Consider the following 72,089-nt stretch of genomic DNA (forward strand, 5'->3'; position numbering starts at 1 on the left):
ATCTTAGTCCTTCTCGTTCCGTCAACATGTAAGTCTGAGGGTGTAATCTCTCCTTTTGCTTATTGTATTTATTTATCATCATCAATTGTAAGGTTTACGTCGAGAATACCGTTAAAACCGATTTCTAAAACCCTTTGTTAAAATCTGTTTTTGCGGATTTCCAGTAGACAGACGTCGAGAAAAGACGCAGCAACTACTGCGCCTCTTCGAAGGAGCGCAGTTCCTGTTGCGCCTCTTCGTGAGGCTGCCGCAGTTCCTGCTTCTTTTCTTCTTCCCCGTCCTCTGTAGTTCGCTTCTTTTTATTTGTTATTTGTTTGACCGTTAATTCTTTGATATAATCGCCACTGATAATTCACATGTATATTGTATCATATAATTCATCATTCATTAGCATGTTTTAATCGTCACAAATCCGACTTAAATCCTAAATAATCCATATTTACGGGTTTTCGTCATTAAATTCAAACCCGGATTTTAGAGATTCAATTTGTTCATATTGAGTTTAAAAATTCGTCATTGATATAGTTTTCGTCTGTTTATTCGTATGTTCATTGCGTATTCGTTGTATATCCGTCGTATTTAGCCTAATTGATTTATTTCAATAGAGGACTCATTAATGTTTTCATCATAATCTCATGTAATTAATTCGTTTGCATCCGTCTCACTCATGTTTTATTGCTTTTATGACCATCATTCACATGTAATTAACCTGTTAATCACTTTCATCCGAGTAAACATTATCAATCAATCACTAAATTTACCAATCGACATTAACGATTTGCAGTTCCGGCTTCACGCGAAACTCACCCTTGGAATGACGCAAAAGAATCGCTGCGCCTCTTCCAGGAGGGCGCGATCTGCTGCGCTGTTCGAGATAAGTTCTGTCCCTGAACTCCTCTTCTGCTTTGACGTAGTTTAATTAGTTTGCGCATTAACTAGCTATTATCTGTAATATCGCTAAATTCCTGTTCGTATTTTATTCTTTTATTTCTTTTTCTCAAATTATCCGTTTTAAAGGTATTTTCGACATAAATCGCCTAATCCAATGTAATTTTCATTATTGTAATTATTGTATTCCGTTTATCATTTGTATGTTTTCACATATAAATCAATCTTAATTCCAACTTCGACCAAATTGTATGCTAATTAGTTGTTAACCGACTTAGTCTAAACTTCACATGTTAGGATTAAAACTTGGATGTTGCATTGCATGCATTATAACCGACGATATATCAAGTACGAATAACTTCCCTAATCATTAGTAGAGGCCGCTATCGAGGCGGGCGGGATTAGGTGTTCGATCAAAAGAGCTTCCTAATACGTACCCTCACCCCTTACTCCAGATCTCCGTGAGCACCCGTGTTCATTGGCATCCACGAGAGTCATTCTAGACATAGAATGCTAAGGGTAACGATTGCTTAGTGTTCATGTCACTACTTTGTGTCTTGACATGACACGAGGTATTCGAACGGTTCCAATTTCCCATAAAAATTGGTGGCGACTCCATACAAAATGCAAACGCTTGTTTTTCGACCTTCACCAAGCGCCCCCGTGGGCGGCCCGCTGTCCACGGTTGGCGACTCATGGGGATAATACACTTACGTGTAGCTAGGGTGAAACTCGAACAAGGTTAGGGAATAGTTTGTACAAGACAATTGTCGGTTCTCATAACTCGGTCTTCCTAGACCGTTTAATTCGGCCTTCCTAGGCCCAACCCAACCCATTCGACCAATCGTCCCGTCTAAACGGTCCTAATTCTTATTTGGGCCTAAGGATGGATAGCGATTGACGTCATCCATACCATGATGCTTACTCTTGTTTGTATCAAGGGCCTTCACTACTTGAGGAAATGGACTAGGAATCGGCCTTACTCTTGTTTGGCACGAGCCTCTCCACAGACTTCGGGTTTGATGGTTCGGTATGGCAACCTACCCTTTAAACCAAAACCCTTCTAAATGCACTCAGCATCCCGTTATAATGCTTGTATAAATGTGTAAACCTTACGTGATCACCATTTCTAAACAAATCATGACGAATTTTCAAAAATCAAAACCCAATTTCAAAACAAAATTTCGAAAAAAAAAAGAGGCCTTCAATTAGCGCAAAATCCGGTCAAAACTCTGTCCGTTTGTCGTGTCAAAATTCGGGCCACGAGCCCATTTCAAAACCTCACTTCGAGTCCACTCCTACAACTACACTACAGTTGACTAGGACGCACATTTTCAAAGACCTTGTCTTTCTTCAAAACTCACTCAACACAAGTGGCACACACCCACTTCACGAGTCAAAACTTTTCCTCTTTTAGCAAGTGTGATAGAATGGTCGATCATGTTTTGATTCGTCGCCGATCTCTTATCCAGTTTCCAAGATGCCCGGATCAAGTGAGGAAACGAATCTCCAACAAATTCAAGATAGTAATGATCGAATCCTAGCCGCGCTAGCCCAAATGCAAGTTACCCAAAACCAAACCTATGACCGCCTTGAACTCATCGAAGGCCGTATCTTTGATGTAGAGGGAAGGTTGCCTCCCCTTAGAAGTGAAGAAATACGTTACTCCGATGATGAGTCTAAAGATGAGAATCCTATCATAGGGACAACCGCAGCTGAGAAAAGACTCCAATACCTAGAGGAGCAATTGATGTACCTTAAGGGGGATGACATTTACAGGGAAAACAATCGCAAATATGAAGCCGTCAACTCCAAATTGCCCACTAACTTCAGCATGACGGATATCCCTAAGTTCAAAGGACACGAGAATCCTTTGAACCACATCCGCGCCTTCAAGGATTACATGTCTATCAAAGGCATCAAACCCGAGATGTTCTTAAGGATCTTTCCTTCATCTCTTGATACCATCCCGAAGCAATGGTTATACACTTTAGATCACAAGAAAGTCGCTACTTGGGAAGACGCCGCAATCGAGTTCTCTAAACAATATGCGGATAATGCCGAGATCCAAGTCAACATGCGTACTCTAGAGGTTCTTACCCAAATTGACAAAGAAGGATTCACCGACTTCCTAAGTAGGTGGAGGAAGACTAGTACTCAACTAGTTGAACGCCCGGATGAGGCCACTCTTGTGGAAAAGTTTGTGGATAATCTCAAACCCATCTATGCCAATCATTTGAGATATAAAAACATCAAAACTTTCAAGGACTTAACCGTATTAGGGACACGAATTGAAGATGACATCCGTAAAGGACTCTTGTCCAAAACGGTAGGTCGAGGATATCAAGGGTCCACAAGTCGTTCATACGGCTCTACTAGCAAGACCGACGAAGTTAACCTTCTCGAGCCATCTAAGAAAACTACTCCACCAAGGAAATTCACAAACCTTGGGGATACGTACTCCAACGCTCTAAAAAGGTTAATGAAGCAAGGTAAACTCCAACCCATTGGACCTACTCCCGAACCCGAAAAGAAGTCCAAGTTTTGGGATGAAAATTCATACTGTGAATACCATAGGGGCAAAGGGCACGACACAAAAAAATGCTACAAGTTGAAACACGTGCTTCAAGATATGATTGAAGATGGTCGACTCCCAATACCACCAGGAGGTAAACCCAACAACACTCAGAATCCTCTTGGAGTTCTAGTGATTACAAGTGACGAATCTACCTTAGATTGCTCACACCTCATTTCTCCCACCGAAAATGAAATTCATGCAATTGAGAAAGAAGGGCTCTACTCTACTACCTCCCCTACCATTTCCGACTTCATCACATGGGCAAGGAATGTAGATAGACAAGTGTGGGAACTAGAAAACATGGTAACGACCTTGCGCAATCCCAACGCAATACCTAAAGAACGTGTACCATTGATAAACTAGTCGATCAAATCATACGACTAGAAAGTGATATCATGAGAATGAAGGAACTAGCTGCAATTAATGGGGTTTGGGCCGATGACGATGAGGACGAGTATCTCATTGAAAACTCCCTAGTCAAGGAAATAGTCCAAAATGGTGAAGACCAAGATGTGGATCACCTAACTCGTTCGGGTCGCCCATATCAAAGCACTACTCAAAACGGTCCAACCAACGTCGTCACACCAAATGACAACGAAGATGACCCCACTGATCATTTGCTCAAGCAATTACAGAAGACCAAGGCTGATCTTTCGATCGCAACTAGTGGCAAGCTCATTTCCGCATCGCCAAGCTTTACTGCAAGCTTTGGCCAAATTGAATGTAGCACATAACTCCACTCCTGAAGATGTAGTCAACTTGGTCTTCCAAGAATCACCTAAGCTAAGTAATCCTATTACTTTCTCGGATGAAGACTTGCCACCTTTTGGTGCTAGTCACAACCTCACTCTATACATCACTGTCATTTGTTTAAAGAAGAATGTGCCAATGACCTTGGTAGATGATGGCTCCGCGGTCAACGTCATACCCCTCAAAACGGCATACAAACTAGGCATGAAAGAGTCGGATTGGACTCCTACAAATCAAGGTGTACGTGTGTATGACGGTACACGACGAAAAGTGGTAGGACTTGCTAACCTAACCATAGCCACAGGACCAATTGAACGGAAGGTTAACTTCCAAATAGTGCACATACTTCTGGGAAGGCCTTGGATTCATGCTTCCAAAGCGGTAACATCCACCCTTCATCAAAAGATCAAGATCCCACTAAATGGCAAAGTAGTGACGATCACTTCGTCACCCATCAAGGCAATAATCGAAAAGCAATCAAACAATCAAGTCCTTGCGGATCCCATATACGAACTTGGGGGCTTCCAAAGTGTAAATGTCATAGAAAGCGAGTTGGCACCCTTATACTATAATCCCTACTCCAACTTGGTGGTCAACCACATACTCAAATCCCAGGGATACTTCCCTGGAATGCCTTTGAACCCAATTCGGAAGAATACCTTCGCACCATACAAGGAAGGCAACTCAACAAGAATACCACTTGGTTTAGGGTACAAACCCACAAAAGAGGAAGTCCTCGAAATGCTTGCCCAAGTCCAAAACCGCAAGCACGTAGGAGTCCAAATGAGGCCATATCTCCCCACTTTAAATGGGTACTTTGTTCAAGAAGGAAGTTCGGAACTCTTTCACGGATTTCCCGAACCTTGGCATTATCTTGAGAGGAAGTTAGCTGGAATCGAGATCTTTCACGATTGCTACTTCATTCCTCCAGAAACGGTTCCTACCGTCAAAACCCGTCAAGCACCTTGCTTAGACGAACAAGCTGTTAGCGTATTGTTTGGAGAAGATCGATTCATTAGGGCCGCGCAGGATGAGATCATTACTATGATACTTCAGGACGATCGCTTCAACCCCACCGCATTGATCACAGAAATCGACACAAAGCAGAAGAAAGGGTGGAGAAAATCTATCAAATGGACTAACAACCAAGGAAGACTCTTCAAGCTCACCACTGGAGAAGGAGAGATGTTCAAAGGAGAACCAGAAGACGACGAATTCGAGTCGGAGTCGGAGTCAGAGTCGGAGTCTAGAGAAGTCATTAGAGAATCTACTCCTGTTGTCATCCCCACTCCCTTCATTTCTCCTAGCTTAGCCTCGAGTAGTCACGATGGTTCGGAAATGCCCCAATTCTTGTCCCTTTGCCGCCACGGACCATGGATCAGTTGGCTTCTTTGTTTCAACTTTACTCAAATCTTAATATGAATAAATCGGGTTACGCTTACTCTTTGTGTTATCTTGAGTGCAATTACATTTTTACGATGATACGAGGATGACCAAGACCCAGACTTGACCGAAATACCTCCCTACGTAGCCAAAGAAATACTACAGGAAGGGGAAGGGGGACCTGTAATAGAGGACACCGAACCCATCAATGTAGGAACCGAACTAGAACCCAAAGAACTTAGGATAGGGACTACCTTGAGCTCAACCGAAAGGGCCGATTTCATAGACCTCCTAAATGAATTCAAAGACGTTTTCACTTGGTTCTACAAAGACATGCCAGGGATCGACAGGGATATCGCCGAACATAGGATTCCAATTAAGCCGGGTTTCAAACCCGTGAAACAGAAGCTTCGACGAATGAGAACAGAATGGGCTCTAAAGATTAAGGAAGAAGTTGACAAGCAATTCAAAGCCGGGTTCATCAAAGTTTCCGAGTATTACATTTGGGTAGCTAACATAGTACCTGTACCCAAAAAGGATGGGAGAATCCGTGTTTGTGTTGACTTTAGGGACTTGAACAAAGCAAGTCCGAAAGATGACTTCCCTCTACCTCACATTGACATATTGGTAGACAATACTGCAGACCACGCATTACTATCCTTCATGGACGGATATGCGGGTTATAACCAAATCAAGATGGCCATGGAAGATATGCACAAGACCGCATTCGTCACCCAATGGGGAACATATTGCTATACAGTAATGCCGTTCGGATTGATCAACGCCGGAGCTACATACCAACGCACCGCAACTACACTCCTACACGACATGATGCACAAAGAAGTTGAGGTATATGTAGATGACATGATCGTCAAATCCAAGGAAAGAAAGGGACATATTGCGAACCTTCGCAAGTTCTTCGCAAGGCTACGAAAGTACAACATGAGGCTCAATCCTCAGAAATGCACATTCGGGGTAACATCTGGCAAACTCCTGGGATACGTGGTTAGTCAAAGAGGTATAGAAATAGATCCTTCAAAAATCAAAGCTCTGATTGAAATGCCACAACCTCAAACAGAAAAAGAAGTCAGAGGATTCCTGGGAAAAGTACAATACATAAGTCGATTCATATCGAAACTTACAATGATCTGTGAGCCTATCTTCAAGAAACTCAAGAAAACCGACCACACCATGTGGGATGATGATTATCAGAAGGCATTTGACCGAATCAAAGAAATATTGGCTAAACCACCAGTGCTCATGCCACCACAACGAGATCAACCTCTTGGTTTATATCTCACGGTAACTGAAACCGCCATGGGTGCCATGCTGGCTCAAACTGTAGGAAGTGAAGAAAGAGCTATTTACTATCTAAGTAAGAAGTTCTTGGAATATGAGTGCAAATACTCACAACTCGAAAAGACATGCCTCGCTCTTGTGTGGGCAACGAAGAAGCTACGTCACTACATGCTTAGCTACTCCGTCAAGATATATTCCAAAATGGATCCAGTCAAATATCTCTTCGAGAAACCCGTCCTCAACGGACGTCCGGCAAGATGGACTACGATGCTCTCGAGAATTCGACCTTAAATATGTGCCACCAAAGTCATAAAAGGTCGCGCGCCGTCGCGAATTCTTCGCAGAAAATCCTATCAACGACGCACAAACCATAGATACTTGGTCATTTCCCGACGAGGATATACTTCAAACAGATGTAGACTCCTGGGATCTGTACTTTGACGGAGCATCAAACTTAAGAGGATTCGGAATAGGAGTGTTGCTCATTTCTCCTGAAGGTGAGCATACACCGATTGCTGTCAAACTCGACTTCGAGGTGACAAACAATGCTGCAGAGTATGAAGCTTGTCTCATTGGACTACAAGCGGCAGTAAGCTTAGGCATCAAAAACCTCCGAGTACATGGGGATTCATCACTGATCATCAACCAAGTTACAGGATCTTGGAAAATACGAAGTGAAAGCCTCGCACCCTATCAGGCTAGGATAGACCAAGTCGCTCAATTCTTTGATCACGTAACCTATCTACACCTACCTCGAGAGGAAAATCAATTTGCAGACGCTCTTGCGAAACTTGCATCTTTGATAAATATGCCAGATCACATGATAGAAATGCCTTTGTGCATCGAACGACGGTCAGAGCCGGCTTACGTCCATCAAATCACCGACGAAGAAGAAATCGCACAGGAACCCTGGTTCCAAGCAATCCTGAATTTCAAGCTCCATGGTACCTATCCACCAGATATGGACAAGAGGGGACAACGTGCTATACGCCTATTAGCTTCTCAATACCTTCTGATGCAAGGAGAATTATACAAAAGAACACCTCTTGGTGTAGTCCTACGTTGCCTCGATCATTCACAGGCACGAAAGGTGATGGAAGAAGTCCACGACGGAGAATGCGGTCCTCACATGAGTGGGCCCATGATGGCAAAGAAAATCACACGTTTGGGATATTATTGGACCACAATGGAATCCGATTGCATCAAATACGTGAGACATTGCCACAATTGTCAAATCTTCGGGAATGTACAACATGTCCCTCCTTCGTTGCTCTACACGATGACATCTCCTTGGCCATTTTCCGCATGGGGAATTGACATAATCGGAAAGATAACCCCAGCCGGAACAGGAGGTCACTGTTTTATTCTAGTAGCAATTGACTACTTCACCAAATGGGTAGAAGCGGCTTCCTACACTGGTCTTACAACTAAAAATGTAGCAAAGTTCATACAAAACAACATCATCTGTCGATATGGTTGCCCACATGAGATCATTAGCGATAATGGATCACACTTCCAAGCCGAAACCGAGCAATTTCTAGCCAAATATAAGATTAAGCATCACCACTCTTCGCCCTATAGACCACAGACTAACGGCGCGGTGGAGGCGGCAAACAAAAATGTTGTCACGATTCTCAAGAAAATGATCGACAACTACAGAGATTGGCCAAGCAAGATACCTTTCGCCTTATGGGGGTACCGTACATCTGTTAGAACGCCCACTGGGGCTACTCCTTTCTATTTGACCTACGGCATGGAAGCCGTACAACCAGTCGAGCTAGAGATACCATCCTTGCGTATTCTACTCGAAAGTCAAATCCCGGAAGCCGATTGGAAGAGGGATAGATATGAAGAACTCATCCTCCTGGATGAACGTAGGCTACGCGCCTTGCATAATGTCCAAACATATCAAGCACGTATCAAACGAGCTTTCAACAAAAGGGTTAGACCAAGAAACATCAAAGAAGGAGACTTAGTACTCAAATCGGTTAGAGCTCTTTTACCTGTCGACCCAAGGGGAAAATTCAAACCTAATTGGGCCGGACCATTTCTAGTCAAATCCATACTCCCAGGGGGTGCGGTTAGAATCACAGACCTAGATGGGAATGAGTTTTCCAACCCTACAAACCTTGACCAATTGAAACGGTACTATGCCTAGAATAGGACAAAAACGCGCCTCGCGTAAACCCATGTGTCGCTCTTGTGGCACTAAATAAACGGCCCCTGGCCAAGCTGAAATAAGCTAAGTGTCACTGTGCTCTTGCATTTTGACAAGATTTGTCATCCTCATATCATCAAATAAACTAAATTCGCACCTCTGGAGTAAGCAAAAGCTCATGCTTATTTTCTATGTTCATCACAAGCTCTTGCTTCGAACAATTATTCTTTTACATTTACTCGAACTACGCGCAAGTGTTTGATTTCGCTTTTTTTAAGTGAATACGTAGGCAATCCTTCGCGGGATTCAACCCATTATGTCTAAAATGTAAATAGAAGGACATTTGCATTGCATTTGAAATTCGACAAGAATAATAAAGTAGAAAATCTCAACGGTTTCATAACCATTTAACCTTTTTATTTCATTAACTTTCTAATAATAGTAGTACGTTACATAATAAAAATAGAATAGGCTAGGATTCTAAAAATCCCTCCTTTTTATTACAATAATAATAATAATAATAATCAATTAATAAATAAAGACTCGGGCTATTCCTCCATCTTCCCCTTGCCCTTGTCATTCTTGTCATATTTCCCGTCACGACCTCGAGCCGGGCGCTCTTGCACCACTTCAGACCTAATCACCAACGGTCTTTCTCGAGGCCTGACTCTTCCATTCTTGCCAACCACCATCTCTGCAACAGGAGTAGTCTTTGATTTCTTTGAAGGATGAATGACCTGAAATCCGGCTTCTTCTTCTCCCTCTGTTAGATGCTTCTCCTTCTCTTTCTCTCCCTCGCGCACCTTGTAGTCAACAGGCTCGCGTTTCCTCAGTCTTTCGCGCTCTTCCGGAGTTGCAGCCTTTCTCCACCTCAGATAGGAATCCGACACCCACAAAGCATTGGCGGAGAAGCTCAAGAACCACATGTTTCTTTGGGCCCATTTAATGGCCCACTCTCTTCGACTCTCTGTAGTAAGCGCCATAGCAGTCTGCGGGACGGTATCAAGCCTAGGGATAGTCTGCTTCAGCCCGACTTGCCTCATCAATCTTTCCGGAAAGATGCATACCATGAACTCCAGTCCCGGAATGCGCACGGACCTAGTGGGATCCAAAGAAGACACTCCAGTGACAGACTTGAGGTGCCACCACGGTACGACCCACCTAATCAACGGGCCATCATCACTTTTCAGCTTGTTCTTCCAATAATCGCAGACCCGGGTGAAGTCCACCATGTACAACCGCGTCCTCATCGCAATCATACGGGAATGATAGGAAAGTGCATGAACTGGGGGCTCGATCAATCGGAGCCGTTCCATAAGCCAAACCTACCAAAAGCAGGTATTAGACACCAAAAAAAAAATCAAAAAAAAAAAATCGAAAAAAAAAAATCGAACAAAAAAAAACGAAAAAAAAAGACGAAAAAAAAAAAACGAAAATAAAAAAGAAAGAAAAAAAAAAGATGTCTTTTACCTGCAAAATGACGGGACTCCCCAAAAACGGCAGATCGCGGTTGGATTTCCTATTATCCAAACCCAAAATAATCTCCCCTAAGCATAAACAAGCTGGGCTCCTGCGCAGCTCCATTTGCTCAATAAGACCCAAAAGACGGGGATCACCTCGCAAATCTTCATCAACGTGTCCTTGGAAGACGTACACGTGCAGCAAACAAAAACCAAATGCTCTCCTCCTAGCAACATAGGAAACAGTAGGGTCGGCCCTGTTAATGAATCGGTCTACAAAGTCCAGCATTCTCACGCCTTTCGGGGTAACTAAGCGATCCACCTCAAGTCTGGTCAGTCCGAGCAAGTCTCTGAATTTGCTCTTATACCCTTGTGAAGTGGAAGGAATGGCGGGTAAATGTTCAGGATCCCATCCACCAATAGCAGCAATTTCTTCAGGAAACGGGTAAATATCACCTCCCGGGAACGCGAAAACATGATAATTCGGGTCCCAATAGTCAAGGCAAGCATCCAAGAACGGTTTTACTACCTTAATGAGTTTCAAACTCAATAAAGACCCAAGGTTATAAGCACCCATGTCATGCTTCTCCATATTTGAAAATTCATTGGTCCATTCCTTCAAGCGGATCTCCAAAGTATTCATGATTACAATTTTCTCTTGAAAATTTATTTTGGGAGTTTTATGTGAATAGACGAGGAAGAGACGGAAGAATTGTGTGAATTAACGCTCCGTCGACGCTTCTATTTATACTAATTGCTGTTTCCAAAAATCCGCCAGAATAGACCAGCTTGGGAACAGGCGCAGCACCTGCTGCGCCTCTTCAAAGGGACGCAGCTCATGCTGCGCCTCTTCCCCAGGCTCACTTTCTGAGATTTCCGCGTTGGATCTTTCCTAATTCTATAAACGCACGATTTCCTATTCCTGCGGGGTTTTATTTTGGTAAATGCGAGCAGTTTACCATATTTCAAGTTTCCTATTTTCGCTGGCACGCATTTCGAGGCGACGTCGACACCTTCGCCATTTCCATCACACTTAATTCATTTTTTTTTTTATTATTTATTTTTAGGAAATAAATTTCTTTTTTTTTTTTTTTTTTTTTTGGGAAATAAATTTCATTTTCTTTTTAGGAAATCGTTTTCTTTGTTTTCATTTTAAACGACTTTCAACATTTCCACATCTCTAACTTACAGATTTCCTTTTTTCTTTTTTTTTAGGGGGTAACCCTCCCTACCGTCCGGTCATTTCCGACAAATTTTTGCATTTTGCATTTTTGTGCTCTTTTGAGTCTCATTTTGCGTTGATTTAAGGCCATATGTATATAAAACGTATGTTTTGCGCAATTTCCATGTAAATTTCGGCAGCATGACGGCGTAAACCGTTGTCTACCAAACCTGTTCAAGAGCTAACCTGCAGGTACAAGCAACACAACCCAGCAGCAAAGGCACTCAGGCCGTCGTATATACAAATGTACAAGCAAACTGGGGGCTTGCGCCCCGAACAAAGTCCAAAAGTCCAAGCAAACTGGGGGCTTGCGCCCCAAACAAAGTCCAAAAATGTTCAAATCAGAAGTCCAAATGTACAAGTCTACAAAACTACACAAAACTACTGCTGGGCGCCCTCCAACTCAGCAACTCTTGCCGCAAGAACGGCATTCTCGGCATCCCGAACCTCGAGCTCCCTCAACAAGCGAGCCGTCTCCTCCCGGGACTGGGCCAACTCTCGCTCCAGCTCGCGGTCACCCTGTAAACAAGAAATTGGCTCATGTCAATCAAATTCAAGCAAAATCAAAACCAAAATCAAAAGAAATCAAATAAGGTTCATACCTGACGACCTCGACCACCGACGAGTGCCTCGATGGCAGTAGCTCGCAGCCGGTTGGCCACCCTCCATAGTGCCACGAACCGGGACGGCGCAACCTGCATTTTCAAAGGAAATTCTCAGCAAATTGAACAAGTTCAATCAAATGTGTTCTTACACAAAAGTTATATAAACAAGAGGCTCACCCTCCGAATCAGATGCTGCCAGTCGTCTAGGCCAGCATCCGTCACAGCTACGTCAAAGTCACGCAGCTCGGAGATCGTCGTCCTCCCGGTCGCGTCAGTGTACTCAAGGGTCTCGGAATACACTGGGGGCTCGATGCCCGCCGCCTCAACCTCCTGCAAAAACAAATAGCTCTCGTTAATCGATGATCTTTCGTCGCAATTCTCGAAATCAAATCAAGCAAAAAGTAAAAGATACTCACCACTACCGGCCAGTACGCCAACCTCCCGTAGAGGAACGCCGAGTAGTCCTCGCCAGGGAGAAGAAGGTCGTCGCCACCGGCACCAGCCAAGTCCGCCTCCCTCTCGGCGTCGAAGGCTCCCTAAACATCATCACGGGAGGATCGACGGGAACCGTCAACGCGTCCCGAGCAGCACGACGAGCCAAACGCTCGCCCGGTACCACACAGACCCATCGACGTCCTCAACAAAGACCTACTCGGGCTCCTAGGTCGAAGGACCTCAGCGACAAAAGGAGGCGCTCCAGCGTACTCCGCCCAAGGTCTGGGCACCCACTGCGACAAGATAAGGCAAAGATCATTCCTATGATCAATTAAAAACAAAGTATGAGAAGAGTAAGTGAATACAAATGGGATACTCACGCTGCTCAGCTGAAGAGCGTTCACATCCCGCCGGTAGACATTGTGAGAAGAACGCTTGCTCTTCGTCCGGCACATGACCCAATCCCTCACCACGGGATAGGCCCTCTCCAACGGCTCCGTCCTCTTGGGCGCGAGACTCGGGAAGTAAGAGTACACCCACGCCTGTAAAGCAGAATAATCAATGACAGTCTTTCATTTGAGGAAAGGAATTTGCTATTAATATGAAAAGGGAAGGTTCATACCTCCAACAAGAGCCTGTGTCCGACGGACTGGAGAAGTCCCCTTCTCCATCAACTCCGGACGAACCATGGCCCTCATAAAGCGGATGAGGACCGCAAAACCAGATGACCAGGTCCCCAACGCCCTAGGGAACTCGGTCGAAAGGAAGGGAAGAAGCTTCGTCGATAGCCTCTCGCCCTTGTCTCCGAGGTAAATCGAAGACAGAAACCACCAAAGCCACGAGACGAGCCCTCTCTCACCGTCCAGAGGAGGAGGAGCTGTCTCCCTCCCATCGATCGTCACCGGTAGCCACGGGTCTTCCCGCAAAGTAGTCTCGGACGTAAGTCTGGGTACCAAACCCGATCGCAACACTTTGCAACGACCTTCGGCGACAAGTTCCAGCCGATCAATCTCCTCACCTCAGCCGAATCCGCCCTCATAGCAGTCTCCGGCCACACCATCTCCTCGGTCCCGCACGGCAGACCAGAAATCATGCCGTAATCCTCCAAAGTGACTCCCACCTCACCGAAAGGCAGGTGAAACGTGGAAGTCGTATCCCGGTCGATCCAAGAAAGCGGACCAGGCTAAGGTTAGCCCGCAACTTCCTCTTCACGATATCCCTCCAGACCTGAACCAGAGGACCAAACGCTCCACGCTCGATCATGGCTCTCTCCTCCGCCGACAGCTGCTCGTAGTGCTCCATCGCTGTCGTGTAACCCGAGAACGACCTGATGTTCCCGGCCTCCTATTATGATTTGAAACAAAGCTATCTTTAGTTTTGACTGAAATTTGAAAGAAATTTAGGCGAAAAGAATGAAAGAGGATGAATAATGAGTAGTGAATTCTTATTTACCAAGCTCTTCACCGTCATGTAGGACAGGTGACCCTCTGCAGCCCACACGAGGTGTCTACTCTCCCAAGTCTCAGCCCACGCAGGAGCTCCTCTCAGCTGACGACCTCCTCGCCCGACGTTGGCTCGTCTCGGGACCTCCTCCTCCTCGACGGCCTCCTCCTCGTGAAACTCAGCAGCCATCACCGCAGCGGTGAAGGCCTGCTCTAAAGCCTCCTCAACAGTAGTGGTGTCTATATCCATGGGAGTCCTTCCAGAAGTAGAAGCCTCATCACCTGCAACGTTAAAGTAAATCCAGGCCGCGTCACACGACGACAAGCCTTGGTTAAGGAGTTTTCGAGCCTTCAAAGCCCTGGAAACACCCTTTCCTTGCCATCTTTGGCCATATTCCCACCAACCCAATCACTCATGTGATAAATTGGGTCAAGTCAAGTCAAATTCAAAGCCTAGTTCCGGGTCAAGTCGAAAATTCGGCAGCATTTCGTTATAACGGCGATTATGCCCTAGAAAGGTGTCCTGAAAAAGTTGTCACAAACCAAAATTACGAGATGGTAGGAAGTTTACCCACCGTTCAAGGATCCCAAATATCAAATTTCATCGCAAATGGGCAATCCTAAGGCTATTTTCGAAGCAATTTACGGTTTAGCTGTAAAACCGTCTCAAAATTCGTTCAAAGGCTCAAAACTTGACGAAAATTCGAAGCAAACACATGGTTATGTTCCTAACATTACCTATTATCCGTTTCTAGCATCAATTTGGCAAGGCAAAACCATTTGGGGGAAAAGCCCCAAATTTTCGATCAAAAGGGTCGAAAACCCTAATTTTCGCGGCTCAAAATTCAACAAATGAAGAAGATTAATGCAAGATTAAGACACATACCTCGATTAGTCATATTTAGAGCAAGCTTTTTAATCGAACCTTGGCGGAAATGGTGAATATTTGAGAGAGAAATGAGTAAATTGTGTTTCGAAATAATGAACACAATCCTTCTGATTTCGCGTTTTTTACGCAGAAAAAGCCAAATTGGGGAAAAGACGCGCGAGCGCCTGCGCCTCTTCCAAGAGACGCAGCTCTTGCTGCGCCTCTTCCTTTGGTTCCCTCCACATGGATTTTCAAAAATCCGTTATAAGTTCGTTATTCGTGGGCCCATCTTTGGTGCGCCTCTTCCTCGATGTTATTTTACTCTTTTGGTCCATTTCGACGATTTTCTTTCGTTCCGACCCGCATTTCATCAGCCAGCAGCGGACTGTTGCATGCATATTATTCCTTTTATCCAGCGCAGCAGTATTTTGCAGTATTGCTCAAATCCTTATATCCAGCGCAGTAGTATTTTGCAGTACTGCTCACTCAAGATTTCTCCCATGACGATCAAGATGTTCCTAGTCGTCAACATATTCCCCAACAAGAGTTCGCTTGAGACCGACGCAAGCAGATTCGACCTCAAGTTTTTGCCAGAGTTCGCTTGAGACCGACGCAAGCGGATTCCCCAGCCAGCTTCTACCGACGTCCCCGTTTTCAATATTTCTTGTTTCTCCGCGGAGTTCGACAAAGGTGTCGTTCTCCAGAAGTCTCAGGTATGGTCTCTTCTTATGGCTGGCGAGCTTCCTTACGTAGTCTAATGAACTTTAAACGACCCTCCCCGATAGTCGACAGACTCTAAAATGTTCCCGACGACAGGTCCTTGGCTCAGACCCCTTGAGCCGCCTCGCGTCGCCATAGTCGTCAGGTTGTAATCTTCGATTGACCTGATGGCTATACTTTGACTTTCGCCTTGTCCAAGCCTCAGTCAAAGTGGGGGCTCTGTAGATACCTCATTTCTGCACCTCCCGCAAACCACCCGGTGATGATTGGGCCGCATGTTTGATACGCGGGCGATTTGTGACGATTCGTAAGATTATCGTCAAGTGATTGCTCAAATATTAATGTCGACCTCTTAGATGTCATCTACGTCCCGATACGGTCGTTTTGGCAGTAATTAGAGTACATTCGGAGTCCGGGTCAAAAACCGTCTCCATTTTCTGATAACTGTTGAATCCCGAGTCAGAATATTCTGGAATGTTCCGGATATTTCTATTCCATATTTTATAAGTTTTATCTTTTAGCAAGTAGATCTCCGTAATATTCATATAAAAAATTAAAGATAATCGAATTATTTCCGTCCTACCATAACTCAAACGCGGAAATCTTTCTTCAAAGGAGGAAACCTCCTGGGAATAGACGCAGGCAGTCTTTGCGCCTCTTCCAAGAGACGCATGCTCTGCGCCTCTTCCCAGGCCCTTCTTTGCATGTTTTACGTATCTTTTTCATATCTTTCCGAGATTCACTTCCAAAGAGTCTCCGAAACCCTAATTCCGTCGTGTGATTAGTATAAATAGGAGCCTTCGTTCCTCATATTTCTCACGCGAGTGTCCGCCCTTCTCTTCTCCCTTTGCATTCTAGACTTTGTTCTTACTATTTGGCGCCTACGTGCTTGAACTTTCGACCACGTAAGCTCGGATCTTTCCGGGTACCAGCCTCTCCGTTGCATGACCGACCAATTTGACCAACTACACTCAATCAACTTAAATTAATCAATCGTTTTCCTCTTACGAGGGCACTCTCTTTGCATTCGCGTCGAGCATTCACTAATCGATATCTTAGTCCTTCTCGTTCCGTCAACATGTAAGTCTGAGGGTGTAATCTCTCCTTTTGCTTATTTTATTTATTTATCATCATCAATTGTAAGGTTTACGTCGAGAATACCGTTAAAATCGATTTCTAAAACCCTTTGTTAAAATCTGTTTTTGCGGATTTCCGATGAAACGACGTCGAGAAAAGACGCAGAATCTGCTGCGCCTCTTGAAGGAGCGCAGTTCCTGTTGCGCCTCTTCGTGAGGCTGCCGCAGTTCCTGCTTCTTTTCTTCTTCCTCGTCCTCTGTAGTTCGCTTCTTTTTATTTGTTATTTGTTTGACCGTTAATTCTTTGATATAATCGTCACTGATAATTCACATGTATATTGTATCATATAATTCATCATTCATTAGCATGTTTTAATCGTCACAAATCCGACTTAAATCCTAAATAATCCATATTTACGGGTTTTCGTCATTAAATTCAAACCCGGATTTTAGATATTCAATTTGTTCATATTGAGTTTCTGGAATTCGTCATTGATATAGTTTTCGTCTGTTTATTCGTATGTTCATTGCGTATTCGTTGTATATCCGTCGTATTTAGCCTAATTGATTTATTTCAATAGAGGACTCATTAATGTTTTCATCATAATCTCATGTAATTAATTCGTTTGCATCCGTCTCACTCATGTTTTATTGCTTTTATGACCATCATTCACATGTAACTAACCTGTTAATCACTTTCATCCGAGTAAACATTATCAATCAATCACTAAATTTACCAATCGACATTAACGATTTGCAGTTCCGGCTTCACAGCCAGAACTCACCCTTGGAACAGACGCAAAGAATCGCTGCGCCTCTTCCGGAGGGCGCGATCTGCTGCGCTGTTCGAGATAAGTTACGTCCCGAACTCCTCTTACGCTTTGACGTAGTTTAATTAGTTTGCGCATTAACTAGCTATTATCGTAATATCGCTAAATTCACATTCGTATTTTATTCTTTTATTTCTTTTTCTCAAATTATCCGTTTTAAAGGTATTTTCGACATAAATCGCCTAATCCAATGTAATTTTCATTATTGTAATTATTGTATTCCGTTTATCATTTGTATGTTTTCACATATAAATCAATCTTAATTCCAACTTCGACCAAATTGTATGCTAATTAGTTGTTAACCGACTTAGTCTAAACTTCACATGTTAGGATTAAAACTTGGATGTTGCATTGCATGCATTATAACCGACGATATATCAAGTACGAATAACTTCCCTAATCATTAGTAGAGGCCGCTATCGAGGCGGGCGGGATTAGGTGTTCGATCAAAAGAGCTTCCTAATACGTACCCTCACCCCTTACTCCAGATCTCCGTGAGCACCCGTGTTCATTGGCATCCACGAGAGTCATTCTAGACATAGAATGCTAAGGGTAACGATTGCTTAGTGTTCATGTCACTACTTTGTGTCTTGACATGACACGAGGTATTCGAACGGTTCCAATTTCCCATAAAAATTGGTGGCGACTCCATACAAAATGCAAACGCTTGTTTTTCGACCTTCACCAAGCGCCCCCGTGGGCGGCCCGCTGTCCACAGTGGGAAGCACATGGGGGTGCCCCACTTTGTCCCCTCTCCCTTTTTGTGAGAGGTCACAAGCTTGTGACGGGATTAGCCCGTCACAAGCAAGACTAGCTGTTAATATAGTTACTTTTTTTGTCTTTGTAAGTGGTAAATGTTGTGACTTTGACTATTCCCGATTTGGACTAATTACTTTCGTGATTTGGCGACTTCTCTATTGAAATGCCTCCTTTCCAATTGATGTCATATCGGAACAGTTAACACCCTTACGCATGTCAGATTACTTTCGTGATTTGGCGATTTTTCTATTTTATTGCCTGCTTTACAATTGCTGACATCCAGGAACAGTTAACACCATTACGCATGTCCGTTCGCCGTTTACGATTCAGTAAAACTACCTCTCCTATTTACACAAAATCTCATTGAAGACGGCACGTATCCGTCACTTTGGAGTGACGGATACCATTTCCTCTCACAAATGACCCAAATAGAGGAGAGAGGGAAGCACATGGGGGTGCCCCCACCTTGTCCTCCCTATTCGTTTTGTGAGTGGCATTACCCGTCACTTGCTCCGACCCGTCTTCATCAAGACTAACTGTCCTATTTAAGCTCATTAGAAAGTAGTAAAACGTTTTGCCCTACTTAAGAACGTGATAAGACGCTACCAAGATTGACAAAGACCAAGTAAATAGGAGGGGGCCAATTAGTAAATGACAAGTGGACAAAGTTGAGTGTAAATGATCAAATTACTCCTAAAGTTTTCTTAAAATAGAAAGGACAACAATTGACTGAGACACCCCAATATGGAAAGTACAACAACTAACCGGGACAGAGGGAGTAATTTATAGTAGAGGTTTTGTTCTCCAAAGGTAGTCTTACGGTTTTCAGTTGACTGCACGTAAGCCATAGAAAGAACATTGAATATTTTAGAACAACCACACAGTTTAACAGTTATATAAGCATGACTGATTGGATCGATGCCGTAAATTTAATGAAATAATATGAAGGCATGAAGCATTGGTCAATTAAGCAAATGATCCATTTTTTATTAATCCCTTAAACATTCAGTATCCAGCTGATTATTTGATTAGTAACAATAATATGAAAAATGACACCTACACCTAGCTACTCTAACCTTTCTCTTTCTTAGAACCATCAGTTTATGCGAGCTCTGATGGTTCTAATTTGTGATGTTCAGCTAGACTCTTAAGACGAATATATTCGTAATATTCCTCTTAAGGTTAAAACAGGTCAAATAAGTTTCCCCAATAAAATGTATAGGAAATAGCAAAATATTAGTCTAAACTAAATAAATTGAATATTATTTAACTCAAGGAGCATAGCCTAAATTCTGTCTGGAGTGCTCGCACAAACACAGGATCAGCACCAAGTTAACAGCTGGTACCGAGGCTGCAGAGCTACTGTCATGACTCTCATATCTTAAATTTTTTACCAATTTTTGAGACACGTTTACCAAGAGTGATAATTGGCGGCTACAAATGCCGCAAACTGATTCAGAAGACTCAAGACAACTGTTTTCTCAATTCTCTGTGAAAAGAAACCTTATTTATATAACACCGTGATCGTCTCTTCTACATCAATATGTTGCTATGCATATGGCCAAAGACAAGTACAATATGTGCTTCTGAAGTAACAATAGAATGAGTTCTCCCCATATTCCACATCCTTACTTGCCTCAAGCTTAGAAAAGAAGTTGCCAGGCTTGGAATTCACACTATCACTCCTATAAAACAACATAAAAATTGATACTATTGCTGTAGAAATTATCCAAGATTCATATAGCCACAGAAAAAATCTATCGAATACAATACAAGAGTTAGCCTGTACGCACTATCACTTCACTGTCTCATATTTTATTTTACCTTTTCTACGGCTTCTTGCGTACATTTTCGGACAGCAAAGTGAGAGTTCGTGGTTTAGGACTATAGTTTAAGTCAAGCTTCTCCATTAATAAGATGTACGATAGAAAATATGGTATGGTTTTTTTTTTGGGAAAATGTAAGTTCTAATTAGATCAAATCAAAAGTCCCATACAAACTATTTTTCCGAGTCATACATGAAACAGACTCAATTACAACGAATACATTCCACCCATTCTAGAACTGAAGCATTTTTACTACGAATATTACATTGTGCTAAACGATTTTGAACATCAGTCTTCACCCGAGCTGCAACAGCCTGAGGTCTGAAGACATAACCATCAATTCTGCTGCAATTCCTGCTATGCCAAATGTGGTACATCAGACTAGCAAGAATCATAGCAATAACTTTCTTTTTACAGGCAGATGCTTGCCTTAAATCAATCCACCAACTGATGAGGTGCTGCAAGGGGAATCATAGCAATATGGTATGGTTTTGCTCAATGGTAGTTACCTTTTCTGTATACAATTTGATTAATATTGCTCAATAATCTGTATGTATCTGTCTGTCTAGACGTAGTCATTTGCACATGGATGCATGTGTCGCCTTTTTTTTTATGTTATGCGTTTAAATCTTTGTAAACGAAAAGACGTGACTAACACGTTTTCGCCTACATCAAAGCCTGTATTCGTGTCCTTGCCTCTTCTAGCGAATCTTTGCATGAGAGTACTATAGTTTATGTGTTACACCTGTTACTATTAACATAAATGTTTTTTTTTTTTGGCTTCTATCACTACGCCAAATCGGACCATCAATAAGGAGCGTATCACAACGGTTTAATGCATTTAATAACGACACTTAGATTACCGTTTTCAAAATATTGGCGGAAACCTATACCGCGCTAATAAGAATAATGGTTTCCGTCGAAAACCGTTCTTATTATAATGTGACAACGGTTGTTTAACAAACCGTTATCAAATACGTTTAACGATTTCCATAAACTCGTTATATAATCACCCTTATCAACGGTTGTTAGACAACCGTTACCAGTTTAAGAAAACGGCGTTTCGAAAACCGTTACTAAATTAACACTAGCAACGGTTTTTGGTACCCGGTTTTATGTTATAGCTACGGGTTTCTTGCAACCGTTATCATTTGCTATTATGATATAACGGTTCCTGTGTACCCATTGTCATTTATCATTTACGAGTGAAAAATAACCGTTATATACTTTTTTCAATGTAAATTATTCAACCGATGCATGTATGATAAATAATGAACCGTTGCATGCATTGTTTTGTTTGACCATTATTTACTATCCGTCCATTATTATATCCACACATGCATACATATTTTCCTATAAAAGAGTTAAGCATAAGATAAGGACCTGAACTTTGCTATGTTTTCCAGTTAAGGACTTATACTTCAAAATTTTCCAGTTAAGGACCTCCCACCCTAATTCTGTCAAATTTGCCGTTATAAAATTAAATACAGTTAAATAAATTTCTTTTTAGGGATTAAAACAAGAGTTTTTTGTCTAACACCACCTTATAAAAAAGGTTTTTGCGAAACACCACCTTTTAAAAAAATTCTGGCATTTTGGTACCTTTAAAAACTAAAAATTGTAAAACACAACCAAATTGCCGAAGTTTGACCAAATTGAAAAAATTTTGGCATTGACTTCGTCTTATTAACATTCTCAGGCGTCATTTGTAACAATTTTAAATCAAAACCCAAACTTTCTCAACACCACACGGCTAATCTCCCTTTTTCCATCTTATTTTCTTCATCTCCTTCATCGCACTGTTTCCCTCTTCACTCTATCATCTCCATCATTCGTCATCTAGCTCCTGCTTTATTAACAAGTCTTCTTAATGAAACTTAGATTATGGTTGCTTGCGCATATGTGCTTTCAATGCATTTGCATTCAAGCAATTTAACACATCCTCAAAGAAATTAAGTGTGAAAAGTCCCACTGAAAAATAAATATATGTGTATTAATTCCGGCAGGAAACTGGGCATGATTAAGGATATGTGCTTGGTGATTGAGTATATGTGCTTTCCTTTTCCGGTGGAGAGCATATGCGCTTTCAATTGCTTGATTACATATTTGTTATAAGATGAAATTTCAGTTCCCTCTTCATTGTTTCTCAACTCTGTCATTCGGCATATAGCTTCTTCCCGTATTTTGCTTCTTTCAATGATGTCTTCAAATGTGCTGGAATACTCATATCGACATTTGAGTATTAATGAGTATGTTAAGTGAAAAGTGAGGCGACAAAAGAGAAGAGAGGAGAAAGGAAGAGAAGACAGAAGATAGTGAAGAGGAAATGGAGGGAAAAACTATGGTGGGAATATAAGGGGGAAAATAGAGGGAAACTGCCGGAGTTTTTACAATAATACCCAGTTTCCGGCCATTCAGTGGTGTCTTACAATTTTTATTTTTTAAAGGTACCAAAATGCCAGAATTTTTTTTAAAGGTGGTGTTTCACAAAAACCTTTTTTTATAAGGTGGTGTTAGACAAAAAACTCTTAAAACAACTCAATATTACAAAACCATCATGGCAAAGTGACGTAAAACTCATCTATACTAAAACTAAAATAATGGAATAGATATCTCGAGAAAGCCAAGTCATTTATATGGCTAAAGCTCCCAAAACAATTCTACTACCATTACATAGTTTGTTATTTGCTCCCTGTGACATCAAATCAAATCAACGTTAGCACTTAGCAGCTATTCTTATTAGCCAAATTAAGACCTTTGAAAAGAAATTCAAAGCTAGATCGATGATTGGGAGAAGCTTTGCTACGGAATGTGTAGAAGTAGATATGGATTTTTTATATGTAAACCCAGAAATTGTGGTATGGACAGAAAAGTTTACAGTCGCACACCAAATGTTCGACGAATTGACGGAATTGAATTCATTCGAAAACTTACATTTAGATCAATTAACAATACTTGCACAATTGCACATGATAATATTGTGTTAGAAACTGACGAACCATGTGAATTCACCATTTCAGCTATTTTTTAATCCCATTTTTGTGCTTTAAACCCCATTTGAATTTACTTGGATCATTGGATGTAGGAGAGAATGACAGGGATTTCATAAGCCCAAAACTATGGGAAAATAAGTAACGGTGTTAGAGTTGAGTCCCTAAACTGTAAAGTTTCATAGTTGAGGTCCTTACTTGGAAAAAAAACGATAGTATAGATCCTCGTCTTTGGGTTAACTCCTTAACTCCCTTAAACCCCTCTACTTTCACTCCCCTGCTCCTCCGTTTCTCCTCAGTCCTCACTAACCCTAACCATCACCAAGCACCTACTACCAACCCTCACAAACACCAACCATGACCACAACCCTATTACCACGACTGCCCAACTACCACAGTTGTACCAACAACCCAAGCCTCAGACATCAGCAACCACCCACCATACATACATACATTTGGAGTTATAAAATCCATATACAGAGTTCCGGCCAATTTAATATTTAATATTTGTTTTATTTCTTCCTCACAAAATAAAGCATCCCCCTTAAACTAAAAGAATAAGAGATCTCTAAGTTTTCCCGCCTAAATGAATTAGACTATAAATGGGCTTCATAACATCATATATACAACTAGGCTATCCTGATTAATTTTGACTTATGCTATAAATGGGTTTCATAATATCATATCTACAAGTGCACCATACTGATTAATTTCATACATAAATAATTCTATACCATTTAATAAAGGGGATAATATTTTTTTTAAATTTGTATAGATATATTAATATGATATTCTTATTTTATTACATACATGAAATTGCACTATATGTACAATGTGGTAGAATATTTTTACTATTATTATTTTTAAAACTAAACATTACGGCAAAGAACATGTTTTTAGGAAATGTTTTTTAATTAGTTTTATTTTTCTATCTTTTGATACAAACGTACAGGTTGAGAGTATTCATAAATTGTTATTCCTTCTAAAAAGAAAAACTTATGACATACTCCCTCCATACCACACCAAAGGTAACATGGACCCATTTTTCTCCTCACAAAAAGTGGGTCCATGTTACCTTTGGTGTGGTATGAAGGGAGTATTTTTTCTTACCCTTTAACTTAATATATATATCTTTGCTCCATACTATATGAAAACTTAAATTTTGGTTAATTTTTTTTAATTGTTTATATAACGGCTTTAGTAGATATAATGATATAATTAAAAACAATATTTTTTTAAAACAAAGTTAATAACATAATTTCGGTTTCGACAATCTTATACGGAGTAAAAATGTTGAACAATCTTTTTTCTAGCTCTTAATACAAAATATTATTAATAGTAAATTTTATAATTAAATTTCAAATGTAGTTTACCAATAGTATAATTGTTAAATTCTCTAATATTCCTATCTACAAAACCGCGCATTTGCGCGGGATCTCTACTAGTAAAGTATTCATTGAGATAGAGGGTGTAATAATATTAGTTGGATTAATGTTATACTTCCTTCATATCATTCAATTCTATACATTTGTTTTATACACGTATATCAATGCTTGTTTTCTTTTATTTATATCTTTAGTTACATATTAGTAAAAATTATAAAAATTTGTTATTCACAATGTACTCGGTAAAACAATTTAAACAAGATTTCACATGACTATCTTTTATGCTATATATTAGAAGTTGTATTAAAAATTTTCCGCACTTATAAATAGTGTCAAAAAAGATAAATTTATAGAATTGAATAAAACGAAAGTATTATACAAGTAAATCTTAATTAGGCACTAGACAACTCCTCTAGGACAAGTTGCAAAGTCAACGTGGGGTAATGAGAAGTGAGTGGGAAAATGAGATGGAATGACAGTTGAGGGAAAGTGGCAGTCGTAGAGTCGTAAAACCCGATCCCTCTATCCTTATGTACAGTCGTACATTTGACCTTTCTTAATCAATTTGACCATCAATTATTTGTGTTTTGCCGATTTCATACTTATTCGATCGTCGTCCTCACTCCCTCCACTTATTTCTATGGCTATCAAGTGGAGTATCAACTCAGTCAACGATTTCTTTATTTATTATTCTCCATATTTGCTCCTTTATCTTCATTCTCCATTTTATTTCGTCTCTCTCTTTACTGGTATGTTTCTTTCTACTTTCAACCCTCTCTATCCTTATCTTTTTTACTACTCGTCTCAATCATGTGTTTATCTTCGATTCTCACTAATTGTAAAATGTAAACAATAATTACGACGTAAGCAAGGAGTATAAATTCTTCTGCTTATCTCTTAGCTACAATTAGGTCTTCTTTCTTTATTGTTGATTTGTAGATGTTATTTTGATTATTGGAAGTCCAACATAAAAAGGCAATGTTTCATAATGTACAACACTTTGCACGTGAGGCAAAACAAAGCAATTTGCACCTACTAGATTCGGAAACTGTAAAAGAAAAATTGAGACATTTATAAGTAAAACGTAAAGAATTGATTGAAACAGAGAAAATATCCATTGGTTTTTTTTTTTTTTTTTTTTTTTTAATGTTTTTCCTCATTTTCTATAATTCTAAGGTACTTTAGGTGTACCGGTTCATGGTCAATGAGAAAGCTCATGTTTTATTCTAGTTAGATCATGAGAATTTGTGGCTATTTATAGATAATGTTGTTAACTATTTATTGGCTAGGGCGTACATTGACGTGGTACACCAGATAGGCATAATAATTTCTCGTTGATAATACCCTTACTTCATTGACGCTCAAATCCACTATTGTTATGGTACTCACAATTAGGGAGGGATGAGAGGACCTGACCTGTCGGGTTTGGGTCTCATTTTCTCAGACCCAATTGGCAAGCGTCCGATATGGGTCTGGCTGTCTGAGATTAATCCCTGCTGCAAAGATTGTGAACTTATTGTTTTGGTAAATTGTTTGCTAGATTGATAAATCCTGGTCGTTCAGCACCGAGTAAGATGCTTCCACTCTACATATTCTTGGCCTACTCATGCTTAGCGTTTCACTTGGCCGCTGGAATAGGCAATGCTACTGCCATTCAGCTCCTTAAAGATTCCGAAACTATATTTTCTCCAAATGCTACCTACAAGCTTGGGTTTTTCAGTCCTCCAAACAATACAGATAGGTATCTTGGGATATCTTTCAATCAAGTTTCACCAACATATTTCGTATGGGTAGCAAACCGGGACAACCCCCTTAAGGATTCCACGGGAGTATTAAGACTATCGGAGGGCAGGAGTCTTGAAATTGTTGACAAGAAAAATGACACATTTTGGTCGTTCAAATTTTCAAGTCCTGCAACTAATGCTAGTTTGAAGATTCAGCTTTTAGATTCTGGGAATCTCTGTGTAGTAGCCCTCGATAAAGGTGGGAATAGTACAGTGATATGGCAGAGCTTTGATTACCCAACTGACTCACTCTTGCCAAACATGAAGATCACAGTTAAAAATACCACTGCCACGAGGTTACACGCTTGGACAGGCCCGTCAGATCCATCGGAAGGAAGGTTCACTGTCGGTCTTGATTCTTCAATTAATCCTCAATTAGTAATTTGGGATGGTAATAAACGTCATTATCGAACTGGTCCATGGAACGGTAATCTTTTTCTGGGAATGACATATACTGATCCAACTAATGATTATGCTGACATTTACATTCAGAATAATGTTGCCGAAGATGAAGTTACATTACTTTACACAGGAGCAAATCAGTTGTCCTTTTCACACTACTACTTCAGTTATGATGGTTCACTAAATGAGATATGGTGGGACTCGGGAAAGAGGTCTTGGCGATCACTGTATAAGGCTCCTGATAGCCAGTGTGATTATTATGGCAAATGTGGAAGTTATGGTACCTGTAACTTGGAAAAAGCGCCTATTTGTGAATGTCTAAGGGGATTCGTACCAAACAATACCCAGGAATGGAAGGCAGGAAACTGGTCTAGTGGTTGTGTCAGAAAGACACCCTTACAGTGTGGGAAACAAGGGAGCGTACAAGACGGTTTTCTACTCCTGAAATATGTAAAATTACCAGACCTTGAATTGTGGTTACAGGGAGTAAGTCCAAATGACTGCAGAACCCTGTGTTTAAACAACTGTTCCTGTCTGGCTTACGCGTACGATCCTGGTGCAGGCTGCATGTACTGGAGTCAAACATTGATCGATATTCAGCAATTTACCATCGGTGGGATTGATCTTAACCTTCGTCTGGCACATTCTGAACTTGGTAATTTTACCATCGATGGGATTGATCATAGTGTATAGACTATAGTGCATACATAAATTTTGGGAGAAATATCTAAAACTGCTATTTTTCCTGGACTTGTAGGTAAGAAGAGTAGAGTTAAAGCTGTTATTGTAGCAACATTGACTGTTGGTACTGGCTTGATTATCGCACTCATTATCTTGTGGATCTTTTTAAGTCGAAGTCGAGGTCGAGGAAAAGGTAACATTATTTTCGCATGTTTCATTGCTAATAGCTTTACATTAAGATGTAATAAAACAAAATGGCTCACTAAACTTGGTGCAGTTCCTTTTTTTGTGAAGTGGCAATCTATCAATGCAATTTATGATTTTATGATACAATTTTCTTTATGGGTCAACTTCTCTGTGTTGGCAAATCCGGTAAGGCTGCGTAGATCATTCCCCCTAACCACACTATTTACGCCCCTTGAGATACTAGAGTGATGTTAATATGTTATTTGTCAACAGTCCTGATAGTGTTGGACGCAAGTGTGTTTCCTACTGTCCTGCAAACCTTTTCGGCCTAAATTGAAGTCTCATGTCGTGTCAAAGTCAAGAGTGTTGTGTCATGTTGGAAGGCGTTTTCTGTCGATATGGGACACATAAGCATTGTGCATCGCTGGGAGCAGTACTTTTATTGGTTTAAACTATATAATACTCTGTATCACTTTATTGACAGCTCTTGCATTTTCATTAGAAAAACAAGCCAATAGGAACAACATCTTGGACCAACTTAACCATAGGGATCATAAGAGCCAAAGGAAACTCGAAGATCTACCGTTAATTGATTTTATAGATCTAGCAGAGGCCACAGACAACTTTCACAACAACCAGATGCTCGGACAAGGTGGTTTTGGGCAGGTCTACAAGGTAAGTTTGACTAAACACCAAGTACACCGCGCTTCAATCGGAGACTTAGTTGCTATGTATAAGCAGATGTTGAATTCTTTTTTTCAGGGAAAACTGAGAGATGGGCGAGAAATAGCTGTGAAAAGGCTTTCAGCTGCTTCTTTACAAGGAGTGGAAGAGTTTATGAATGAAGTGGTTGTTATTTCTAGACTGCAGCATAAGAATCTTGTGAGCCTTATTGGTTTCTGTGATGAAGGACAAGAAAAAATGTTGGTCTATGAGTACATGCCTAATAAGAGCTTGGATGCGTTTCTGTTCGGTATGTGCTACATTTTCCTACAATATATTGTCATTATTCCTCTGAAACTTGCTATTATTGATTGAGCAAAAAAAACTCAAATTAGACCGCTGTGTAGTATACAACTGCCTCACACCGTGTCATACCTCTCATTTAGTGATAGCAATTAGCAATGATGAAATATGTACTTTTCTAATGAAATACAGCTTTGTAGTTTTCAAAGTTCACTTATTCAAATAGTTTGTTTTTGTATCTATCTAGATTCCACCAAACGAGAACTTCTTGACTGGCGTAAACGCTTCAACATCATCGAAGGAATATGTCGAGGCCTGATATATCTTCATAGAGATTCAAGATTAAGGATTATTCACAGGGATCTCAAAGCAAGCAACATTTTGTTGGACGAACAACTTAATTCAAAGATTGCAGACTTTGGCATGGCAAGGATCTTTGGTCATGGTCAAGTTCAAGATGAAACCAGAAGGGTTGTTGGCACATAGTAAGTAGCAACTAAACTAACCCAATTAGATGTTTTCATGCCCAAGTTTGGATGTGTGGCGGTTGATTCCTATAATCCTTGACCGGATAGTAACATTAGTAAGTTGGGTTTAGGGGATATGGGGGGTTATATATTCCTCCCTCCAAGCTACATTTAACTACTCTCAATATGGAAATATTATAAGCTATGTTATTGCGATTCTTTTTACGACCAAACGCATCCGTGTTGAGATACTCGAAAATAATTAAGACACTAATACACTTCATTGTTAGCCAAAAATGTGAAATATTTCTGATACTAACCAAGGCCGAGTAAGATGGTTGTAACTTATAAGACGCTATTGTACGAAAGTAACAGCTTGTATGTTACTGGTTAGTTTCTAAATGCATTTTGTTTCATCAATGATGTAGTGGTTATATGGCGCCAGAGTATGCAATGGATGGTTATTTCTCGGAGAAGTCAGATGTGTACAGTTTTGGTGTACTCTTGCTAGAACTCTTAACAGCAAAGAAGAATAAGGCCTTCTGGTACGAGGATGAATCACTCACACTCCTCGGATATGTAAGTTGGCTGAAACTTCTTACTCTTTTTTATTTTTACACACTAATAATATTTTAATCTGAAGTTCAAAATATGACTTTTCCAGGTTTGGAAACTATGGGCAGAGGGCAATGCAGGGTCGATTATCGATCCAGTGATATATGTTCCACATAACAAGGAGGAGATTAATAGGTCCTTACAAGTGGGACTGTTGTGTGTTCAGGAAAATGTGAATGATCGGCCAAATATGTCAACTGTGATGTCGATGTTTTCTAGTGATATTACAGATCTTCCATGGCCTAAAGAACCCGGGTTCAATAAGAGGCATGTGGTTACTGAAACCATAACCACTCAACTGCATCAAATTTCCGGGGAAAACATATCTATTACAGCTATCAGTGGTCGATAGTTTGTCAGTGTAATGAAGTACTCTTCATTGATTGCTCAAAGTCTGTATATGATTCGTTGCACATACTGCATACACTCTTGAAGAATTGGTAGAGCTGCTGTAAAAACACTGGTTAGCGTCTATTTTGACACGCCACACAACCTAGAGCAACTTCAGAATGCTGGAACAATCGAGGTAGATTTTTGTGTTTGCTATCGGAGGGGAGTAGCATGGGATTTGTAGAATTGTGTTTGCTATCAGAGGGGACTAGCATGGGAACTTCTAAGTGTTCGATGAGGACGAGAAGCTTAAGATTCGGCCTATCTGATCTCTACGTTTTCCGCCCATCTTTATGTATAACTAAATATTGATAATGGCAAAGCGATTATTCATGAAATTTATTTTAGTTAATATCATGTTTGGAATTTAAGGGAATTTTAGTAGTATATATTTTTAACGTAATAAGCAAAATTAATTGTTAAACAAATATTACCAACTTCTGTTTCTACCATTAAACGTAGTAGAACATATGTAAACACCTATTCCATAAATTTGAAATATGCTAGAATTTGAGCCATCCAAAAATTAAATAACTTGCAGCCCACATGGCCAGGTGGCGGATTCAGAAAATATGTTTCCGGTGTCCTTTATAGCATTTTATATATATTGTTCAATGAAAATGATATTTCTAACATAAAATTAAGGCCAAAAACATATAAAAAACATTTCTTTCCGGTCCCATACCCCAAGGCATAGATCCGCCAATGCCACATGCCCCGTCTGTTTGGCGCTCTAGTCCCAATAAATATATAAATATAAGTTATTGATCTTAAATCTTAATGGGTTACATTTTATATGTTGAATAATATCAGTCAACTTATTATTAATTTTAAATCATTGAGTGATAACACTCACCTAATACACAAATTTTGAATAAATCAGGTTAGCTAAGTACTCGATGCTTTTGTGACTCATTTTACACCACTTTTAACTACAAGAATAAGTTTTACTCTGCTCAACTATTTTAGGAAGGAGTTCATTATTCGTCTATTTGATAAAAATTGGGCTTTACATTTGACTTATATAATCTTATTGTTATATAACTAGTATAGTTCCCGTGCAAATGCACGGTTTTTATAGGTAAGGATGTTTGAGTTTGTAACAATTAAAATAGGGTAATTTAACTCCTTAAATTTAATGATAAAATATTCTATTGTTGGTGTTTCATATCAAAAACTGGAAAATACAACGAATAAGAACTGGAAAATACAATAGGAAGAATCCTAAGGAGATGATTTTAGGCAAATTAATAGACAATAAATTTATTTTAAACAAATAAATTTCAAAGTGAGAATTTAAAGGAGTAATAGGTAAGATAAGGGACCCAACTATGGGTTATTTTACAGATAAGGGACTCAACTTCTAAATAGTACAGTTAAGGGACTCCGTTATAACGCCGTTATCCCATATTGTTCAATCCTTGATATGTCCACGAAAAAAATGGCGCCAATGTGTGCTGCAAGTATATTTTATTAAAAAAAGGAAATAAAATAATTAAATTCTAGAAGTCACTTAGATCAAATCTAAACTGATATACAAAACCCTCTCCATCTTCCCCAAAATCAAAAATCAGGGCATCCTTTCTGGAGAAACAACCAAGTAAGTGATACTAATTACTCCTAATTAATTGTTCAATTTAAGTTTTCTCTTGTGATATTAATCTATTTCAATTATTTTTTGCATGAATACCTTATTGTATATGGAGTTGTCAGGATGGTGGTTTCTTAAATTACTTCATTTCTTCTCAAGTAACAATTTTTTTATTCAACAATAATTATGTATGCTTTTATAATCACATATACAAAAATCCATGTGTTAAATTTGTAAGGGTTAACCATAGTTTTAGCAGTAAACCCAAAACTAGATGAAGTATGATAATTTGTCAATTTCGTTTGTTTTAGCTTGGTTGTTCATAGATGTTTACTAATTTCATTTATTAGAACTTATATTAACTGGAGCTTGATTTTGTGTTGTATACATTTTTATTGAATTTTGTGTTGTATACGTTTTTGTCAAACATTGCTGCTTGTCTTATTTTCTTTCACATGTTCATATTCATAGATTATGACTGAAATTTTGTTTTCGTATACGTTTTTTTGTTTTCGTAAAGTTATTACATGTTTTTCTATTAAATCATTTGGCGGATGATATGGTAGAGACCAACCAAGTTGCATATTATTCCAATTTTGAAGGTCAACAAACATTACGTGGCATTACTACAATGCGTGATTTCACTTTTTACGACCAATCTCAAACTAGCACAACATCTACGGGCATGCCCACTTTAATGGACTCTAGCGGAAGAAATTGTGTTACAAGTCGCACATGGCAAGGTAATTTGTTAATTTTAACGTACCTAGTTTCGTTATTATGCCGGCATAATGTGTGCTTTTTGTATGCATTGTTAGCCAATTAGGTTTGTTTTTTCAGAGTTGGGCAAAGGGCAAATCATAGATCACGAAGGGAGAATATTGTCAGGGCAAGAAGAACCAAGGAAGCACTTCATAATATTACTCCACTTTGACGAGTGTGAAATGCATTTTTTTTGTCTTTCAGGAGACATGTATTTTGGACAAGAAGGATTTATTTGATAATTATGTAGCTAACTGTCAACTTTTTTGTCAGTGAATGTGAACATTCCGTTACTTTTAACCCTTGAGTCTCTTAACTGTACTATTTAAAAGTTGAGTCCCTTATCTGTAAAAAAACTCATAGTTGAGTACCTTATCTTACCTATTACTCGAATTTAAAGAGACTACTTATTAGTAAATAAAATCTTAAGAAGATGATTTTATTTATTTATGGCATATATATAAATAAAAAGAGGATAATGAAATCAATTAATGTTGAGTGGGGGCCACTATTTGATGGTGAATATTTAGGGGGGAATTTAAGCGGGAAAATTTATAGTTTTGTTAATCTTTTAGTATATAGGGGATGTATTTTTACTTATAATTATACACGATTTACACTACTGAAGTTTTTTTTTTGAAGAGATTTACACTACTGAAGTTACAAACAAATAACTAGAAATGAGAATATAAGCGCATGCCTCATTGCACCCAAACAACCAACACGAAAATTTTGCAGCGATTATCGATTATGGATCCAAGACTCGTAATAAATAACCTGGATTGCATTCAATACTCTAACGACGTTTCCGATAATATCGCAAGTACGTTAGAACTTGAGAGTATTGATCTTGATTATTACGCCAAATGTTGATGTCATGTTCAATCGACTTTCAGCATGCAATTTCTTTTTGATCTGTCTCCTTCTTAGCTCTTTCCCAGGTATTCATTTAATCTTGTTTTTTGATCTCATCTTATTACTATATCATGCGTCGATTCTATTCTTCTCAATTTAGGGATTTTTACTTCTTTTTTTTTTTATTTACCCCGTATCATACTTAATCGACTTATTATACCCTCTTAAATAAGAATTTATGTTATTCTTGTGCGTTACGGATTCTAATTACATTACTCGCTCGAATTCGATAGGTTTTTGAAAAAAGCTTAGTTATAGGAATTAGGTTGAAAGTGCTCGTTTAATAGAGGCAAAGTTGGTGCATTTGCGCCTCAAAATTGATGTCGGAATTAGATACGACAAAAACTTGTTTGAGACGGTCTCATATGTGACCAGTTTAGGTAAGACCTACCTGTTGTCCATGTAATTGAATAACAATAAGTCTTGCTTGTGACGGGTCGGATCTTGCGACGGGTATTTTGTGAATGGAAATGGGTAGAGGGGACAAGGTGGGCACCCACCTCATGTGCTCCTTCTCTCACCCCCTATGGGTTTTTTGTGAGACAATATGGTACCCGTCTCTTGTTTGTGACGGATACCCTCCGTCACAAATAAGAATTTGTGATTGAATAAAGAAACATGAGTACACTTTTATCAGGTTGATTTGAGATGTGAGACGGTCTTTAGTAGAATCACTAATAATATGCCAAGGTGATGGGTTTTGTGTTACCACAACTTTTCATTTGGGACAGTGATACTCGTTGCAAGCCTTGCGACTGATCGAATACATACCATATTAAATAGATGTGGTACCAAGTTGGATAGTCAAGTAGGTGTCAAATAGCGGCTAGGTGGGTACCAATATTTAATTCTCAATATGTATATTAAAAACCCAATAATTAGCTTTAAACACTATTTAATGCCCTAGTATGATTTACTAGGGCATTCATCAACATCACCTCCATCTTTCCTTCCATGCTTAACCATCCTCTTATACTGTCATCATCCATTATCCATCCATTTTCTCTCTATTTTCCATTATTTACATCTCAAAATCTCTTAAAAACGACATTAAACTTTAAAATGGTTACAAAAAATACATTGCCCAAATACATAACTAGTAACCTATTTTAACAGAATTGTAACCTAGCTACATTTTTAACTAAATTGAGAACATGCTAAGTTAAGAAACATACAAAAAATACACCTAATTTAATTCACTGTGTGACCATTTTACTTATACAATTGAACTCTAAAATGGTTACAAATAACACATTGCCAAATACATAAATTGTGGTATTTTAACATTGTAACCTAACAACATTTTTAACCAAATTTAGAACATTTTAAGTTATGAAACATACAAAAACTATTACCTAATTTAAGTCACTTTATGACCATTTCAATAATACAACAATGAACTCTAAAATGGTTACAAATAACACATTGCCCAATACATAACTTGTACCTATTTTAACAGACATTATAACCTAGCTACATTTTAAACCAAATTTAGAACATGTTAATTTAAGAAACATACAAAAATTGTACCCAAATTAACTCACTTTATGATCATTTCAATTATACAAAAATGAACTCTAAAGTGGTTACAAATAACACATTGCTCAAATACATAAATAGTACCTATTTTGACACATATTGTAACCTAGCTACATTTTTAATCAAATGGTCACATACTACACAGAAGCCCAAACATTGTAACTAAGTTTGTATCCATATAACTGATATTGTATCCATTTCAGTTATATAAACATAAGCAAATTTAATAAGACGTAAGTAACCTTGTGAACTCGTGTCTTCTTTGTCACAATAGCAGTTTCTAAACTCCCTTGCGCTTTTTTTATCCCTCACCAACCTTCACCTTCTGCTTAACCATTCTCAATGTCTTTGGCTCTAGTGGAAGATTCGGAAATATAAACAAATGAGTGTAGCAAATGTAAGCATTATGAGTCACTATGTTTCCATTTCAGTTCTACAACATTGAGGTTCAAAATGGTTACTGATCACATATAACACAGAATCCTAATTTTAGAACTTGTCACCATTTTAACAAACATAACTATGTTTGTTAATAAACATGTAATCTGAAGTCTGAACCATGTAAAAAAATACAACCTTAGGCTAAATTGTCTCCTATTATTGAGGATGGGCACATATTGAGTAAAATTGTTTACATGGTTGAGAGTACATGTTTATTAATAAACACAGTTACAATGTTTGTTAAAATGCTGACAAGTTCTAAGTTTGGGATTCTGAACCTCAATGTTATAGGACTAAAGTGGTAAAATAGTCAGTTATAATGTTTACATTTATTACACTCATTTGTTTATATTTCTAGATCTTCCACTAGAGCCAAAGGCATTGAGAATGGTTAAGCAGAAGGTGGAGGTTGGTGAGGGATCAAATAAGCGCAATGGAGATGAAAATGTTATTGTGGCAAAGAAAACACGAGTTCGCAAGGATACATAAGTCGTACTAAATTTGCTTATGTTTATATGACTGAAATGGATACAATATCAGTTAAATGGATACAAACCCAGTTACTTGAGCTTTTGTGTAGTATGTGACCATTTGGTTAAAAATGTAGTTAGGTTACAATGTGTGTCAAAATAGGTAATATTTAATTATTTATGTATTTCGGCAATGTGTTATTTGTAACCACTTTAGAGTTCATTGTTGTATAATTGAAATGATCATAAAAGTAAGTTAAATTGGGTATAGTTTTTGTATATTTCTTAACTTAACATGTTCTAAATTTTGTTAAAAATGTAGCTAGGTTACAATGTTTGTTAAAATAAGTACAAGTTATGTATTGTCAGTGTGCTATTTGTAGCCATTTTAGAGTTGAATATTATATAAGTGAAATGGTCAGAAAACGAATTAAATTTGGTGTATTTTTTTTGTATGTTTCTTAACATGTTCTCAATTTGGTTAAAAATGTAGCTAGGTTACAAATTGTTTTAAAATAGATACTAGTTATGTATTTGGCCAATGTGCTATTTGTAACCACTTTAGAGTTCATTGTTGTATAATTGAAATGGTCACAAATCGACTTAAATTGTGTATTGTTTTTGTATGTTTCTTAACTTAATCTGGTTAAAAATGTATCTAGGTTACAATGTCTCTTAAAATAGGTACAAGTTATGTATTTGATAATGTGTTATTTGTAACCATTTTGGAGTTCAATGTTGTATAAGTGAAATGGTTACAGTGAGTTAAATTCGATGTATTATTTTTATGTTTCTTAACTTAAGATGTTCTCAATTTGGTTAAAAATGTAGCTAGGTTACAATGTCTGTTAAAATGGGTACTAGTTATGTATTTTGGCTTGGCAATGTATTATTTGTAACAATTTTAAAATAAGTTCTAATGCTGAACCTCATAGCCTCTGTGAGTGTTTCCTATACATTTCGTAAATAAGTTGCCATTTTTCTGGTTTCATTCACAATAGTGACTTCAAATAATATGTACCTACACAAGTTGACAGGGTGACGTTCATTAGATATACGACTACGGCTTTAAATAATCTATACATACGCTAGTTGACAGGGTGACATTAGGACTAAAAGTAGAGACATTATTAAGATATATAACAACATGTGCATTTACATAATCTGTCATACTCTAGTTAACATACTCTGTTAACAAGGTGACATTAGGAGAAAAAGTAGAGACATTTATTAGATTTTCAACATGTGCTTTTTAATAATGTGTCCTACTCTAGTTGACATGAAAGTATACACATTCATTAGATATACAACAACATGTAATGACAAGACAACTAGTTGACAGGGTGACATTATCACCAAAAATATAGACATTCATTTTATTCGAACATACAGACTTATATTCAAACATATTTACCACACTCAAAACCTATACACTAGTATTCAAGTTAGGAATAATCAAACGTCATACTTCATAAGATGACAACAAAATCTTCACTTATTAACAACATTAATACCATAGAAAATCTTATTCATTGATTTGTGTTAAAGTGTTCTGTAATAATAATAATAATGATATGCCCTAAATTCTCGACAACATAGATGCCCTGAGAATACATACATTTACTCATCGTCTTTTCCGTCAAAACTTGATTAATTATGACACCATCGTCATTTTCGTTCTCCATTGTTTGATCAATTAGCACCATCAATTATGGAACCATCTGCCATTTTTTTTACTTTTTTTTGTGAGTGTTAAAATGTCGTTTTTAAGAGATTTTGAGATGTAAATAATGGAAAATAGAGAGAAAATGGATGGATAATGGATGATGATAGCATGAGAGGATGGTTAAGCATGAAAGGAAAGATTGAGGTGATGTCGATAAATGACACAGTAGTAAATCATGTTAGGGCATTAAATAACGTTTAAAGCTAATTATTGAGTATTTAATATTGGTACAAGTACGCATTGAGAATTAATATTGGTAGGAGTACAACACAAGTACCCCACTAGCCGCCTATCATCTCTATTTGACACCCACTTGACTATCCTACCCGGTACTACATCCATCTAATATGGTATGTATTCGACGGATATCGCCGTTACAAATGAGAATTTGTGTTTTTTTAATAGGGAGACGTGTTGTCTTATTGGTAATAGCAAGTGACAGTAATTTATTGCTTTTAATAGCAGGACTAATGGGTAATATTAAATTCTTTTTCAGATTATGTGCGCCTTTTGTTATTTCCTTGCTAAAATCTTAACAAGCTACAAGTTCATTAGAGCACTAGCAATAGAAGGTTTGTCAAGGGTTTGTAAGATGATATGTCCTCTATTTTTGAGGTTTGTCTACAAACTTTTTATTGCTAGACATAGGTGTTGAGGTTTGTAGTTAAGAAGGGTTACTAGATTCTATGCTGGTTTGTAGAGATTGAGAGTGTGAGGGGAGGGATAATAAAGTAGGCCACGTTATGAACTTTGTAAAAGTTTATCTATTGTTGGGATGAGGTTTGTAGGTAGATGGGTTTGTATATTAGCTTATGTAGCATGAGAACAAACCTCTTGAAGTTCATCTATTGCTGATGCCCTTAGGATGTTAGTTTATTTTATTTTATTTTTAAAGTTTTTTTAAAAACAGCCTTCTATCATAATTTCACCCAAACACAAAATTTGTTAATCCAACATATCATATTCGAATCCAGTACGAAGGAAATTTGTTAATCCAAAAACAGCCTTCTATCATATTGCCTTTGTTAAATCGTTAAAATGCATTCATGATTCATGTCTACAACATTGCTGTGAGGTAGTTCACTAATCAATCTTCTTATATAATCTCATATCCCTTTCTCCAGGAAACGTGGCAGCTGCAGTTGTCACTCTTCATAATATATATCTATATGATACTCTAGACTTGATAGGCGACCCAACAGTATATTTTAAGTGCAAGGGAGAGAATAAAACCGTATTGCCAGACGTGAAGCAGGCCGGTGTTCTATATACTTTTACAAGGAAGGAATCATGGCAGGTTTTTTTCTACACACCTTTTTGCTTGCTAACTCCACTTTTTTTTTAATCAGGTTTGATGCATTTTGTCTTATTGTTACGGTTTTGCAAGTAAACGCCTTCCTTCAGTTACGATTAGCTGTCGCCTATGACTCTATCAGTCATGAGTTGTTGCACTAAGTTTCTTACTTTTGTACTTCAAGTTTTCATCATGTTGAAAGTGGTATTGAACCTTGTGATAAGAAAATAAATAAAGAACATTGTTAAGCATTATTTGATGTTTATATCATTTGAAGTATTCTAATTTCTATGTTGGTCTTGGTCTCGTTTTCCAAGTTGTACGGTAGAAGATTCCATATTTAATATAAGACTAGGTTCTTTTCGGTCCTCTTTGAACATGTTCATAGTGTTCATTTCGGAGGGGCCTAGTAATCAGTAATCGCTACTTTTTATTGGCTTATGAGTATGATGAAATAAAGCAAATGGTTTAACAAGGTGTCTGTGTTTAACACACCCCACCATGATTCAATGATTTTCCGACACACTTTTCCTTATGAGTCATAACGCATGGCTAACGAAAAGGCTACATGTACACGGGGTGTACAAGGCCCTTGGTACACAGGCCAGTAGTAGCATGACACGTGTAAAGTTGTGGGCTCCATATAGAATCTTTTTCAATTGTAATTTTTGGCACTAAAAACTGAAATATTTTAATTTCAAATTCAAATTTAAGAAGTTGAATGGTCATTCATTTCTTTAATAGTTTTCTCATTATTTTGCAAATACCTTTTTTTTATTATATTTTTATATCTAAATTTGTAATTTATGTAATATTTCTTTTGCTATTTTTTTTACAAAGCAATTTTCTCTCATATCCGCCACCATCAGCCGGCCACCGACGTCCCCCGCTATCCCTCCAACCCGCACGTCACTCACCGCCCCAACCCTTGCGCCGCTACACGCCATCACTGCCATTACCACCAGCCGCTACCACCAACACTACCGGATTCTCTTAAACCAAATAAAAACACGTCAATCATCATTTCTATAATTTCAGATCTTGGTGCGGTGTTGTTCGTCATTTTGAGTTGTGTTTTATTTTGTTATTATTTGATTGAATTGAGTATTTTGTAATGTTTAATGTGATGATTTGAAAGTAAGTGGAGTTTAGAGGAGTGAGTTTTTAGCAAGACGTCAATGGTATTCAACTTCTTCTCATCTTTCTTCATTCCCTCTTATGATAAGTAACCAATTAATTTAATTAAGTTTTATAAAAACCCTCATATCATCAGCCCTCAAAAGGCCTAATCTTTCTCCTAATTTACTCAAAAGATCCCATTTTTTTTTCTTCTTTCCTGGGTTTTCCTTATAATTGTGAAACAATCAAACCCTTTTCACCAATTTAATCTCCATTCAAATCTCAATGATAAAGTTTCAATCTTTGTTTTTTCAATATCGTAGATCTACTTGTAAGAAATGGAAATATAAGTTGTAAATTTACTGGTTTACAGCAGTTCGGTCCTTGCGAGTTGGAAATATAAGTTGTCGGAGGTGTTGGGGTTCTCGTGGTGATCGTGGTGATGTTTGTGTAGAAGTTTCGTGGTGATATTGTGGTGGTTCACAGCAGTTCGGTCCTTGCGAGTATGGCACGGTGGTACTGGGGTGATGCCAGTGGTTGTGGGATTGGTGAGGGAAAAGGCAAGAGAAAAAAAATGATGGTACTACTGGTTTCATTGGACACTGGTAGTTTGGACGTCAACCGGTGGTTTGCAATGGTGCGTAACATGGTGGTGCAGCGGTCCATATTGTTCAATGAAATTGTTACTGATTAATAATAAGTACGGAATATTATTTAATTAATACGTACGTATTAATTTGTTTTTGAATAATTTTATTATGATTAACGATTAATAACTTGATATTATCAAATTAATTATAATGAACTTAATTGAGTAATAATTTGATTAAAATTAGATTAATTCAAGTTAAAATGAAACGTAGCATATCTTAAGTTCACGTAATTAAGATAATCTTAACTTAAATAGACATAACTTAAGTCGACGATAATGTGAAATAATACTAACTTACTTACATGACTATCGACGATAACATGAGTGAATAAAATATTATCAATATAATAAGAGAAAAGAAAATCCGACTAGAATAAATAACAAAATAAAATAAAATGGGTGAATAGGAGGGATTACAATTTTATCGATATGATATAACGACAAAATGTAATGATAATACAAACGAGCATGTAGCAAATAATACTAATAAGTGATTTGCTAAAGTTATATAAGTGTTTCGGATAACGGTCGTCGTACTATTTACGAGTTAAAGTTAATATGAGTTTTATCAATACGCGTTCGAGACATAATACCATTACTTTGTCTAAAAATAAAGTTATATACTCCGTATTATAAAATAATGAGTTTCAACAATAACTTATACGCATTCGAGACATAATACAATTACTTAGTTATACTTTAATTAAACTTAGCCTAGTCAGACTTAACATAACTATGGTCGTAAATGATCTGATCGAGGCGGCTCTTTGAGTCGGCGGAATCGGCTAGGTCAAAGCTCGACTTTAGTCCGTCAAACCGAGATCGTTGATTAAACTCACTTTTAAAAAGTTAATTTGAATAAAATTACCTTAATTAATGTTAAATAAAAATAAATTAACTTAGCTTAACTATAGTTAGTTTAACTAAACTGAATTAAACTAAGAGCAACTACATCAGTCCTAAAATAAACCAAACATAGAAAGTTAGAAATGGAATTAGACTGACGAGTCTGGCGTAGTTGCTCTTAGTAGTAACTACAATTTAGTTAACTAAAGTTAATAACTTAACATCATTATTCAAATATAATCAAAGTTAATAACTAAATTTAAGGTAACTAGTGTAGATCCCGCGCGAAAGCGCGGTTTCTTAGATCGTTTTTTTCATAGAGAATTTAATATTTAAACTCACTATAAAAGTAAATTTTAATAATGTGTAGTAATAAGAGGTAACAAAGATAAAATTAGACATTTTAGCCTGAATGAAGTTTGTAGTAGAACTATTTTTTTTAATTAAAAAGTTGTTTATTATAAATAAGATTGTCAGATTAACATACATAAATAACACGTGATTCTTTTTTATCCATATAAAATATTTATGTGAAATGTATAACTAATATTGTAATTTTTGTTAAAATATACACTAATTTAATAATGTGAGTAAAGAATTTATGTATAGTTTATAAGATGGTATAATGGAACACCATTTAGTAACCCATTATTTATTTATAGTTTAACATTTACAAAGGAGCCCAATTATGAGTAAATATTGTTTAGGGAAAAAAATAATAGAATCTCTCATTCTTTTAATAGTAAGGGGATGTAATTGATCAATATATCACATTGTTTTATGAATTGTAGTTAGATCCAATTTTATGGACCAATAAATTATTATAACCCAATTATTATCTAGTTTGCCATTCAAAGAGCTGGCCCATTTTTCTGAGTAGGTAGCATAGACGAGAAAACTATTAAGAGTTTTTATTCACTTAGTAGTAAGGGAGATTGCATAATATATTAGGGGTAAATGATGTGATATTATTTTTTCGAATTTTATCTCTGATTAATTGATATGAGAAATTGTATATTGGGGTAATTTATTGTGGTTCGAGATATTGTGATTTAAGATTTTCGAAATAATATTGTTAGCATTGCATAATTTGTGGGGCAAATTATAGTTCGTTTCCATATAGGATTGTATAATTAGAAAAGTTAAAGTATAATTTATTTCCATGTATAAGATTCCAAGAATTATCAACTTAAAATGTTAGTAATGATGCCAAATTATGTAAAATCAATTAGTTTAAGTCGAGGGCCCAACTTAGAACGTGGTTTGTGCTATTTACAATTCATAAGACATGCCCATCAAAGTGGGAAGACATTTGGGCGGGAAACTACTAAGAGAATTTTATTCTCTTAGTAGTAGGGGGGATTATACTTGAATGACCTAAACTTCGTTAAGTCTAAATAAACATAATTTAGATATAATAAGTGATTCAATAAAGTTCATTATTCAAATATAAAGTTACCCTCATATCAACTATTTAATTACAAGTTAAAGTTGATATGAGTTTCAATAATACGCATCCGAAACGTAATATCGTTATTTTGTCTAAAACTAATATTATATACTCCGTATTATACAATAACTTATTTTAATAGTAAATATATTAAATAAAGTCCTCACTCCTGACGAGTCTGTCGTAGTTGCACTAAAATCAATCCTAAAATAAACCAAACCTAAAAATACTAAAACCTTAAAAACTCCCAATCCTAAAATAAACAAAACATAGAAACACTAGAACAAACCCTAAAAACAACCAACCCTAAAATAAGCCAAACCTAAAAATACTAATACAAACCCTAAAAACAACCAACCCTAAAATAAACCAAACCTAAAAATACTAAAACCCTAAAAACACCCAACCTTAAAATAAATCAAACATAGAAACACTAAAACCCTAAAAATTAAATTGGAGGTAAAATGTGAAAAAGTAAATAAAAATGTTTTTTTTTTTGTAAATAAAAATGTTACAGTATATGATATGAGAGTATATAAATTATTGAATAAAATATGGATTAATAATATTATTATGACATGAAAAAAATTATAGATTTTAATAAAAATTCCTCCAACTTTCCCTCCTGATCCAAAATTTTCCCTCCAATATAACAAAATTTTCCCTCCAACTTTCCCTCCAAACACATGGCGGGCTACTAACGGGGAAAAGGTGGATATATGGATTGCTGAAATGGCGGATTCCTATTGGAGGAGAGGCGGTGGCGCGGATTAATGACGTGGCAGACACTGTGCAATGATACAATTTTTATGTACATAATACGAGAGACGAATTTATGATACTAATTTAATCAATGTGATAAGGAGCAATGATGTGTATGATACTTATTAAACATGAGTACTCATACATTAATATAAGTGTATGGTTTAAGTTAATATAACTTACATCTTATATAAATTATTACATATCCTCTTAAGTTAGAGTTGTAAGTACACAGAAACAACAACCTCACAAAATTAGAACACACATAAATAAGACTTTTACTATCCTATCATCGACCGTATACGATTATGTATGATCAATATGTGATCCTACCCGATCTTTCCACCAAAACGATCCTACGATGACTTGTATCATTTCCACTTTTTGGATCATAGGATCGTACAATTTTACGATCTAGATCACGTTTTAACAACATTGAACTTGGTTATTCTTGAATTTACTAAAATTAACTTAACTAAGTTGATCGATAAGAGAAGTAGTAACATGAGTTAGACTGAATTGAATGAACCTGAACTGAGCTCAACTGAATGAAGCTTAACTGAGCTCAACCGAAATAAGCTGAAATTATATAAAAAAAACACAGAGTCTTAATAAAGTTGAACTGGACTGAACTCAATGAAGTTAAACTAAAGTAAGAGTTAATTCCTGTACAGATGAGTTTAAAATTAACTTAATCAAACTCTTTGAATCTAAGTTCAGCTCATTTCGGTTCAGTTCAACTTCATTTAGTTGAGCTCAGTTCAGGTTCATTCAGTCTAACTCCTGCTACAACTTCTCATATTGATCAGCTTAATTCAGTTCAACTTAGTCTAACATATTGATCGTACATAATCGTATAAGATCGATGGTAGGATCGTAAAAGTCCGAAGCTAGGCTCAATTAAGTTTATTTATGTTAAGTTATGTTTAATTAGTGTTATACAGATAAGTGTTTGTTATCATATTGATTAAATTAGTATCATATATTATTCTCTCGTATCTTACCCATAAAAATTGTATCACTACATAGATCCCGCCATGTCATTAATCCGCGCCACCGCCTTTCCTCCATTAGAAGTCCACCACGTCATTAATCCACACCTCCACCTTTCGCCCAATAATATTAACCTTAGTTAATTTAACATTGCTAGATTTAATTATCAATCCACACCTTCCTATTTCACCCATTAATTGACCACCACATCATCAATCCACACCATCTTATTTCACCTATTAGTAGTAGACCATATCATCAACCCACACCTCCTTTCCACCCATTTCATAACAACATTATTTTAATTAGTTTTATTATGTTTAATGAAAAGTAGTTTTGATATTTGGTTTGAATTACATATATTTATATTTTATTTTTTATCAAAATCTTACTTGCCTAATTCATTCATTTACCGCTTATGATACATTTTTGTATAATATTTTTTAAAGTTGTGGAAATTTGTCAGCTAAATTATGAAATACATTCATTGTTCCCGTTACTACTTTCAGTATAATCGTTGTTATTGTTACGTTAAATTAAGTCAAGTTAACTTTACTTAAATTTAGTCATGTTAACTATTTTAATTTAGCTAAGTTAATTTTAGTTAAGTTAAGTTCATTTAACTTTATTTATGCTAGCCATAATCAAGTTATGCTTGATTAAGTTTAAATTTAATCAAGTTAAATTAAGTTTAACTAATCTTAATTTAATTGTTATTAATTATTATCTTCTTTGTCATTTGTCATATTTTAGCTTAGTATAAGTAAAGTTAACATTTGTCAAGTTTATTTTAAATATGTTTATCAAAATTACTTTAGTTTAGTAGGAGTATTTAATTAACTCAATTTCAAACAAATTAAATTAAATAAATTTAACTTTAAATATTTCTAGATTAATGAAAATTTATGAAATTAACTCTAATTAATTTAAGTTAACCTTTGATTATAAGTGACACTATTATCTCATACACATATTTAAGTCTATTTAAATCACTCTAATTGTAGTTTAAATTATTTAGAAATAATATACTACCTCCAAATTAAAGTGTTTGCCCCATTTCATTAAAATATAAGACTCATATGATAGGGAAATAGGGCAAACACTTTAACTTAGAGGGAGTAATGATATTATGTTTTAAAATATATATCGTCTAATATTAAAATATTAACTTACAGTCGTAGATTTAAAACCGGGTTGTGAGACTAAAAAAATGAAAGCTGATACAAAGTTATGAATCAAAATATTAAGAAATGGATCATGATCGGCGAGTTTGGTCACCCTCATCGTCATATAATTTATTTGTTTTCATGTTTTTAATCTAATTCAAATTAGTAAGATTTCCACAATCAACCACTCGAACCCGACATCTTCCCCTGCATCTCGCCTGAACTGCTGCTCCGTAATTCACCATCACCGGCAGCAGCAACACCAACGAACCACCATCCGCTCCTCTCCACGACTACAATCACAACGCGTCATCCACCAAATCCGTCCTACTCCTCATCACCAAATCCGTCCTACTCCTCATCACCAATTCGCATCAATCCCGTCATCAACAATGAACATCTCAACCTCCATCATCCTCGTTGCATCTCACCGGCACCATTAATGGACATCATCATCCTCCGTCATCACCATTCAATTCACTCTCCATCACCATCAACCATATATATTTATTCCATAGATCTCCTCTACCATTAACCACATCATCACCCACCAAATTCACCACCGCCGATCAGAAACTCGACATCTGATCAACGCACCATTCTTACCACCTTGTCGCGGTACCGAGATGAGCCCAGCTCCTCTGCTCCTCTGAACTCACCCATCAGGCCATCAACACCAAATGACCCCACCAATAACAATATACAAAACCTGACGAGATCAAGGAGTCATATGTAAAAACAATTTGATGTGAGATTTAAGATGGGTATAAATGTATAATATGTGGTGTCATTTGGGGATTTTGATGATTATGATTAGTTGGTTGCTAGATGGTTGATGAAGGACTATGTGGGATGATGGAGGAGAAAATGAGTGAAAAGGGTTATTATTTATATTTACAAACCAACAATAATTCATTAAGTTTATAAACCAACGGCCAGATTTGACCAGAGACGTCGGAGATGATCGGAAATTGGAGGTCGGTGGACGGTGGTCACAGGTTTTTCCTGGTGGGTGAAACGGGTTGTTGGTGATGGTCAAATGATTAACAACTGAGGAGTAAGGCCGGGGTTCAGATCGACGGTACAAAGATTTTTTTTATTTTTTTTGATAGAGGTTTTTGGGACAATATAATTATAATATAAAGTCTAGTGATTTTGTTATAAAGTTTTATCATAAATAAATATAATAAAAAGAATTTTAATATTCTTAATAAAATTTCCCTCCAAATTTCCCTCCTAACTCAAAATCTCCCTCCAAACTTGTACAAATTTCCCTCCTAGTTTCCCTCCAAACAAAAAATGGAATCTTTATTGGTTTTGCCATGTGTCGCATTATTATTAGTCAGTGTACAAAGACCTTGTACACCCCCATGTATTCCTAGCATCTTTGCATGGCTAAGGTTGCATACCACTGTCCACTGACCTCCTTATCTCGCCCTTTACAAAATTCCTTGAGCCATTGAGTAATGTTGTGGTTTTATTGAACATTTTCATCTTCATTATATTTATAATGTAACTTTGAATCCTAACTCGGTCTAATTGTCAATTTTCTTGGCGTGTTTATGTTGTTTAGAGTTATTACGGTGGCATATAAAGGGTAACCATTTTCATCATGTTGTTCTAGCCTTTGACAAATTTTTCAAGTGGGAAGTGTAAGAGATGTGGACTTTATGAAAAGGACAACTTCCCATGGCCAAGTTCTGACGTCTTTTATGAATGGAACCTTTGTCCCCCTTCTTTCAAATCTCCGGATGGCCTCTATTTTTTCGTACGCGAAAGGCGATTTTTCGCTACTTTCTCATGCCCACCATGTCCACATCTTGATGCAGGTAATTTTCTTCTTACTCTACTGATTAAGTTGCATAACTAGAGTCTAGTCTGACCCTTTTAGTCATTGTTTGGATAATAAGATAGTTTGAGGGAGCGGAAATGAAGCAAGAGTGTTATCCCTTCAATTTTCCTATGTGAAGGGATAACAGATCCCCTCCATTTCCATTCAACCCGAGTTACTAATCAAACAAAGAAAATTGCATTCTTCCCTTTTCCTAGAAGTCTTGGACGCTTCTAAAGGCTGATTCATGTCAGCCGACCCCAAATCATTTTGGGATTAAGGCTCTGATGTTGTTGTTGTTGTTGTACTTATTTGTAAATTTAATTCTCTTGACTGCGTCCTTTGTCTACAGTTCCTTATGATGATGGTCCAGAACTTCGAAGATTACGAGTAGAAGTTGGTATAGGACTATTGATCATCATCGTTGTCGTTATTAGTGTCATAGTTCGATTTAAGATTCGGGAAAAGAAGAAGGGGGGCAGCAATGAAACAAGAAGCTCTGAACCATGAATATGGAATTCGTTCGGACTACCAAAAATAACACCCAAAAAAAATCGAAAACGGCTGAAAGTCTGAAACGAGTGAAAACCAGCAATACCAACAAAACCAAAAAACTAAAACTAAAAAAACGAATACTTCACCAACTCCTTGCCGGGTAACTAACCATTAATCATTATAGTCTTTGGCCGACCTTCTATCCGGCTAACTAACTGTATAGAAGATCTCAAGGAAAGAAATTGAAGAAAGGAAAATTTTACATAGCTTGTCATGGTTGTATTATTAACATGAAGGCTAAAGTTTACCAGCCTGGCATTTCTCGTAGATTTTCTTCGCAAGGTTGTTCCAATTTTTTCAGAAAAGCAATTGTGTGTATATTTCCTTATGGCGCGTTCTGAATGCCCTATATTCTAGGGTACCCATATTTCCATGGGACGAATGGGCTCTTCCAAGGAAAATATTTGTAGTATCCCCAAACTGCCAATTTTTGTGTAGGCGCTCTCTTAAGGGGTTCCCAAGAGAGCTCGTAAGGGTTATATTCATCAGAATTTCCGTGGCAAGTCATTCATCCTTGGATTTTTGAGTGCCCTTATTCTAGTATGTTGTGATAATATGCCTACAAGATGAAAACCACATAGGAACGCTTGTAATACAATGTAGCGCGCCTAAGCTTCAATATAATCTACTGTGTAATTGCTATCCGAGTTTGGGAGTCCAAACATATTTACAGCCAGGAAAAAATAATGAAGAAATATTTTGAGTAGGAAAAATCAGAACTGTCCAAAGTTTTCTATTATATCCTTTGTTTTGAGAAAACAGGAAGAAATCATACCTAAGACTTTTAGCATACAGTTAAAACGAAGATATTAGATAAAATGTAATTACTGTCTGAGCTCACATGAAAAACCAAACACTGAAAATAGAAAAGGAATGAAAGAAATTAGCATTGCCCTTCATTTCTAAGTTCTTTTATTTTTGCTTCCAAACATTAAAGTGACGTAAAACAAGAACCTAAAAACAAAACCCCATGCAATAGTGATCCACAAGCAACTCAATTTACTCAGATCTGTAATCCCCTGCTGCCGGAGTATGTCAAGACCTGTAGTCACGCAGCTACTTCCTGTCAGGTTCCTTCCCAGAACTTCACCCATTGATTTCAGCAGCGACAACTTGAGACTGTCAGGAACGAGCTGAAGAGGGGTATTATCGAACATTTGAGTGCCTCTTACGAAGCATTTGGTGGGGTCACCGAATTCGTTCTGAAGGACACCCTCAAAAGGGTATTTGACCAGGGAAATGTAGTGAAACCATAACCAGTATTTAGGGATTCTATCACGGGTTATGAAGAATCCGCTAAAGAGCAAAAAGTAGGCGAGAATGGCTACAACGACAGTGAACCCAAGCATGACATGGGTGACAACTCCTGATAGGAAGGTGACAAAGGAATGGCCAGCCCAAAAGGATGCCATAATGAAGGTAAAGTAGTATAGAAAGCCTTGTAGGCCGCCTGCTAAACCGACTGACCAAAAGGTAATGGCCGCGAAGGTCACAGACAGTAAAATTAGTGAGGGAATCGATGTAAGAGCTTGGCTTAGAACATAGGAGGAACGACGATAAGCATTATAGGCAGTTTCTCTCATAAAAATGTTTCTTTCTTGGAGGAATATTGGGATGGCTTCGGCACAAGTGTAGAACATGGTTGACATAGCAAAGGCGAAAAACCCTAGCCTTTCTTGGGCTCCCTTTGGGGATTGATCTAGGTGCCAAAACATGGTGGCTAGAATGGTCCCGGTCACAATAATGGCCCCTAGACGAATTCCAAATAGCTCGGGGGTCCGCCTTGAGTTTAACATTGACCTCTTTCCTATCACGTAGACTTCGAGCCAGAAAGGGTTGGCGTACTTGGGAACTGAGGTGGGATTAGGGTCATCCTTGGCCCCACCTGATACTAGCTTTCCTTTGGAAATGCTAGCACTAATGGCATCATTGAGGGACATTTTAGGGTGTTGATGAGATATGAGAGAACGCTTTTGATCCTGCCACGTCTTATGGAACTGGACCAAGTCTTGGGTCCCATCGGGTGAGTCCTCTCGTTCCCTGATGAAATCCAGGGCAAACTCTGTCCTGTTCTCATTTTCAGGAATGGGGTTCCCGAACCCTGAGAAGAACTCAGGGAGATCAGTTGGTCTTCCACTAAACACCGTTTGTCCACGAGATAAGAAGATGAGCCGGTCCAGAAGGTTAAGAAGCCGAGAACTTGGTTGATGGATTGACATGATGACTATACTCCCACTCTGAGCGATTTTTTGGAGGACCTTGACAACCATAAAAGCACTAGTTGAGTCAAGCCCTGAGGTAGGTTCATCAAGGAATAATATTATTGGGTCGTGTATGATGTCGATTCCTATCGAAACTCTCCTCCTTTCACCCCCAGAAACTCCCCTATGACCTTCGTCTCCAATCACAGTGTTGGCAGCACTTCTTAGACCAAGCTGGTCAATGAGTGCTTCAACTCTAGCCTTCTTTTTTGATCTTGATAATGTCCTAGGAAGCCGAAACTCGGCTGAGAACATTAGTGTTTCTTCAACTGTTAACATTGGAAATAAAAGGTCATCTTGCATCACATAAGCTGATATAACTTTCTGTAATTTTGATTCCAACACTTCACCGTTTAATAGAACCGACCCCTTTAGACTATCCTTGGATATTCTATCCGCTAACCCGTCAATCAGGGTTGATTTACCTGACCCGCTAGCCCCAAGAACAGCCATAATCTCACCCTCTTTTGCCTCCCCTGATATCCCATTCAGCAGAATTTTCTGGTCTGAACCGGAGGACTGATTACTCCCAAAACAGTTCCTCGGAAAAAGCGAAATTTTTTTGTTTATCTTCACACTGTAAGTAAGGTTATGGAAGGAAAGCACAAATGGGTATGACATTATGGATTTGGATGCATTAATATTAAGCTCTATGACATGATCAGAATCATTTCTGTAACGCGGTTCACCCACCCATTTAAGGAGCTCACCAAGGGTTGGAGAAATAGAAGGTTTGATTCTATGAGAGTATTCTTTATGGTGATCAATGGTATGTTTAAGGTTCACATAAGGTATCTCCGGCGTATCATCACTTTGCTCAGACCCATTTCCGAAATGGGACATTGTGTATATGTTTTGATTATTGTGCAAATTATTTGTGATAAAATTTCATTCAAAAGTCGAGTATGAATGTTATATAGGAGGTAAAGTGAGACGATATATATCTTGTTTGTATATTTGTAAGTATGTTTTAAGCCTGGAAGAAAGGTGGTTACGTGATAAGTGTTTTGTATATATATGATTCAGAGAAAATTAAGGGATACTCCAAATGAGTTGAAAGTACGTTTGGTAGTTGTTTTTAGTTGTTTGGTGGAACGAATTAAGAACTTGAAGTTTGTACATCTCTTACAAAATTTGGCAATAGTAGGTAAGAAGAGTTGCAACTCTTCTGCTGCTTATGTAATCCACAACTGACTTCCATTCTTTGATCGATTTTTTGGCATTAGGATCCTCTTCATTTCTTCTCGGAAATTGAGAGTTCATTTCCTCTCTCATGTACTCATTTAAAAATATTTTACGTTCTAACCTACATTAACCCTTTATTGATTTCTATGTAATTTTTAAACCGTTGGATATTGTCAGAATGTGACCTGGACCATTGAGAGAAAATGAACACTATTTCTTTTAGATCTTTTGCAGGTTAGATTTTTGTAGAGCAATGATGTTCATTCATATTTTCCTGTATATCCATTATCCAGGATGGTGTTATTAACAATACTAGTATTGGTGTCCGGCTTCGCCCGGGTTACCTCTACTTACCATTAATTTTTTTTTTCATTAAATAAAATTACTTAAAGTTGCATAACCCATAAATTTATCATTAATATATTTTTTATAACGTATCCTAAAATTACGATGAAATAAATTTTGAGACAAAAATTCACTACTCCCGCTATTAACATTTTACCCTTATTAATGAAACAATTGTAATAACATTTCACTACTTGCCCGTAATCATTGTTACTTTCACTACCCCCCGGCGTAATTATTGTTACTGTCACTACTGCCGCATTAATATTGATAATTTCACTACTCCCGCCGTAATTACTGTTACTTTCACTATTGCCGCATTAATATTGATTATTTCACTACTCTCGTTGTTGTTTCTACCACTCTCACTTATCTCGTTGATAATATTGTTACTTTTGTCATTCAAATGAGTGATTACTATCATATAACTATATCCAATGTTACTACAATTCTTTTCTTTACTGGCAAAATTACTTTTACTACTTAGACGTGCAATTTAAAGAGGATTATACATTTATATAAATATATTACATATATGCATTAAATCAAATCAAAAGAATTATGCAATATTATATATTATGGAATCTAACTTGAATTATTTATAACCTACTTATTATATTTTGTATGTTAAATAATTATTATCTCTATACATCTAATAAACTATAAAGTTTATTAAAATTGCATAGATTTTAAATTTAATATATAATTTTATGATGATAATAATTAATACCATAAGTGTAACACCTCCATACTCCAAGTGCCTTACCAGGACCACTCAGGTATAAGGACGTTACCATCTCGGTTACCCGAGGCAATGATAATCAAATAAACAATAATGAAACGATATTTAAATAGTAATACTTTAGCGAAAGGTTACAATCCAAAAACCAAACCAAATACTAATACATGTTCTCAAAACTACTGTCTACTAAACTAATCAAATGTATATGAAAACTCGCTAAACTACAAAATGAAGACTTCTATCATCATCGATCGTGGCAATCCCAAATATCCCAAAAAATACTCATGTCATACCGCTCAATATCCGCTCACCATCCCCGAATGGATCACCGCAGTTGTCAAAACATTCACCGGGTCGATTATTTATACAAGAGGTATAATCAATAATACAAGAACCAATACAACTCAAACAATCATACACGATCAAGCACTCCACTCCATCTCCGTCACCGATCGTCCACTGGACTACCACGCCCGTGGGGGACCGCAGCCGTTCCCACCTAAGCCCCGCTCATCATACCGAGCGATAACCCCGTCCCATTAATGTGCACATCCCCTTCCGTGGCGGGTTCCACGAAGGGCGAAACTAGGGCGTGAAGCCACTCCCGCAAGTGACTCCACTCAGCCGAGAACGCATCTCGAGAACCACAGACAAACAATCACAATCACAATCACAACATCGTCTCAATCAACCAATTATACTAATTACAAAGACAACACCACACCACATGTAAATAATAATGCGAGTAGGAAACCCTACCGAAAGCACAATTGTCGACGATCTCACAAATTTGAAGTCAAAAAGCTTCCTCTACGAATCCTCCTCCTAATTATACAAGCACATAATTACTACTATGCACATAACACAACAAAATCCCCAATTCCCAATATTAGGGTTTAACTAACTTTGACGAAATACAATAAAAAAACGGTATAAAGGTCTTACCCTCGACGCAAGGATTACAACGGTGTAAAGACAAGTGAAATCCGACCTTCCAAGCTCCGGGATTTGTTAACAATGCGATTAAGGTGATGAACGTAGTTTGCTTTCTCTTCTCACAGTGATTTAGGTTTTAGAAAAGTAATTAGAATTAATGACGAAAAGATTATATACCTTAATCGCATAATTAACAAAACTCGAGAAAACAACCCCCGTAAACCGGCTACTCGATCAAGTAGCCCAGGTACTCGATCGAGTACCCCCCTACTCGATCGAGTATCGTAGTTACTCGATCGAGTACCCAACAGGTCAGAAACTATTTTATTTCGCAAAACTCCCTTACTCGACAGAGTAAGGCCTACTCGATAGAGTACCCCAAGACTCGTAAATACGGAGTATTACAGTCTTCCCTCCTTAAAAAGAACTTCGTCCCCGAAGTTCAAACCAACACAAAACAAAGGCTCACACTACCACACTCCCGACTCAACAATCGAAACAAACTCAATATAAAAACTTGTTACTAACTCAAACTCAACCCGACTCAACGACAACAACTATACCGACACAACATAAAAAGGGTATAAAACTCTTAAAAACTCTTTGCGATCATCTCCTACCCCCCTAAAAGAAACAAGGTTACGTTCTCGTAACCAAACATACCTGATCAAAAAGGAAAGGGTAGCGCTCTCTCATGATCTCCTCTGCCTCCCATGTAGCTTCCTCTGTCTCGTGGTTAGACCAAAGGATCTTAAGCAACACTGTCTCACCACTCCTAGTCTTCCTAACCTTCCGGTCAAGGATCTGCTTAGGTACCTCAAAATATGATAAAGACTCATCTAGTTCTATGGTCTCTGCCTCTAACACATGTGACGGGTCACTCACATACTTCCGCAAATGCGATACATGAAACACATTATGCACTCTCTCTAAAGCAGCAGGTAAAGCCAGACGGTAAGCAACCTCCCCAACTCGCTCTAAGATCTCATAAGGACCGATGAACTTCTGACTCAGCTTGCCTTTCTTCCCAAATCTCATAACACCACGCATAGGAGACACTTTCAGAAGAACCTTATCCCCAACCTGAAACTCTATATCCCGGCGATGTAGGTCTGCATAACTCTTTTGTCGATCCCGAGCCGAGCTCTCATGCGTTCCCCGATCATCTTAATCTGTTCAACCATCTCATGTACCATCTCTGGTCCTAGAACCACTTTGCCTCAAGACTGTCGTCCCAACAAATCGGACTCCTGCATCTCCTCCCATATAACGCCTCAAACGGTGCCATGCCAATACTAGTGTGGTAGTTGTTGTTGTAAGAAAACTCTATCAAATCCAACCTCTATTCCCAGCTACCACCAAAGTCCATCACACAAGCTCGTAACATATCCTCAAGAGTTTTGATTGTTCTCTCGATCCCGACCGTCTGTCGCAGGGATGAAAAGTCAGTACTCATCTTCAAAGTTGTGTCCCAAAGATTCCTGCAACTCTTTCCCGAACCGTGATATAAACCTCGCATCTCTGTCGGACACTATGTCCTTAGGGACTCCATGTAACTTAAGCACATTCTTTCGATAAGCCATAGCCAATTGTGCTTTAGTCCATGTATCTTTCATTGGAACAAAGTGAGCCGACTTGGTCGATCGATCCACTATTACCCATATCATGTTATTACCCTGTTGACTCTTTGGTAAACCCACGATAAAATCCATAGAAATGGATTCCCACTTCCACTCAAGTACCTCCAAAGACTGAATCTTACCTTGTGGTCGTCGCTGTTCCCCTTTAACTCTCTCGGCATGTCAAACAACGGGCCACAAACTCGATTGTTTCCTTCTTCATCCCAGGCCACCAAAACGTGTTCTTCAAATCCTTGTATAGCTTGTCTCCGCTTGGATGTACTGAATATGGTGTACAATGTGCCTCTGTCATGATTGTCTTTTTCAACTCCTCATCATTAGGGACACACCACCTACCATCAAACCTCAAACTACCATCCGTGAGCAATGAAAATCGGGACACTTGTCCTTTCTCTACTCGACTCTCCACTCAACCATCTTAGGATCCAAAGCTTGTTTACCGGAATATCATCATAAAGATCAGCCGCATGTCAAATCTCCCACAAAGATCTCCTCTCTGAATCATATGTATCCCAAACTTCCCCACCTCATCTCTCAACCTCATCAAAGATAGAGCTGTACACAGGGAGTGTACACTCTTCCTACTCAATGTATCTGCAACGACATTGGCCTTCCCTTCATGGTAGATAATATCCATGTCATAATCGTCAATCAGCTCCATCCACCTCCTCTGTCTCATGTTCAACTCCTTTTGAGTGAAGATGTACTTGAGACTCTTGTGATCAGAAAATACCTTAAAGGTCGCCCCATAAAGGTAATGTCTCCAAATCTTGAGAGCAAACACCACCGCACCCAACTCTAGATCATGTGTAGGGTAGTTCTCCTCATACGGCTTCAATTGCCTAGAAGCATAGGCAATCACCTTACCGTTCTGCATCAACACACATCCCAACCCATTCTTTGAGGCATCTGTATAAACCTCAAAGTTCTCGATCCCTTCAGGCAATGCTAAGATAGGAGCTGTGGTCAAACGCTCCTTTAATGTTTGGAACGCCTTTTCACAACTCTCATCCCAACGAAACCTGTTCTCTTTCCTCATCAACGCTGTCATAGGTCTAGCTATCTTGGAGAAATCTTTCACGAACCGTCTGTAGTATCCAGCTAAACCCAAGAAACTCCTAACCTCAGCGACATTCTTTGGTGCTTCCCACTTTGTCACTGCCTCAATCTTTGCCGGATCCACAGCTACTCCCTCCTTAGAGATCACATGCCCCAGAAAAGCAACTTTCTCCAACCAGAACTCACACTTGGACAGTTTAGCATACAACTCATGGTCCCTCAACGTCTGCAACACGATCCTCAGATGCTCCTCATGCTCTTCCTTAGTCTTAGAGTAGACTAAGATGTCATCGATGAACACCACCACAAACTTGTCCAAAAACTGTCTGAAGATTCTGTTCATCAAATCCATAAACACGGCCGGTGCGTTAGATAACCCAAACGGCATCACCACATACTCATAGTGACCATACCTCGACGTGAAAGCCGTCTTTGGTATGTCCACCTCTCTAATCTTCACCTGATGGTACCCCGACCTCAAATCAATCTTGGAAAAGACTAATGCACCGCTCAACTGATCAAACAGGTCATCTATCCTTGGCAAAGGATACTTGTTCTTCACCGTCACTCGGTTCAGCTCTCTGTAATCTATGCATAACCTCAAACTCCCATCCTTCTTCTTCACGAACAGGCGGTGCTCCCCACGGCGATACACTAGGTCTAATGTATCCCTTCTCTATCGATCATCTAACCGCTTCCCGAGCTCCTCCATCTCTTTAGGACCCATCCGCACGGTGTCTTAGAGATTGGCCCGTCCCGGTTTCAACTCAACGGTGAAATCTATCTCCCTCTTCGGTGGCAACCCCGGGAATCTCGTCGGGAAAAACATCGGCAAACTCTCCCACCACTGGTATCTCGTCAACTGTCGGACTCTCTATCCGGTCATCTCTCACATGACACAAGATCAAAGGACATCCCTTTCTCAGATAGGACTTCAACGTGATAGCTGCAATCAACTTAACTTTGGGTTTGACTAAAAACCCACGATAAGACACACTAATACCCTTAGGCCCTCTCAAAGACACTTTCTTTTGATGACAGTCTATCTTAGCTTTATACTTTCCCAGCCAATCCATCCCGACTATCATCTCAAAACCGTCAAAAGGAAACTCTAGCAAGCCTACCGGTAGGTCGACTTGCCCAACTATCATAGACACATCCCTAAACAACCTCCCACAAGATACAGACTCCCCCGAAGGTATAAAAACTTTCTCACTTACAGACTCATAAACTCTCAAACCCAACCTTTTAACATGACTCGATGATACAAACGACTGGGAAGCCCCCGAATCAAACAAAACAAAGGTATGAATACCGTTAACAAGAAAGGTACCAGTGATAACATGTGCATCCTCCTCAGCTGCTTTCTTGTCATCATGAACAGCTTTCCACTGGTCTTCTTGTAATACTCCGTATTTATGGTCTTGGGGGTACTCTATCGAGTAGCCTTTACTCTGTCGAGTAAGGGTATGTTGCAGAATAAAATAGTTTCTGACCTGTTGGGCACTCGATCGAGTAGCTGGGGCACTCGATCGAGTAGGGGGGTACTCGATCGAGTACCTTGGGTACTCGATCGAGTGTCCTGGTTTCGGGGGGGAGTTTTCTCGGGTTTTGTTAATTACGCGATTAAGGTATTTAAACCAATTCGTCTTTGTTCTAAATCACTTTTTACAAAACCTAAAACCTGTTTAAGAGAGAAAGCAACTTGTTCTTCTTCCTAATCGCGTTCTTGACAATTCCCGGAGTTCAGACGGTCGGTTTGCATCGTAGTTCGTGTCGTTGGATTCCTTGCGTCGAGGGTAAGCTTTTAACATAAGTTTTATAATGTTTTGCTAGGTTTGGTCAAACCCTAATTTAGGATTTGGGGGTTTTATGAATAGTAAGTAATTGGTAGACTTTATGTGTTGTATGTTAGGAGGAGAATTCATAGAAGAGGCGTTTTGAGACAGCTGTAGATACCGTCTGCGTGTTGTGCTTTCCAGGTAGGATTTCCTACTCAGTATTAGTCCCATAATGGGATATTGGTGATGCGCTGTAGTTAGTTGTTTGATATGATGATTGTGATTGTGATTGTGATTGTGGTTGTGTTTGTTGATGGTTCTCGAGATGCGTTCTCGGCTGAGTGGGGTCACTTGCGGGAGTGATCTCACGCCCTAGTTTCGCCCTTCGTGGAACCCGCCACGAAAGGGGATGTGCACATTAATGGACAGGGTTATCGCTCGTATGATGAGCGGGGCTTAGGTGGGAACGGCTGCGGTCCCCCATCGGCGGGCTGGTCCAGTGGACGGTCGATATTGAGATGATGGGAATTGGTTGGTGGTGGTGTGTGTGTGTGTGTGTGTGATTCGGTTCATTGTCTGTTTATCTTATTGTTGATGTATATTGAGTTGTGTGATTAGTACTGACCCCGTTTAAATGTTTTAAAAACTGTGGTGATCCATTCGGGGTGGTGGCGGTTGCTTAGCGGTATATCTTGGATACGCGTGGGATCTAGCTGGGGATGGAGTCATCACATATCCGAGTCTTTAGTCTTCCGCTGTGTTTGTTAGGACAGTTCCTTTCGGTTGGTTTATAGTTTGAGAACAGTTGTATTTTGCTTACAATTGGTTTTGTAATGTAATCACTTAAACTTATTTAATTAAGTATGTTTCTTCATTGTCTTATGATTATCATGCCTCGGGTAACCGAGATGGTGGCATCCTTATACCCGAGTGGTCCTGGTAAGGCACTTGGAGTATGGGGTGTTACAAATGGTATCGAGCGACGATCCCGAAACCCGTAACCAATGAACTTAATGAACATAGGGAGTCAATTAAAATGAACCCGGGTAAAGGTTGTAGGAGCTAATGCAAAGACTTGGGAGACGTCCTAAAGTCGCGAACTCGCCCTACAATTTTGAACCGGTCACCATGGGATAAGTGTCGGGATCGTTATGTGCATATTGTGTGCTGTGTGTATCTATGTAGTAATATGTTGCATGAATTGATGATGATGACGTGAATTATATGTTGGTGGATTGTAAAGCATGAAAGTATAATGATTGATACATGTAATTTGGCATGTTATAGTTATGTAAGGGAAAAGTGTTTTGTCTATATATATATAAAGCGGTGTGTAAGTCTACATGTTATTGTTGTCGTGTTGAGTAAAAGTACAGAAGGTTGGGAGTGTGAATTGAACATGTGCTGAGTGGATATGTTGAACGAATATGGTGGATAAATATGTGGTATGATAGATGAATTAGTGGAAAAGATGAATCATCGTGGTAGTAACATGTGAATAGGGGACTTGATGTCATGTATTTGTGATTTTGCTTACGAAAAGTGATAGAATAAAAACATGTGGGTAAGTCATAATTGGCAAGTTAGATAAGTTATGTGCATGATGAATGTTGTTGTTTGGCTTTTGAAAATAGTAACATATGATTATGAATACTGGTTTTATGAGTTTTGGACTGGTTTTGCTTGCTTGGTTGTTGTTTAAGTTGTTTGGAAGTAAAATCAAGTAGTTGTGTTTTTCGATTATAAAGAGGTTGTCTTTAAACTGTTATAACTTGAGATTCATAAATGATTTTGATGTGATTCCAATTGGAGGTGATAGCTTGTCCTTTTACGATTCTAACGATAGGTCACACGCCCAAAACGACCAAGAAATGAGTGAGTTATGACTTTTCTGAAAACTGGACAGTGCTGAGAATTGGGGTACTCGATCGAGTATCCTCGGTACTCGATCGAGTAAGGGGGCACTCGATCGAGTACGTTAGTTACTCGATCGAGTAGCCCTGATGATTTGTTTTACGTGCTTCTGATCTTGACCTACTCGATCGAGTAAGTCCCTTACTCGATCGAGTGGCCTGTACTCGATCTAGTGACCCTTGTTTTGGGTCATATGCTTATCTTTTGACTTCGTTGCATATTATGTTTAATTCAAAGTTATTATTTTGCTTCTTTATGCATTGTTTTACACGTAAGTTGGTCTTGATACGTAAGTTACCCAATCTATGGGGTGGTGAGTGGCACCTTATGGTGAGTATGAGTTTGGTGGGAGGAGATGAGCTATACGTGGTTGTAATAGATAGTGGAAAATGAAAAGGAAGATTGTTATGGCTTAATTGAGACATAGAGCATGTTTTCTGAGATGAAATGAGATGAGTGATATGAGTGTGTGTTGAGTAACGTAAAAGTAAGTGAATGTGGGCAATGGATGATGTGAGTCTAAGGAACGTGAGAATGAAAGGATTGAGAGTAAGGATATGGATAGTGACAACTTGAGATGTGTAAAGAATTATGGAGGGAGGTAGTTAAGAGCCGTGTGGGTTAAGAATATACATAATGAAAGTTCGTTTTAAAGGGGTTGAGAAGAGTGGTATATAGTGAACTTTGTGGAGACATGTCGCGGGGTGGAGATTTGGCTTTTTAAGAGATGAAACTATTGTGGGTTTTCCTTGGGCAATTAGCGGTATGAAAGGAATTTTGATTTCTAGAGATGTAAGAAGGGAGATGCAATTGTTGAACAGTAAACGTTGATTCTATGGATGGATTAGTGGTAAGGGTGATTGATGACATAATAAGAGAATATTTGTGGTAAGAAAGAGGGAGATGATATCGATATAAAATAATGGGATTTGAGTCTTGGAGCGATGAGAAGGTAATTGGTGCACTAAAGGGTTAGATAAAAGTAATAAGGAGTTGAGCTATTAAATTGGTATTATTGAGTGTAAAGAGAAAAGAAGGATAAAAGTAAGCTGAGGAAAATGTTCCCTGGAGTTATGTGATATAAAGGTAAGGAATCATCGAAATGTGTGATAGTATCACGAGGATGTTAGCTGAAGGTTATATAGGAGCTTCAGGACAACATGATTGATAATGAGTTTCGAGGAATTAAGGGAGTAGGAAGTTGGTGGAGTATTGGCACGATACGAGATATTTGGTGGAGAGTTGGATGACAATACAAATAAGATAGTATTGGGAATAATGTTGAAGTAATTTTGTGGATGGGTTTGCTGTTCGTTATTTGGAATGTTAACCAAAAATAGGAGAAAAACCATGTTATTTTGATATGAGTGTAAGAGGTTTGATATACGAGCAGTGGTGGCATTGTGGTGTTATCACTAGTGGTTAGGAGTGATGGTATATTAGAAAGGTAGCAATGCTAAAGAGGCTGATTTGGTAGGGACCTGATTGTTGTGTATGATTGTGAGAGGGTATAAGATGTGGTTAGATGAGGCGGATGCTAATAGTTGAATAGTAAATGTATGGTTATATTTGGCAGGAAGTGATGGTTGTGCGAATGGGGGAATATGTTATGAGGGGCATATGAGTTAAACTCGGGCGACAGGTAACCTTTGTTGAGTGGTAACTTACGTGGTCGGGATTGACTAGTTGGTTGTGATTACGGGTCTATGATATGTGTAAATGTTTGTGTGAGGTTCTGACCTCACAAGAAGTGGTATGGTGTGATAATTATAAAGTTGTTTTATGAATGTTCTGTAATATATATGTTGGACACGGTAATTTAATTGAATGATATCCAAAAGGGTAATAATTTGATTAATTTGACATGGCTAGTTATAATTTTATGTGTATTAATAACACATGTGTATTCCGTGAAATGGTAGAGATGATGTTCATGAGATGCTTATCTGTTTATCCATATAATATGTTGCGTGGTGATTTAATAAAGTGGATTTGAGTAAGTTTTCTTGTCTGAGAAGTTATGCTCAGTCAGTGTTTATGGGAATCGTATGCAGTTGTGATGTCTATCGGTGTGGTTGTGGTGCCTCGGGTGGTGATCCGGGCATGGTACATAATGTTGTGATGCGGGTATTTTCGCACTACGGTGTGGCTGTTGGTGGCGGTGTTGTGATGCCGTCACCGGTTGTGGTGGAGTAGGCGGGATGATTATGATTCGAGTTTCGAAAATACATACCAGTCATACATAGATTGTTGTTTATTTGTTGTTGTTTCCTGTGAGTTTCAGTTTGGACAAATAGACTATGGTTTTGTTTGCTAATGTTTCTTACAAGTTTCAGTTTGAGAAGGAGGGTAGAGTTTAATATAAAGAGAGTTGTATATGTTTTCGTTGTTGTCATGGTATAGTGACATTCTGTTAATGGGACACGGTTGTGAGAGGTTGTTACAATAATTATGATCTTGTTCTAGTTAAGGTTTCAGTAGACATGGTAATGGCAAGTGAGTCGTAGAACATGTGTGGTAATGACCCGAAAGATGCAGGTGGTTCATAATCTTTTGTTGAGACAGTGAGTGTAGGGTATTGGGAATTAGTGTCATGTTAAGTTGTGTATGAGTTTTGCGGTAATGAAGGAAAGAACTTGAGGATCTAGTGTGAGTATACGTAACGAGTGTGGATCGGGAGTTATGCTTCTGGAAGATAAGTGCTTTACATAGCGAGGTATGTTGGTTTGGCAAAGAATAATGAAGAGTGGGTATGTCGATTTGCTACGAGTTTATGGTATAGGTTAGGTGCTATGCCGAATGAGTTGAGGAATGAGAAATGTTTATGTACGGGAGCCTTGGATATAAGAATAGTGAGTGTTTGGTTTATAAACGGTTATCTTTGACATATATTGGTAAAGAGGGTAATGAAATATAGCTAAGGATTTAGTATTAGTGAGTTACGAGGACGTAACATTTTTCATGGTGGTGCATGCGGTAATATAATTGGAAGTAGAGTGTTAGCGTAGCGTAAAGGAGGGATTTGTTTTGTGGATAATACTTATAAAAGGCCATGGCCGTGCTTGTAGTAGGGTGATGCTTGAGTATGAGAATATTTTATATAGTGTTGACGATTGGAGGATGATGTTATGAGTCTGAGTAAACTTCGAGGACGAAGTTCCTTTTAAGGGTGGTAGAATGTAACATTCCGTTTGATGTCTATGAGTGTCTTAGTATTGGGTTGGATAGTTGATGATATTATGGAGCTAGCAGCATTAGAGGATGGTAGTTGATTATGTATGGAGTTGGTGTCGTGAGAGATATATATGTGGTAGATACGATATAGTGAGTCATGTTGTGGAAGTAAACATAGTTGGTAGAATGGGGGTTAAGAGTTCATGTTCTATGTTCGGTCGAGTTCTTGAGTCCTTAGCTAAGTTGTTGTGTCTTGGTCGAGTCAGTATGGTTGTTTTTATGTATGGGTTGAACTTCGGGGACGAAGTTCTTTTTAAGGAGGGAAGACTGTAATACTCCGTATTTATGGTCTTGGGGGTACTCTATCGAGTAGCCTTTACTCTGTCGAGTAAGGGTATGTTGCAGAATAAAATAGTTTCGACTGTTGGGCACTCGATCGAGTAGCTGGGGCACTCGATCGAGTAGGGTACTCGATCGAGTACCTTGGGTACTCGATCGAGTGTCCTGGTTTTTCTGGGGAGTTTTCTCGGGTTTTGTTAATTACGCGATTAAGGTATTTAAACCAATTCGTCTTTGTTCTAAATCACTTTTTACAAAACCTAAAACCTGTTTAAGAGAGAAAGCAACTTGTTCTTCTTCCTAATCGCGTTCTTGACAATTCCGAGTTCGACGGTCGGTTTGCATCGTAGTTCGTGTCGTTGGATTCCTTGCGTCGAGGGTAAGCTTTTAACATAAGTTTTATAATGTTTTGCTAGGTTTGGTCAAACCCTAATTTAGGATTTGGGGGTTTTATGAATAGTAAGTAATTGGTAGACTTTATGTGTTGTATGTTAGGAGGAGAATTCATAGAAGAGGCGTTTTGAGACAAATTGTAGATACCGTCTGCGTGTTGTGCTTTCCGGTGGATTTCTACTCGGTATTAGTCCCATAATGGGATATTGGTGATGTGTTGTAGTTAGTTGTTTGATATGATGATTGTGATTGTGATTGTGATTGTGGTTGTGTTTGTTGATGGTTCTCGAGATGCGTTCTCGGCTGAGTGGGGTCACTTGCGGGAGTGATCTCACGCCCTAGTTTCGCCCTTCGTGGAACCCGCCACGAAAGGGGATGTGCACATTAATGGACAGGGTTATCGCTCGTATGATGAGCGGGGCTTAGGTGGGAACGGCAGCGGTCCCCCATGCGTGGTGGGTCCAGTGGACGATCGATATTGAGATGATGGGAATTGGTTGGTGGTGTGTGTGTGTGTGTGTGTGATTCGGTTCAAATTGTCTGTTTATCTTATTGTTGATGTATATAAGTTGTGTGATTAGTACTGACCCGTTTAAATGTTTTAAAAACTGTGGTGATCCATTCGGGGTGGTGAGCGATTTGCTTAGCGGTATATCTTGGATACGCGTGGGATCTAGTCAGGGGATGGAGTCATCACATATCGTAGTCTTTAGTCTTCATTTGTGTTTGTTAGACAGTTCCTTTCAGCTGGTTTATAGTTTGAGAACAGTTGTATTTTGCTTACAATTGGTTTTGTAATGTAATCACTTAAACTTATTTAATTAAGTATGTTTCTTCATTGTCTTATGATTATCATGCCTCGGGTAACCGAGATGGTGGCATCCTTATACCTGAGTGGTCCTGGTAAGGCACTTGGAGTATGGGGGTGTTACACTTCTATCCACCTCCCTGGACAGTACTGGCTGATGTGGCCGGCTTAGCACCCGACCCCTGATTGTTGTTGTTGTTCGTAGCTGGTTTCTGATAAGAATTACCGTCGTTACGGTTACCTCCACTCTAATAGCTCTGGCTCCCCCGGTTGGACCATGACCCACTTGGTCCATTGCTCGCATAACTCTGCCGGTCCCCGAGAATAACTTCCCGACCCGTCCCCGAAAAGCTCCAGGCACACTCGTGCACTCATGTCTCTTGTGGCCGACACCGCCACGCCCAAAGCAAGTCATACCCCAACCTCTATCAAGTCACTACCCCCACGCCACGCCCGAAGGAAGCCCCAAAGACTAAACCCGACTCCAAGAAAACCCTTAGCTTGATTGTGGTTACCTTTCTTATGACTAGATTGGCCACCACCCTCACTCTCACCTTTCTTTTCTCAACACCGGACCTCTCCCGAGCCATCTCCACTAACCTCTCGGCCCTCCCGGCTCTCTCATAAGCGTCCTTAACATCGCAAGGACTTGTACAGTAGCTTATCCATGATCCTAGGGGTCAACTCCTCTCAAACCTCGGCGCCAAATTCTCATCACTCAATCCCATGTCCTCGATACCTAGACTTCTCATTAAACTCGCTTATAGTACTCGGCCACGGACATGTCGATGTCATCTTGAACCCATCAAACTCCTCCCTCAGCTTGCTTCTCACATGCTCTGGCACAAACTCTTTTCTCATAGCCCTACGGAACTCATCCCAAGGTATAGCAGGTAAGCCTTGGTTAGCATACATCTCTCTGGCACTCACTTTCACCTTATCCCACCACTCACCACCGCCTCTCTCGGATAGAACGCAGCTTGCTCTACCCTCATCTCATCGGACAATGAACCAGTCCAAGATATTCTCCATCTCACGATGCCAGTTGTCAAGAAGGTTTGATTCTCCGGTCTCTTTGTACTCTATTGGGTTGAACCTAGCTATGTAAAGGCTGATCTTAGAGTGATCAACCTCCTTATCCTTATTCACTTTCTTTAAGGCCTCCGTAAGAGCATCCTGGTGCTCCAACATCTTAACAATATCATCCGTATTCATGGACTCAGCTCTCGCATAGTAAGCGTTTCTCTTAGGCGGCATCTTGAAGCTATATATAAGAAAGGGTAGACATAAACACATGTACTAAACCTCAAAACACGAAAACAGGCTACCCAGGTGCTACTCGATCGAGTGTCCCAACCTACTCGATCGAGTAAGAGGCTACTCGATCGAGTGCCTCCCATACTCGATCGAGTACCTCGACTTCAGAACACAAACAGACCTTCTGACTTCTAACATACTCGACCGAGTAGCCAGGCTACTCGATCGAGTGACCCCCTACTCGATCGAGTACCCCTAGTTACTCGATCGAGTACCCTAAAACTCGATTCTGGTCGTAAAAACGTCAAAAACCCACCCGATCAAGTCAGTCCCACTCGATCGAGTCATGCTAACTCGAAGATGCTACCCGCATGATATAACATATTCTAACATGTAAAACAACTTATAAACACGATATTACTTCTTCATTATGCATACTATGCTACTCAACTGCTCATGCGATTAACAAACAATTATATCATGTTATTAATGCCGCATAGTAATCACTCAACATGTTTCTCATTCCAACACAGTTCTATATATATATATCTCTTCAATTTCATTCATATTCTCAACTTCTACTTCAAACATCCAACATTTACAACACACCTCATCACATCCACACACGAGCGAACAAACAACACATACGACTTAACAGATATTCCCCCCCAGGTGTCCGGTTCAAAATTGTAGGGCGAGTTCGCGACTTTAGGACGTCTCCCAAGCCTTTGCATTAGCTCCTACAACCTTTACCCCGGGTTCATTTTAATTGACTCCCTATATTCATTGGGTTCATTGGTTACAGGTTTCAGGAACCTCGCTCTGATACCATTTTGTAACACCCCCATACTCCAAGTGCCTTACCAGGACCACTCAGGTATAAGGACGTTACCATCTCGGTTACCCGAGGCAATGATAATCAAATAAACAATAATGAAACGATATTTAAATAGTAATACTTTAGCGAAAGGTTACAATCCAAAACCAAACCAAATACTAATACATGTTCTCAAAACTACTGCCTCTACTAAACTAATCAAATGTATATGAAAACCGCTAAACTAAACTACGAAGACTTCTATCATCCGATCGTGGCAATCCCACTGTCCCCAAGACTCATGTCATACCGCCAATATCTCGCTCACCATCCCCGAATGGATCACCGCAGTTTTCAAAACATTCACCGGGTCGCATTATTTATACAAGAGGTATAATCAATAATACAAGAACCAATACAACTCAAACAATCATACACGATCAAGCACTCCACTCCATCTCCGTCACCGATCGTCCACCGGACTGACCGCCACCAGGGGGGACCGCAGCCGTTCCCACCTAAGCCCCGCTCATCATACCGAGCGATAACCCCGTCCCATTAATGTGCACATCCCCTTCCGTGGCGGGTTCCACGAAGGGCGAAACTAGGGCGTGAAGCCACTCCCGCAAGTGACTCCACTCAGCCGAGAACGCATCTCGAGAACCACGGACAAACAATCACAATCACAATCACAACATCGTCTCAATCAACCAATTATACTAATTACAAAGACAACACCACACCACATGTAAATAATACTTTAGGGAAACCCTACCCGAAAGCACAATTGTCGACGATCTCACAACAAGTAAAAAAGTTTCCTCTACGAATCCTCCTCCTAATTATACAAGCACATAATTACTACTATGCACATAACACAACAAAATCCCCAATTCCCAATATTAGGGTTTAACTAACTTTGACGAAATACAATAAAAACGGTATAAAGGTCTTACCCTCGACGCAAGGATTACAACGGTGTAAAGACAAGTGAAATCCGACCTTCCAAGCTCCGGGATTTGTTAACAATGCGATTAAGGTGATGAACGTAGTTTGCTTTCTCTTCTCACAGTGATTTAGGTTTTAGAAAAGTAATTAGAATGAATGACGAAAAGATTATATACCTTAATCGCATAATTAACAAAACCCGAGAAAACAACCCCGTAAACCTAGCTTACTCGATCGAGTAGCCCGTGTACTGATCGAGTACCCCTACTCGATCGAGTATCGTAGTTACTCGATCGAGTACCCAACAGGTCAGAAACTATTTTATTTCGCAAAACCCCCTTACTCGACAGAGTAAGGCCTACTCGATAGAGTACCCCAAGACTCGTAAATACGGAGTATTACAATAAGTGTGCATGTTTATACTAATTAATTATTTTTTTAAAGGAAATTAATCATCTTCTAGTCTTTTATAAATATTTAGGAAAATTACCAGGCATCGTCTTTCGTTTAGTCTCCTTGAAATTGACCATCTTAATTAATTATTTTATTTTAAGGGAATTGACCATCTTAATTAATTATTTTATTTTAAGAAAATTGACCATGTTTAGAAAAATTACCAAGCTTCTATATAATTTAATTTTAACCAAACTATATAATATTTGCATTGAGATCCCATAATCGGGTCCATCACACGGTGCTATTGATTTAAAACTATATAGTATAATTAATTTGTATAACTTTCTTTAATTACATTGAAGTTCTTTGGTTTCTGGATTGAATATATAGTATTGATGTGCTGAGAGCCTGAGAATGACAGACAGAAATTCAATCTCAGACTCAACAAAGTGCAAGAGTTTAAGACGTTTGAAGCTGATATTCTACTTCTGTTGAGAATGGTTGCATGCCAAGATTGGAAAAATCGTTGTATGTTCAAAAGGTTATTAAAATCGGGGAGACTCAAATTTATTAGCTAGCTAAATGCCTAGTAAACCCGACAAAACTGACACGGCCTAAATAGCTTGACCTGCACTGGAACAGGAGACCTAACTCGGTTCGGGGCAGCCTGATCCAAATTCTTGCAAACCCGAAATGACCCCACTCGAACTGACACAATACCTAATATGGTTGACCCTTTGCCAAGTCTAGGTTCGAGTATCGTCATTTCCTATAAAAATTTAGTTTTCCTATCATATAGGGCCTTAATTTGATGTTTTGAACTAGGCACCATTCGATATTTCGATGGCCTTGCTCCTTTCATATATTTTCACACATCATTGTTTAGACCGCCTTAAATTAAGACAACCCTCACATATTTTAAAAGAGAATAAAGTGCTGGGTCTCCTAGATCTTTGTTAAATATTTTAAAATTCTAAATATTACACCCTAGCAGCAGTTTAAGTATAAGAATGCTGCTTAGCAAAAAAAATGAGTAATGATTGGGGGAACATCAAATTCAAATGTCAAAAAAATTGTTCAATTGAATCTACAATTAAACATCTCTTAGTGGCTTAGCAATCACCTAAACTTGTAAATATTTACACCCTTCACGTTATCAATGTTTTCACGAAATATGGTTTCGTAATTTTGCATGACTTGGGAAAAAGGGCAGGTATTAAGTTGTTGATCCACAATTAAATATAGTTATTATTTTAAATAAAAGAGAGCATGTATTATCTTATAACAAAGTAGAAGATAACGTGGAATTTGAGTATATGTCATGAACTTGGGTTTTGGTAGATAAAGCTGTTTATCAACTCAAGTTACTTCTACATACATGACCCAATCTATATCCACACTGAAAATAGAATTGGGTCATTCATAGGGATGTTAATGGGATAGGGATGTTAATGGGACGGGGTGGGTGCGGAGGAAGGGTAACCCACACCCACACCCACCCGCACCTGCTGGCCGCTCCGCTTAACCTGCCAAATTACCTTTCTCCTCGTAAAACAATTTTTAAAAATATTATTTTTAAATCTAAAACATACATCTCCACAATTTTAAGGTATCAGTCATAACCACAAAACGCTTGGCTTTTGTAAAATGTGCGGGTGTATCATGTCCGGTGTCCCTATGGATACCATATTTATTTTCCGATGATGCACCATAGGAATCAAATATTGTGCAACCCAAGACAATGTAAACCAACTCTGGTTGGTTGCCTCCAAACCATAATCAAATTCTCATTACTGCCCAATACTAGTGTTGTGCAAAATCTCATTTCAGACAGCATATTCCGTCTGAAAATTTCAAACGGACTTATATGACCCTTTTTATGGTTAGATGTGACCATCTTGAAATGGTAACATTTTTATCTACCATTCCAAACTGATCACATCTGACCACTAAAATGATCACATAAGGCCGTCTGAAAGTTTCAGACGGAATATGTCGGAATATATCATTTGAAATGAGACTTACTGCTAGCGTTGGAGATGGAGCAGTGGGATCCGAATAACTCGTAAACCTGGGAGTTGATGAAATAGCATGAATGTCATCAAACCTAAAAAATCCACAGAGACACTTGACTAGAAATAAGACAGTAAAAAAGAATCAAACACAAACCTCCTTTATCAACATGAGGAGATGCTACAAGCCTAAACATCAGGCTAACATCAATAGTCAGCTCCAACAAGCTCATAAACCACTTCAAACCAAATATCCAGCGAAGAACGCCAGACACCATCGTGTCAGATATCCGTATTAGACAGTACACCATGTCCAAAATCCTGGATTTGGAGTTTAAGAGGGAACAAACAAGAACATGACTTCCAGTAATACATAGTGTACTGTCTAAACACACAGTATGGTCTGTCTAAAAGAGCATATATCTCTATTTGTCCATCAATCAGCAACTCGCCCTTGCGGATGGAAGAGCAGAGGCATATACCAATACTGATTTCGAAACCATATTGGATATATGGTTTATAAAGTCTCAGATTTTTTGCTCACCTCTACTTAGCAGTTCAAAACAAACATGACGACAAATATAGAAGACCTGAAAATCTGAAATTATACTCCATAAGACCATAACATAATTAAGAGAACAGTGGAGCCCACAACATTGATTGACCCGGCAGTATGCAACCAAATTGAGCATGCCAAAGTAAAATAGGATAAATGAACATTTCATTCTCAAGCATATTTCCATGTTCCAAAAAACAAATATCCCTACAAAATGAAGAACTATATGGCAGTCGCTTTAACAAGTCTAAATTGAGCATAAGAACACTTACTGTCTCAGAGTAGCTCAGTGATAGAACCCATATATCGAATAACGTTTTTCGATCACCCTTGTAAGTTGTAACCCTTCATACCGTGCTTGAAGTGGATGATGATTATTGCCCATCAAGGGACGAAGGTCATAAAGCAACCACATAACAACTTAGTAATTGGATAAGAAAGTTGGACACTGAAGGCATATAAAGAAATCTGTTAAAGAACATAACACTTTCAAGGTTACAATTGGATTCAGTAGAGAAAGAAATCAACCATTTCAAGTTCCGTCGACAATAGCACATTTTTAACCCGGCAGTATGCAACCAAATTAACAATTACAAGCTTTGAAAACCAACCCATTTTCACTTATAAACTAGCAACATAACTTACTCTTGCAGTTATATTTGATGCCAACTATTACACAAGAGCCGGATTGCATTTCTATTAGTCTACTTTGTAATAGCCAAGTAAAAGCCAATCCTTCCCGAACGTAGTAATTCAATTGGACTGTTCACAGTAAATTAATCAGACTCGTTCAAAACTTCAACTACACTAACTAAAATGACCATTGCATGAAATGACTAACGTACACTGGTCAGTTTCAAGAAACGATGTCTGCACTCTCTTTGATCGGCTATCTCAACATCTTCAAACTACAACCAGTGTGATCGGCATAAACTTTGTGAACTTCCTTAAATGGTAGAACAAACGTCTTCAAGAACCTAGCCTCAGGCATCTGAACAGCAGAACTTAAAGAGGGGTACTTAGTCAATAGAATTTTCTCCTTCAAAATCATCAAGACCTTGTGTCTAGGCACTACTCTTTTCTCCAGACTGCAAGTAAAGAGACAAGTATGTGTTGTTAAGTAAGCAGGCTCTAGTTGCAGCTCGTTCATAAGAAAATCCATCTTCTTCTTGATGCTTACATCAGAAATTGTGAAGCAACTAGCATTTTTCATTATAAAGGTATCGATATCAGATTGGGTCCAACCAAA

The 72,089-nt window shown here is 38.6% G+C and overlaps 4 protein-coding genes across 5 annotated transcripts in view; 2 read left to right on the forward strand and 2 right to left on the reverse strand.

Annotated features, from left to right (window-relative positions):
• The first annotated feature begins 26,177 nt into the window (after positions 1-26,177).
• Positions 26,178-30,531, forward strand: LOC141592213 (G-type lectin S-receptor-like serine/threonine-protein kinase At1g11300). 2 transcript variants are annotated; one of them, XM_074412817.1, is made up of 7 exons: positions 26,178-27,515; positions 27,618-27,734; positions 28,230-28,402; positions 28,490-28,700; positions 28,941-29,178; positions 29,589-29,739; positions 29,825-30,531. In XM_074412817.1, exons 1-7 carry the CDS (start codon positions 26,249-26,251, stop codon positions 30,125-30,127), a joined length of 2,460 nt encoding a protein of 819 aa, XP_074268918.1. In that variant the 5' UTR covers positions 26,178-26,248; the 3' UTR covers positions 30,128-30,531. The 2 variants fall into 2 exon arrangements, with proteins under 2 accessions (XP_074268918.1, XP_074268917.1); XM_074412816.1 differs by having other exon boundaries at positions 26,179-27,515; positions 28,212-28,402.
• A 2,788-nt stretch (positions 30,532-33,319) lies between these two features.
• On the forward strand, positions 33,320-51,532 carry LOC141592215 (uncharacterized). Its single transcript, XM_074412820.1, has 4 exons — positions 33,320-33,459; positions 38,734-38,906; positions 47,516-47,720; positions 48,075-51,532. The coding sequence occupies exons 1-4, from the start codon at positions 33,396-33,398 to the stop codon at positions 48,230-48,232; spliced, it is 600 nt and encodes a 199-aa protein (XP_074268921.1). The 5' UTR covers positions 33,320-33,395; the 3' UTR covers positions 48,233-51,532.
• LOC141592214 (ABC transporter G family member 20-like) lies at positions 48,983-51,381 on the reverse strand. Its single transcript, XM_074412818.1, has one exon. The coding sequence runs from the start codon at positions 51,379-51,381 to the stop codon at positions 49,180-49,182; it is 2,202 nt and encodes a 733-aa protein (XP_074268919.1). The 3' UTR covers positions 48,983-49,179.
• A 20,197-nt stretch (positions 51,533-71,729) lies between the features above and the next one.
• LOC141590143 (uncharacterized) overlaps positions 71,730-72,089 on the reverse strand; it is a 1,152-nt gene continuing 792 nt past the window's right edge. Inside the window, exon 1 of the mRNA XM_074410752.1 lies at positions 71,730-72,089. This exon is cut by the window's right edge and continues 792 nt beyond it. Coding sequence (XP_074266853.1) covers positions 71,730-72,089 — 360 coding nt within the window.

Source organism: Silene latifolia, chromosome 7, assembly GCF_048544455.1.
Source record: "Silene latifolia isolate original U9 population chromosome 7, ASM4854445v1, whole genome shotgun sequence".
In the NCBI taxonomy this organism is placed as follows: Eukaryota; Viridiplantae; Streptophyta; class Magnoliopsida; order Caryophyllales; family Caryophyllaceae; genus Silene; species Silene latifolia.

What these genes read in the sequence shown, in the direction of transcription:
- LOC141592213 (XM_074412816.1), top strand. Translation starts at nt 26,249, where the DNA reads ATGCTTCCACTCTACATATTCTTGGCCTACTCATGCTTAGCGTTTCAC. An exon ending in TCTGGCACATTCTGAACTTG is followed by an intron (nt 27,516 to 27,617) that starts GTAATTTTACCA and finishes CTGGACTTGTAG; the next exon opens with GTAAGAAGAGTAGAGTTAAA. An exon ending in GTTTTGGGCAGGTCTACAAG is followed by an intron (nt 28,403 to 28,489) that starts GTAAGTTTGACT and finishes TCTTTTTTTCAG; the next exon opens with GGAAAACTGAGAGATGGGCG.
- LOC141592215 (XM_074412820.1), top strand. Translation starts at nt 33,396, where the DNA reads ATGTTCAATCGACTTTCAGCATGCAATTTCTTTTTGATCTGTCTCCTT. An exon ending in CCTTCTTAGCTCTTTCCCAG is followed by an intron (nt 33,460 to 38,733) that starts GTATTCATTTAA and finishes CCCTTTCTCCAG; the next exon opens with GAAACGTGGCAGCTGCAGTT. An exon ending in CAAGGAAGGAATCATGGCAG is followed by an intron (nt 38,907 to 47,515) that starts GTTTTTTTCTAC and finishes ATGTTGTTCTAG; the next exon opens with CCTTTGACAAATTTTTCAAG.
- LOC141592214 (XM_074412818.1), bottom strand. Translation starts at nt 51,381, where the DNA reads ATGTCCCATTTCGGAAATGGGTCTGAGCAAAGTGATGATACGCCGGAG.